General features: G+C 37.4%; 3 protein-coding genes across 3 annotated transcripts; 1 reads left to right on the top strand and 2 right to left on the bottom strand.

Moving 5' to 3' along the window:
• Positions 1 to 831: 831 nt before the first annotated feature.
• On the bottom strand, positions 832 to 4662 carry LOC143364626 (uncharacterized). Its single transcript, XM_076804872.1, has one exon. The coding sequence runs from the start codon at positions 4660 to 4662 to the stop codon at positions 832 to 834; it is 3831 nt and encodes a 1276-aa protein (XP_076660987.1).
• A 10311-nt stretch (positions 4663 to 14973) lies between these two features.
• On the bottom strand, positions 14974 to 18804 carry LOC143364625 (uncharacterized). Its single transcript, XM_076804871.1, has one exon. It carries the CDS (start codon positions 18802 to 18804, stop codon positions 14974 to 14976), a length of 3831 nt encoding a protein of 1276 aa, XP_076660986.1.
• Positions 18805 to 27339: 8535 nt separating this feature from the next.
• On the top strand, positions 27340 to 31143 carry LOC143364624 (uncharacterized). The gene is made up of 3 exons (XM_076804870.1): positions 27340 to 27394; positions 27437 to 27745; positions 27944 to 31143. The coding sequence occupies exons 1-3, from the start codon at positions 27340 to 27342 to the stop codon at positions 31141 to 31143; spliced, it is 3564 nt and encodes a 1187-aa protein (XP_076660985.1).
• Positions 31144 to 57130: the final 25987 nt, after the last annotated feature.

The raw sequence follows: 57130 nt of genomic DNA, 5'->3' as shown, positions 1-57130 counted from the left end.
CAGGTATATTCTCGTATATTCCTGTATATTCTAGTAATATTATGGTATATTCTCGAATATTCTGGTATATTATGCTATATTCTAGTATATTCTGGTATATTCTCGTATATTCTTCCATATTCGAGTAATATTATAGTATATTCTGGTATATTCAAGTATATTCTGGTATATTCTGCTATATTCTAGTATATTCTCGAATATTCTTCTATATTCTAGTAATATTATGGTATATTCTCCTATATTCTATTAATATTATCGTATATTCTCGTATATTCTTCTATATTCGAGTAATATTATGGTATATTCTGGTATATTCAAGAATATTCTGGTATATTCTGCTATATTCTAGTATATTCTGGTATATTCTTCTATATTCTAGTAATATTATGTTATATTCTGGTATATTCTTCTATATTCTAGTAATATTATTGTTCGCGAGAGGAAATGGGTTTTAATAATTGGAATGGTTTCTTTATCACACACTGTTTTATTCTGTACATCCGATCTCTACAAGAACTCACGCAAGACTGACGCAGGAGACTGTGTGCCTCGCGTGGCTGCGCGGCAAACCTCGCGTCGATCGGCAAACCTCGATCGCGACCCTTTTTTGGCCTGATTACCGACTTATTTGTCCCCAGGTCGTAGCGGCTTTTCACGCCGACCGGCAAACCTCGGTCCCGACCATGGGGCACAATGCTTCGGTGTTTTATTTTATAATCCGTCCCCGAGCACAATGGGGGACCCGGAATCCAAGAACCAATGTATAACCATAACAGAATGATAGAACGATAACTAACTATAGAACGATATAATTACATCACTAAAATGAGGCTACGGTCTAGCCGCGGCGGGAACATCCTCCCCCCCGTACAAGGTGGAAACGCCTTGTACTTCGCTTGTACTTGTTAATTTTATTAACCGTATTGCCGGTCTTAGCATACTGCCACCTGCCGTCTGGATCCTGATCACGCGCACTTGGTTATCGGACCCAGGCAGTAATTCTTTTATCACTCCTTTTATCCATTGATTCCTTGAAGATTGATAGTCCGCAATTAAGACGACATCGCCGATTTTCAGGCCGTCCGTTTTCTTAAGCCACTTCTTCTGTGGCAGCAAGGTGGGCAAATATTCCCGTAGCCAACGTTTCCAGAAACAGTCGGCTAAATGTTGGGCAATTTGCCATTGTTTTCTTGGGCAAGTACTTTGCTCATGGAACCTTTCGAAGGCTATGCGACCAGAAGAGCAGCCTATTAAAAAATGGTTTGGGGTTAACGCTTCCTGATCGCGAGGGTCGAGTGACACGTGGGTGAGTGGTCGTGAGTTGATGGTGTGCTCGACCTCTGCAAGAAGCGTCAACAACGTTTCTTCTTTAGGCGCCTGTTTTCTCAAAACTACGTTCAACGCCGTTTTGACAGATCGCACTAAGCGTTCCCAGGCTCCGCCCATATGGGGAGCCGCTGGCGGGTTGAAACGCCACTCGGTTCCATTCTGACGGACGTACTCTTGTTGCGCTTTGACATCCAGCTTTCGTATCGCCTCTCGCATTTCGTTACAAGCTCCTCGAAAATTTGTGCCATTGTCTGAGTATATGACTCGCGGTTGGCCCCTTCGCGCTGCTAGTCGGCGCAACGCCATTATAGCCGAGCTCGTGTCTAAGCTGTGTGCTAGTTCGATGTGGATCCCTCGCGTGGTGAGACACGTAAACAGAGCGCCCCAGCGCTTTTCTCGACGTCGGCCTACGGTGACCAACATAGGCCCGAAATAATCCAATCCGCAATGACTGAACGGACGTTCACGATAAGCCAATCTTGAGTCAGGCAAGCCTGCCATGAGGGGAGGTCTGGGTTGGCTTCGATTCAACCGACAAAGCTGGCATTTCGACACCACTGAGCGAAGAGCGCTTCGTAAATTAGTCACCCAGAATTTTTGCCGGACTTCGTTTAACACAGTGTTTTCACTGCCATGTTTAGCATCGGTGTGATAATTATGTAACAACAGCCTTGTGACCGAGTGTTTACCGTCCAGGATAACGGGTTTACCCTGAAAATCCGTATTTGCCAGCGCTTCAACCCGGCCCTGCACTCGTAATAAGCCGTAGTTGTCCATCATCGGCAATAATTGCACAATACGGCTGTTAACTGTAATGGTGCGACCGCTAGTTAGGGCTGCGATCTCGTCCGGAAAGCTTTGTCGTTGGATCTCTTTAATCCATGCCCTCTCTGCTTTCGCTAGATGTTCCACGGTCAGAGTTATGCCCGACCTGTCAGGCGTTTCTCGTTTTCGTCGCAACCGTTTCCATCTTTCCGCCGCCACAAAAACTCGGGCCGTGCTAGATAATAAGCGCTTCCAAGAGGAAAATCGTGATGAGTCCGGAAGAAACAAGGCCCCTTGCACCAATGCTGCGTAAATGAAAGCTTTCTTTTTCTCCGCACTCGCCATGCCTGACGATTCTTTCGTTGCAAGGGGCACCTGCTCCGGCCATTCGGACTCGTGCAATCGTAGAAAGTCGGGTCCACGAAACCAGCGATGACTTTCGTCGAGGCCTTTTTTTGCTCGCATCGTGGCATCATCCGCTGGGTTAATATCAGAAGGAAGCCATTTCCAGTCCGTCAGATTCGTCATATCGTTGATCTCAGTCACTCTGTGCGCTACAAAGGTTTGAAGCGACCTCGGATTGTCTCGAATCCATAAAAGCGCTGTGCGTGAATCGGACCATAACACGCGTCTTGAGATATCAAAATCGTGTTCTTCACTGATGGTCTTAGCGAGTCTGCTAGCTAGAACTGCCGCTTGAAGCTCCAGCCGAGGGACTGAAAGAGGCTTTAGGGGAGCTACGCGGCTCTTCGCAGCCACTAGGCTTGTCTGAATCGACCCGGAGCTGTACTGGAATCGCCAGTAACCGACCGCTGCGTATGCTTTGACGCTCGCGTCGCAGAACACATGCAACTCAATCCGGGTTACCTTGCTCTGCAAGGCCACATAGTGCCTGGGAATGGAGAGCGTAGCGACCTTTTGCAAATCGTTTACCCATATCTTCCACTCTGCAAATTCATGGTCTCCTAAGGGTTCATCCCAGCCGATGCCACTTATCCACACGCATTGCATGTTAATTTTAGATAACATTGTCAGCGGTGTCAATAGCCCTAATGGATCAAATACCGCCATAATTACACGCAGGAACTCTCGTTTCGTCGGTCTTCTTAGGAACTGAAGAAGCTCGTCGGGAACTCTACTCGAGCCTACATTGAACTTAAGTAAGTCCATGCGAGTATCCCATCGTAGGCCGAGAACTTTTTCCGGTTTGCCTTCGTCTTCGGCTAATTCAAGGTCGACCAAGTCTGAGGCTCGTTCGGATGGTGGCACACCTGCTAAGGCACATTGACTATTACTGGCCCAACCTCGCATTCGAAATCCTCCCTGTCGGTTGATCTTGATAATCTGGGCGATTACGTCAGATGCTTCTTTGTCCGTAGCGGAGCAGTGTATGAGATCGTCCATATAGCAATTTTTCGTTAATGCCGTCACCGCTAGGTGCATATTTTTCTCATACTGTTTCGCGTTCATGCTTTTCACATATATCGCGCTACATGGGGACGACTTTGCCCCAGGTATTAAAGAGGTTACGATATATTCGTCAGGTTCCGTCTCGCGGCTAGCGCCTCTATATAAGAAGCGTTGAGCGTTCTGGTCTTCCCGCCGTATCTTAATTTTGAAGTACATATCCTCAATATCCGCCTTATATGCTACTTTGCGCTGTCTGAAGCGCATCAGCACTCCTAATAGAGGCCGCAGTAGATCTGGCCCCGCCAATAGACAATCATTGAGACTTAGCCCCTTTGTCTTCGCAGCCGCATCAAACACCAGCCTCAGTTTCTTAGGTTTGTTCTTGTTTCGGACACCAAAGTGAGGTAAGTACCAAATCAATTCACCAGCGTCTTGTTTCTTAGTCTTCTTTACATATCCGTTTTTTATGAGCCGCTCCATTTCCTGGTAATAAAGCACCGCATAAGCCGGATCGCGATCTAATCTGGCCTCTAATTGTTTTAATCGGCTCAGAGCAGTAGCCCTGCTATTCGGTAGATGTGTCCTGTCCGTCCGCCAAAGCAAACCAGTTTCCCATGCCGCCCCAACGCAGCGCGTTGTTTTTTCCAGAATCTCGATAGCTCTTTTCTCGTGCAGCGAACTGCCAACACACGCAGTAGTTCCTTGCAGATCTATCTTGAAATAATTTCTCACTAGTTCTTGTAAATCATCATCGACGCGTTCCGATATTTGATCCATGTTCGTTGCGTCAAGCAGTAATGCATGCCGGTTTATAGCCTTAAGACTTGTCTGTAGACCATGGATCACCCAGCCTAATCGCGTGAGAGATGCCACTGGTGCCTGTTTTCTTCCGCTGCGAATCTCACGAGTGACTATCAGCTCCCAATTATCTTGTCCGATAAGTATCTTCGGAACTGCTCGCGAGTAAGACTCTATGCGTAAGTCGCAGAGATGTGGAGTGCTCGTCAAAAGACCTGGTTCGATCGTCTGTGCCGGTAGGGAGAGGTTGCGGACTGTTTGAACATTTTGAACGGAATGGGTCTCGAACTTCCCTTTGACTTTGATCGAGACTTTTTCACTCTCTGTTTCTAACATCCCTGTGTTACCGATACCCTGCATGGCTAATGTTACGCACGGACCTCTCGCGCCAACTTTTCTCGCTAAATCTTGGTCGACCAGGGTGGAAGTCGAACCCTCGTCCAGTAACGCAAACGTTTTTATGTCCGCCGCGGGTCCCTCAATTGTTACGGGCAGTATTATCAGTAAGGCCCGCGGCCATTCCAGTCAAGCTTGAGCGTCGCGATCGCCCCCACTACTTCCAGTACCAACTCGTTCTTGCTCTCCTACGTTAGTGCGACCGACATTTTGAGTCTCCTCTCGCGGTCCATGAAGCAATCGATGGTGATTTTTTCCACAACCACGCCAGGAGCATCCTGCAGCTACACATTGGCCGCATCCATGGTCAGGCGCGAGACATTTAAAGCAAAGCTTTTTCTTCCTGACCCACCTCCATCGTCGAATAAGAGGTTCGCGTGTAAATTCGCGGCACACGGCTATCGAATGCCCACTGCATCTGCAGTAGGCACATTTTCTCCCGCTGCTCGGTCCGGCCACCGGTGAATTGTTATCACGGACCATGTCCGATCGCGATGCTCGCGATACGGTACATATTTTTGGCGATTCGAATGCAAACTTATTTCGTCTATCGTTTTCCTTTTTATAACCACCTCTGATTGAACGTCGTTCTCCTATGGTCTTGGCTAATCCTTCGCCCGAGCGAGATGTCGAAGCTGTCCCAGCGGCGCACGCCATTTCAGCTTCTTTGTAGAGGAAATTAGATAGGGCCACTAAACGAGGTACTTCAGTAGCGTAGGAGGCTAGGTCTCTGTTGTAGCTGTAGACTAACGCCGAGGGCATTTTCGAAATGACGTCTCGAATTAAATCCGGGCTATGTAGATATCCGACATGTTTCAAAGTTTGCATGGCTGCCACACTATTGCGAAGCTTAGTCGCGAAAGTTATCAAATCCATCTTCCCCGTATTTATTTTCGGCAGGTTTTTTACGTCCTGAACGATCCTATTTATAATTTTATAGGGGTTTCCAAACCGCAATTGCAGTGTTTGCATTATAACATTTGCACTACTAGCTGTAACCATTAGGGCATCGACCGCCTCCCTCGCTTCCCCTCTTAGTGCTTCATACAGGCGCGCCACATTTTCTCGTTCGGAATAACCACCTAGCTGAGATGACAGCTCAAAACTTTGCTTGAATCTTAACCATTCCAGACAATCGCCGGCAAATATCGGAAGGCTCTTTACCGACGTAAGCCTATTTACTAACTGACTCGACACTGAGCTTGTCGAATGCGTGTCTCTTACAGCATCCAAAGCTCGCGATAGTAGTTGAAGTACATCCGCACCGGCCGCAGTACGATTAGTGGGATCTGTCTGGTTGCGCGATGAGCGGTTCGTATCTTCAGTTTCAGTGGGGCGTGGGGACGCTCCCTCATGCGCCACGTCGTGACAGTCTACCCCAAGCGGTTCCGAGCTGCCTTGCTCCGTCACTGCTCTCTGTTGCCTAGTGGGGCTCGACGTACGTGGGTTTAATTCGTTCCACTCTTCCGTATCGCTCGTGCATTCAAGATCGGCGGCCAAACGTTCGTTTATTAGCTCCACCTCAACTTGTTCTCTTTCCGCGAGCATGCTTCTTTTGACGCGAGCCCGCTCTTCAGCCGCGGCAAGTAACAATCGACGTTTCCGCGAACCGGATACTAAAGATGAGCAAGAGAACCTCTGTGGTGGACGCGGCGTATGGGGAGAGTCGGAAGGACGCAGCTGTGGCTCCTGGTTGGGCTCCCGTTCCTGGCGAATCACGGGCTCTACGGCCGTATCCTCCTCTATCGCAGATACGACCATGTTGTTTTCGGCCGGATCCGGCGGCAAATTAGCGTCCCTGTTCGTGACATAGGATGAGCGCCGGTTGCCTATCTCCAGACGATCTGATGAAGCTCGTCTTCCTCTCTTCCCTCGTCCTCGCGCCATGTTTGCGTAGCACTCACACTAACACTACACACTACACGCTAGACACTACACACTGTCCGTGAGACGTCATCCACTTCCTCTCGATCCCGAAGAGTCCCGGGTTTCGGCACCAATTTGTTCGCGAGAGGAAATGGGTTTTAATAATTGGAATGGTTTCTTTATCACACACTGTTTTATTCTGTACATCCGATCTCTACAAGAACTCACGCAAGACTGACGCAGGAGACTGTGTGCCTCGCGTGGCTGCGCGGCAAAGCTCGCGTCGATCGGCAAACCTCGATCGCGACCCTTTTTTTGGCCTGATTACCGACTTATTTGTCCCCAGGTCGTAGCGGCTTTTCACGCCGACCGGCAAACCTCGGTCCCGACCATGGGGCACAATGCTTCGGTGTTTTATTTTATAATCCGTCCCCGAGCACAATGGGGGACCCGGAATCCAAGAACCAATGTATAACCATAACAGAATGATAGAACGATAACTAACTATAGAACGATATAATTACATCACTAAAATGAGGCTACGGTCTAGCCGCGGCGGGAACAATTATGGTATATTCTCGTATATTCTTCCATATTCGAGTAATATTATGGTATATTCTGGTATATTCAAGCATATTCTGGTATATTCTAGTATATTCTGGTATATTCTGCTATATTCTAGTATATTCTCGAATATTCTTCTATATTCTAGTAATATTATGGTATATTCTGGTATATTCTCCTATATTCTAGTAATATTATCGTATATTCTCGTATATTCTTCTATATTCGAGTAATATTATGGTATATCCTGGTATATTCAAGTATATTCTGGTATATTCTGCTATATTCTAGTATATTCAGGTATATTCTCGTATATTCTTCTATATTCTAGTAATATTATGGTATATTCTCGAATATTCTGGTATATTATGCTATATTCTAGTATATTCTGGTATATTCTCGTATATTCGTCTATATTCGAGTAATATTATGGTATATTCTGGTATATTCAAGTATATTCTGGTATATTCTGCTATATTCTAGTATATTCAGGTATATTCAGGTATATTCTGGTATATTCTTCTATATTCTAGTAATATTATGGTATATTCTGGTATATTCTGCTATATTCTAGTATATTCTCGAATATTCTTCTATATTCTAGTAATATTATGGTATATTCTGGTATATTCAAGTATATTCTGGTATATTCTGCTATATTCTAGTATATTCAGGTAAATTCTCGTATATTCTTCTATATTGTAGTAATATTATGGTATATTCTTGAATATTCTGGTATATTATGCTAAATTCTAGTATATTCAAGTATATTCTCGTATATTTTTCTATATTCTAGTAATATTATGGTATATTCTGGTATATTCTTCTATATTCTAGTAATATTATGGTATATTCTGGCATATTTCGGTATATTATGCTATAGTCTAGTATATTCTGGTATATTCTCGGATATTCTTCTATATTCTAGTAATACAATGGTATATTCTGGTATATTCTGGTATATTCTGCTATATTCTAGTATATTCTGCTATATTGTAGTATATTCTGGTTTATTCTCGTATATTCTTCTATATTGTAGTAATATTATGGTATATTCTTCTATATTCTAGTAATATTATGGTATATTCTGGTATATTCTGGTATATTCTGCTATATTCTAGTATATTCTGCTATATTCTAATATATTCTGGTATATTCTCGTATATTCTTCTATATTCTAGTAACATTGTGGTATATTCTGGTATATTCTTCTATATTCTAGTAATATTATGGTATATTCTGGTATATTCTCCTATATTCTAGTAATATTATCGTATATTCTCGTATATTCTTCTATATTCGAGTAATATTATGGTATATTCAGGTATATACAAGTATATTCTGGTATATTCTGCTATATTCTAGTATATTCTGCTATATTCTAATGTATTCTGGTATATTCTCGTATAGTCTTCTATATTCTAGTAATATTATGGTATATTCTGGCATATTCTGCTATATTCTATTATATTCAGGTATATTCTCGTATATTCTTGTATATTCTAGAAATATTATGGTATATTCGGGCATATTCTGCTATATTCTCGTATATTCTAGTATATTCTGCTATATTCTAGTATATTCTGGTATATTCTCGTATATTCTTCTATATTTGAGTAATATTATGGTATATTCTGGTATATTCAAGTATATTCTGGTATATTCTGCTATATTCTAGTATATTCAGGTATATTCAGGTATATTCTCGTATATTCTTCTATATTGTAGTAATATTATGGTATATTCTGGAATATTCTGGTATTTTATGCTATATTCTAGTATATTCTGGTATATTCTCGTATATTCTTCTATATTCTAGTAATATTAAGGTATATTCTGGTATATTCTGGTATATTCTGCTATATTCTATTATATTCACGTATATTCTCGTATATTCTTCTATTTTCTAGTAATATTATGGTATATTTTGGCATATTCTGCTATATTCTAGTATATTCAGGTATATTCTCGTATATTCTTCTATATTCTAGTAATATTATGGTATATTCTGGTATATTCTTCTATATTCTAGTAATATTATGGTATATTCACCTATATTCTAGTAATATTATCGTATATTCTCGTATATTCTTCCATATTCTAGTAATATTATGGTATATTCTGGTATATACAAGTATATTCTCGTATATTCTGCTAAATTCTAGTATATTCTCGAATATTCTTCTATATTCTAGTAATATTATGGTATATTCTGGTATATTCTCCTATATTCTAGTAATATTATCGTATATTCTTGTATATTCTTCTATATTCGAGTAATATTATGGTATATTCTGGTATATTCAAGTATGTTCTGTTATATTCTGCTATATTCTAGTATATTCAGGTATATTCAGGTATATTCTGGTATATTCTTGTATGTTCTAGTAATATTATGGTATATTCTGGTATATTCTTCTATCTTCTAGTAATATTATGGTATATTCTCGTATATTCTTCCATATTCGAGTAATATTATAGTATATTCTGGTATATTCAAGTATATTCTGGAATATTCTGCTATATTCTAGTATATTCAGGTATATTCTCGTATATTCTTCTATATTGTAGTAATATTATGGTATATTCTGGAATATTCTGGTATATTATGCTATATTCTAGTATATTCTGGTATATTCTCGTATATTCTTCTATATTCGAGTAATATTATGGTATATTCTGGTATATTCTGCAATATTCTAGTATATTCTCGAATATTCTTCTATATTCTCGTAATATTATGGTATATTCTGGTATATTCTCCTATATTCTAGTAATATTATCGTATATTCTCGTATATTCTTCTATATTCGAGTAATATTATGGTATATCCTGGTATATTCAAGTACATTCTGGTATATTCTGCTATATTCTAGTATATTCTGGTATATTCTCGTATATTCTTCTATATTCTAGTAATATTATGGTATATTCTGGCATATTCTGCTATATTCTCGGATATTCTATTATATTCTGCTATATTCTAGTATATTTTGGTATATTCTCGTATATTCTTCTATATTCGAGTAATATTATGGTATATTCTGGCATATTCTGGTATATTATGATATATTCTAGTATATTCTGGTATATTCTTGTATATTCTTCTATATTCTAGTAATATTCTGGTATATTCTGGTATATTCTGGTATATTCTTCTATATTGTAGTAATATTATGGTATATTCTGGTATATTCTTCTATATTCTAGTAATATTATGGTATATTCTGGTATATTCTGGTATATTCTGCTATATACTAGTATATTCAGGTATATTCTCGTATATTCTTCTATTTTCTAGTAATATTATGGTATATTTTGGCATATTCTGCTATATTCTAGTATATTCAGGTATATTCTCGTATATTCTTCTATATTCTAGTAATATTATGGTATATTCTGGTATGTTCTTCTATATTCTAGTAATATTATGGTATATTCTCCTATATTCTAGTAATATTATCGTATATTCTCGTATATTCTTCTATATTCGAGTAATACTATGGTATATTCTGGTATATTCAAGTATATTCTGGTATATTCTGCTATATTCTAGTATATTCTGGTATATTCTTCTATATTCTAGTAATATTATGTTATATTCTGGTATATTCTTCTATATTCTAGTAATATTATGGTATATTCTCATATATTCTTCCATATTCGAGTAATATTATGGTATATTCTGGTATATTCAAGTATATTCTGGTATATTCTGCTATATTCTAGTATATTCTCGAATATTCTTCTATATTCTAGTAATATTATGTTATATTCTCCTATATTCTAGTAATATTATCGTATATTCTCATATATTCTTCTATCTTCGAGTAATATTATGGTATATTCTGGTATATTCAAGTATATTCTGGTATATTCTGCTATATTCTAGTATATTCAGTTATATTCACGTATATTCTGGTATATTCTTCTATATTCTAGTAATATTATGGTATATTCTGGTATATTCTGCAATATTTTAGTATATTCTCGAATATTCTTCTATATTCTAGTAATATTATGGTATATTCTGGTATATTCAAGTATATTCTGTTATATTCTGCTATATTCTAGTATATTCAGGTATATTCTCGTATATTCTTCTATATTGTAGTAATATTATGGTATATTCTTGAATATTCTGGTATATTATGCTAAATTCTAGTTTATTCAAGTATATTCTCGTATATTCTTCTATATTCTAGTAATATTATGGTATATTCTGGTATATTCTTCTATATTCTAGTAATATTATGGTATATTCTGGTATATTCAAGTATATTCTGGTATATTCTGCTATATTCTAGTATATTCAGGTATATTCAGGTATATTCTCGTATATTCTTCTATATTCTAGTAATATTATGGTATATTCTGGAATATTCAAGTATATTCTGGTATATTCTGCTATATTCTAGTATATTCTAGTATATTCAGGTATATTCTCGTATATTCTCCTATATTCTAGTAATATTATGGTATATTCTGGCATATTCTGCTATATTCTATTATATTCAGGTATATTCTCGTATATTCTTCTATATTCTAGTAATATTATGGTATATTCTGGTATATTCTGGTATATGGTGCTATATTCTAGTATATTCAGGTATATTATCGTATATTCTTCTATTTTCTAGTAATATTATGGTATATTTTGGCAGATTCTGCTATATTCTAGTATATTCAGGTATATTCTCGTATATTCTTCTATATTCGAGTAATATTATGGTGTATTCTGGTATATTCTGCTATATTCTAGTATATTCAGTTATATTCACGTATATTCTGGTATATTCTTCTATATTCTAGTAATATTATGGTATATTCTGGTATATTCTGCTATATTCTAGTATATTCAGTTATATTCACGTATATTCTGGTATATTCTTCTATATTCTAGTAATATTATGGTATATTCTGGTATATTCTGCTATATTCTAGTATATTCTCGAATATTCTTCTATATTCTAGTATATTCTCGAATATTCTTCTATATTCTAGTAATATTATGGTATATTCTGGTATATTCAAGTATATTCTGTTATATTCTGCTATATTCTAGTATATTCAGGTATATTCTCGTATATTCTTCTATATTGTAGTAATATTATGGTATATTCTTGAATATTCTGGTATATTATGCTAAATTCTAGTTTATTCAAGTATATTCTCGTATATTCTTCTATATTCTAGTAATATTATGGTATATTCTGGTATATTCTTCTATATTCTAGTAATATTATGGTATATTCTGGTATATTCAAGTATATTCTGGTATATTCTGCTATATTCTAGTATATTCAGGTATATTCAGGTATATTCTCGTATATTCTTCTATATTCTAGTAATATTATGGTATATTCTGGAATATTCAAGTATATTCTGGTATATTCTGCTATATTCTAGTATATTCTAGTATATTCAGGTATATTCTCGTATATTCTCCTATATTCTAGTAATATTATGGTATATTCTGGCATATTCTGCTATATTCTATTATATTCAGGTATATTCTCGTATATTCTTCTATATTCTAGTAATATTATGGTATATTCTGGTATATTCTGGTATATTCTGCTATATTCTAGTATATTCAGGTATATTATCGTATATTCTTCTATTTTCTAGTAATATTATGGTATATTTTGGCAGATTCTGCTATATTCTAGTATATTCAGGTATATTCTCGTATATTCTTGTATATTCTAGTAATATTATGGTATATTCTGGTATATTCTGGTATATTCTGGTATATTCTGCTTTATTCTAGTATATTCTGCTATATTCTAGTATATTCTGGTATATTCTCGTATATTCTTCTATATTCTAGTAATATTATGGTATATTCTGGTATATTCTTCTATCTTCTAGTAATATTATGGTATATCCTCGTATATTCTTCCATATTCGATTAATATTATAGTATATTCTGGTATATTCAAGTATATTCTGGTATATTCTGCTATATTCTAGTATATTCAGGTATATTCTCGTATATTCTTCTATATTCTAGTACTATTATGGTATATTCTCGAATATTCTGGTATATTATGCTATATTCTAGTATATTCTGGTATATTCTCGTATATTCTTCTATATTCGAGTAATATTATGGTATATCCTGGTATATTCAAGTATATTCTGGTATATTCTGCTATATTCTAGTATATTCAGGTATATTCTCGTATATTCTTCTATATTCTAGTAATATTATGGTATATTCTCGAATATTCTGGTATATTATGCTATATTCTAGTATATTCTGGTATATTCTCGTATATTCTTCTATATTCGAGTAATATTATGGTGTATTCTGGTATATTCAAGTATATTCTGGTATATTCTGCTATATTCTAGTATATTCAGTTATATTCACGTATATTCTGGTATATTCTTCTATATTCTAGTAATATTATGGTATATTCTGGTATATTCTGCTATATTCTAGTATATTCTCGAATATTCTTCTATATTCTAGTAATATTATGGTATATTCTGGTATATTCAAGTATATTCTGTTATATTCTGCTATATTCTAGTATATTCAGGTATATTCTCGTATATTCTTCTATATTGTAGTAATATTATGGTATATTCTTGAATATTCTGGTATATTATGCTAAATTCTAGTTTATTCAAGTATATTCTCGTATATTCTTCTATATTCTAGTAATATTATGGTATATTCTGGTATATTCTTCTATATTCTAGTAATATTATGGTATATTCTGGTATATTCAAGTATATTCTGGTATATTCTGCTATATTCTAGTATATTCTAGTATATTCAGGTATATTCTCGTATATTCTCCTATATTCTAGTAATATTATGGTATATTCTGGCATATTCTGCTATATTCTATTATATTCAGGTATATTCTCGTATATTCTTCTATATTCTAGTAATATTATGGTATATTCTCGTATATTCTTCCATATTCGAGTAATATTATAGTATATTCTGGTATATTCAAGTATATTCTGGTATATTCTGCTATATTCTAGTATATTCAGGTATATTCTCGTATATTCCTGTATATTCTAGTAATATTATGGTATATTCTCGAATATTCTGGTATATTATGCTATATTCTAGTATATTCTGGTATATTCTCGTATATTCTTCCATATTCGAGTAATATTATAGTATATTCTGGTATATTCAAGTATATTCTGGTATATTCTGCTATATTCTAGTATATTCTCGAATATTCTTCTATATTCTAGTAATATTATGGTATATTCTCCTATATTCTATTAATATTATCGTATATTCTCGTATATTCTTCTATATTCGAGTAATATTATGGTATATTCTGGTATATTCAAGTATATTCTGGTATATTCTGCTATATTCTAGTATATTCTGGTATATTCTTCTATATTCTAGTAATATTATGTTATATTCTGGTATATTCTTCTATATTCTAGTAATATTATTGTTCGCGAGAGGAAATGGGTTTTAATAATTGGAATGGTTTCTTTATCACACACTGTTTTATTCTGTACATCCGATCTCTACAAGAACTCACGCAAGACTGACGCAGGAGACTGTGTGCCTCGCGTGGCTGCGCGGCAAACCTCGCGTCGATCGGCAAACCTCGATCGCGACCCTTTTTTGGCCTGATTACCGACTTATTTGTCCCCAGGTCGTAGCGGCTTTTCACGCCGACCGGCAAACCTCGGTCCCGACCATGGGGCACAATGCTTCGGTGTTTTATTTTATAATCCGTCCCCGAGCACAATGGGGGACCCGGAATCCAAGAACCAATGTATAACCATAACAGAATGATAGAACGATAACTAACTATAGAACGATATAATTACATCACTAAAATGAGGCTACGGTCTAGCCGCGGCGGGAACATCCTCCCCCCCGTACAAGGTGGAAACGCCTTGTACTTCGCTTGTACTTGTTAATTTTATTAACCGTATTGCCGGTCTTAGCATACTGCCACCTGCCGTCTGGATCCTGATCACGCGCACTTGGTTATCGGACCCAGGCAGTAATTCTTTTATCACTCCTTTTATCCATTGATTCCTTGGAGATTGATAGTCCGCAATTAAGACGACATCGCCGATTTTCAGGCCGTCCGTTTTCTTAAGCCACTTCTTCTGTGGCAGCAAGGTGGGCAAATATTCCCGTAGCCAACGTTTCCAGAAACAGTCGGCTAAATGTTGGGCAATTTGCCATTGTTTTCTTGGGCAAGTACTTTGCTCATGGAACCTTTCGAAGGCTATGCGACCAGAAGAGCAGCCTATTAAAAAATGGTTTGGGGTTAACGCTTCCTGATCGCGAGGGTCGAGTGACACGTGGGTGAGTGGTCGTGAGTTGATGGTGTGCTCGACCTCTGCAAGAAGCGTCAACAACGTTTCTTCTTTAGGCGCCTGTTTTCTCAAAACTACGTTCAACGCCGTTTTGACAGATCGCACTAAGCGTTCCCAGGCTCCGCCCATATGGGGAGCCGCTGGCGGGTTGAAACGCCACTCGGTTCCATTCTGACGGACGTACTCTTGTTGCGCTTTGACATCCAGCTTTCGTATCGCCTCTCGCATTTCGTTACAAGCTCCTCGAAAATTTGTGCCATTGTCTGAGTATATGACTCGCGGTTGGCCCCTTCGCGCTGCTAGTCGGCGCAACGCCATTATAGCCGAGCTCGTGTCTAAGCTGTGTGCTAGTTCGATGTGGATCCCTCGCGTGGTGAGACACGTAAACAGAGCGCCCCAGCGCTTTTCTCGACGTCGGCCTACGGTGACCAACATAGGCCCGAAATAATCCAATCCGCAATGACTGAACGGACGTTCACGATAAGCCAATCTTGAGTCAGGCAAGCCTGCCATGAGGGGAGGTCTGGGTTGGCTTCGATTCAACCGACAAAGCTGGCATTTCGACACCACTGAGCGAAGAGCGCTTCGTAAATTAGTCACCCAGAATTTTTGCCGGACTTCGTTTAACACAGTGTTTTCACTGCCATGTTTAGCATCGGTGTGATAATTATGTAACAACAGCCTTGTGACCGAGTGTTTACCGTCCAGGATAACGGGTTTACCCTGAAAATCCGTATTTGCCAGCGCTTCAACCCGGCCCTGCACTCGTAATAAGCCGTAGTTGTCCATCATCGGCAATAATTGCACAATACGGCTGTTAACTGTAATGGTGCGACCGCTAGTTAGGGCTGCGATCTCGTCCGGAAAGCTTTGTCGTTGGATCTCTTTAATCCATGCCCTCTCTGCTTTCGCTAGATGTTCCACGGTCAGAGTTATGCCCGACCTGTCAGGCGTTTCTCGTTTTCGTCGCAACCGTTTCCATCTTTCCGCCGCCACAAAAACTCGGGCCGTGCTAGATAATAAGCGCTTCCAAGAGGAAAATCGTGATGAGTCCGGAAGAAACAAGGCCCCTTGCACCAATGCTGCGTAAATGAAAGCTTTCTTTTTCTCCGCACTCGCCATGCCTGACGATTCTTTCGTTGCAAGGGGCACCTGCTCCGGCCATTCGGACTCGTGCAATCGTAGAAAGTCGGGTCCACGAAACCAGCGATGACTTTCGTCGAGGCCTTTTTTTGCTCGCATCGTGGCATCATCCGCTGGGTTAATATCAGAAGGAAGCCATTTCCAGTCCGTCAGATTCGTCATATCGTTGATCTCAGTCACTCTGTGCGCTACAAAGGTTTGAAGCGACCTCGGATTGTCTCGAATCCATAAAAGCGCTGTGCGTGAATCGGACCATAACACGCGTCTTGAGATATCAAAATCGTGTTCTTCACTGATGGTCTTAGCGAGTCTGCTAGCTAGAACTGCCGCTTGAAGCTCCAGCCGAGGGACTGAAAGAGGCTTTAGGGGAGCTACGCGGCTCTTCGCAGCCACTAGGCTTGTCTGAATCGACCCGGAGCTGTACTGGAATCGCCAGTAACCGACCGCTGCGTATGCTTTGACGCTCGCGTCGCAGAACACATGCAACTCAATCCGGGTTACCTTGCTCTGCAAGGCCACATAGTGCCTGGGAATGGAGAGCGTAGCGACCTTTTGCAAATCGTTTACCCATATCTTCCACTCTGCAAATTCATGGTCTCCTAAGGGTTCATCCCAGCCGATGCCACTTATCCACACGCATTGCATGTTAATTTTAGATAACATTGTCAGCGGTGTCAATAGCCCTAATGGATCAAATACCGCCATAATTACACGCAGGAACTCTCGTTTCGTCGGTCTTCTTAGGAACTGAAGAAGCTCGTCGGGAACTCTACTCGAGCCTACATTGAACTTAAGTAAGTCCATGCGAGTATCCCATCGTAGGCCGAGAACTTTTTCCGGTTTGCCTTCGTCTTCGGCTAATTCAAGGTCGACCAAGTCTGAGGCTCGTTCGGATGGTGGCACACCTGCTAAGGCACATTGACTATTACTGGCCCAACCTCGCATTCGAAATCCTCCCTGTCGGTTGATCTTGATAATCTGGGCGATTACGTCAGATGCTTCTTTGTCCGTAGCGGAGCAGTGTATGAGATCGTCCATATAGCAATTTTTCGTTAATGCCGTCACCGCTAGGTGCATATTTTTCTCATACTGTTTCGCGTTCATGCTTTTCACATATATCGCGCTACATGGGGACGACTTTGCCCCAGGTATTAAAGAGGTTACGATATATTCGTCAGGTTCCGTCTCGCGGCTAGCGCCTCTATATAAGAAGCGTTGAGCGTTCTGGTCTTCCCGCCGTATCTTAATTTTGAAGTACATATCCTCAATATCCGCCTTATATGCTACTTTGCGCTGTCTGAAGCGCATCAGCACTCCTAATAGAGGCCGCAGTAGATCTGGCCCCGCCAATAGACAATCATTGAGACTTAGCCCCTTTGTCTTCGCAGCCGCATCAAACACCAGCCTCAGTTTCTTAGGTTTGTTCTTGTTTCGGACACCAAAGTGAGGTAAGTACCAAATCAATTCACCAGCGTCTTGTTTCTTAGTCTTCTTTACATATCCGTTTTTTATGAGCCGCTCCATTTCCTGGTAATAAAGCACCGCATAAGCCGGATCGCGATCTAATCTGGCCTCTAATTGTTTTAATCGGCTCAGAGCAGTAGCCCTGCTATTCGGTAGATGTGTCCTGTCCGTCCGCCAAAGCAAACCAGTTTCCCATGCCGCCCCAACGCAGCGCGTTGTTTTTTCCAGAATCTCGATAGCTCTTTTCTCGTGCAGCGAACTGCCAACACACGCAGTAGTTCCTTGCAGATCTATCTTGAAATAATTTCTCACTAGTTCTTGTAAATCATCATCGACGCGTTCCGATATTTGATCCATGTTCGTTGCGTCAAGCAGTAATGCATGCCGGTTTATAGCCTTAAGACTTGTCTGTAGACCATGGATCACCCAGCCTAATCGCGTGAGAGATGCCACTGGTGCCTGTTTTCTTCCGCTGCGAATCTCACGAGTGACTATCAGCTCCCAATTATCTTGTCCGATAAGTATCTTCGGAACTGCTCGCGAGTAAGACTCTATGCGTAAGTCGCAGAGATGTGGAGTGCTCGTCAAAAGACCTGGTTCGATCGTCTGTGCCGGTAGGGAGAGGTTGCGGACTGTTTGAACATTTTGAACGGAATGGGTCTCGAACTTCCCTTTGACTTTGATCGAGACTTTTTCACTCTCTGTTTCTAACATCCCTGTGTTACCGATACCCTGCATGGCTAATGTTACGCACGGACCTCTCGCGCCAACTTTTCTCGCTAAATCTTGGTCGACCAGGGTGGAAGTCGAACCCTCGTCCAGTAACGCAAACGTTTTTATGTCCGCCGCGGGTCCCTCAATTGTTACGGGCAGTATTATCAGTAAGGCCCGCGGCCATTCCAGTCAAGCTTGAGCGTCGCGATCGCCCCCACTACTTCCAGTACCAACTCGTTCTTGCTCTCCTACGTTAGTGCGACCGACATTTTGAGTCTCCTCTCGCGGTCCATGAAGCAATCGATGGTGATTTTTTCCACAACCACGCCAGGAGCATCCTGCAGCTACACATTGGCCGCATCCATGGTCAGGCGCGAGACATTTAAAGCAAAGCTTTTTCTTCCTGACCCACCTCCATCGTCGAATAAGAGGTTCGCGTGTAAATTCGCGGCACACGGCTATCGAATGGCCCACTGCATCTGCAGTAGGCACATTTTCTCCCGCTGCTCGGTCCGGCCACCGGTGAATTGTTATCACGGACCATGTCCGATCGCGATGCTCGCGATACGGTACATATTTTTGGCGATTCGAATGCAAACTTATTTCGTCTATCGTTTTCCTTTTTATAACCACCTCTGATTGAACGTCGTTCTCCTATGGTCTTGGCTAATCCTTCGCCCGAGCGAGATGTCGAAGCTGTCCCAGCGGGCGCACGCCATTTCAGCTTCTTTGTAGAGGAAATTAGATAGGGCCACTAAACGAGGTACTTCAGTAGCGTAGGAGGCTAGGTCTCTGTTGTAGCTGTAGACTAACGCCGAGGGCATTTTCGAAATGACGTCTCGAATTAAATCCGGGCTATGTAGATATCCGACATGTTTCAAAGTTTGCATGGCTGCCACACTATTGCGAAGCTTAGTCGCGAAAGTTATCAAATCCATCTTCCCCGTATTTATTTTCGGCAGGTTTTTTACGTCCTGAACGATCCTATTTATAATTTTATAGGGGTTTCCAAACCGCAATTGCAGTGTTTGCATTATACATTTGCACTACTAGCTGTAACCATTAGGGCATCGACCGCCTCCCTCGCTTCCCCTCTTAGTGCTTCATACAGGCGCGCCACATTTTTCTCGTTCGGAATAACCACCTAGCTGAGATGACAGCTCAAAACTTTGCTTGAATCTTAACCATTCCAGACAATCGCCGGCCAAATATCGGAAGGCTCTTTACCGACGTAAGCCTATTTACTAACTGACTCGACACTGAGCTTGTCGAATGCGTGTCTCTTACAGCATCCAAAGCTCGCGATAGTAGTTGAAGTACATCCGCACCGGCCGCAGTACGATTAGTGGGATCTGTCTTGCGCGATGAGCGGTTCGTATCTTCAGTTTCAGTGGGGCGTGGGGACGCTCCCTCATGCGCCACGTCGTGACAGTCTACCCCAAGCGGTTCCGAGCTGCCTTGCTCCGTCACTGCTCTCTGTTGCCTAGTGGGGCTCGACGTACGTGGGTTTAATTCGTTCCACTCTTCCGTATCGCTCGTGCATTCAAGATCGGCGGCCAAACGTTCGTTTATTAGCTCCACCTCAACTTGTTCTCTTTCCGCGAGCATGCTTCTTTTGACGCGAGCCCGCTCTTCAGCCGCGGCAAGTAACAATCGACGTTTCCGCGAACCGGATACTAAAGATGAGCAAGAGAACCTCTGTGGTGGACGCGGCGTATGGGGAGAGTCGGAAGGACGCAGCTGTGGCTCCTGGTTGGGCTCCCGTTCCTGGCGAATCACGGGCTCTACGGCCGTATCCTCCTCTATCGCAGATACGACCATGTTGTTTTCGGCCGGATCCGGCGGCAAATTAGCGTCCCTGTTCGTGACATAGGATGAGCGCCGGTTGCCTATCTCCAGACGATCTGATGAAGCTCGTCTTCCTCTCTTCCCTCGTCCTCGCGCCATGTTTGCGTAGCACTCACACTAACACTACACACTACACGCTAGACACTACACACTGTCCGTGAGACGTCATCCACTTCCTCTCGATCCCGAAGAGTCCCGGGTTTCGGCACCAATTTGTTCGCGAGAGGAAATGGGTTTTAATAATTGGAATGGTTTCTTTATCACACACTGTTTTATTCTGTACATCCGATCTCTACAAGAACTCACGCAAGACTGACGCAGGAGACTGTGTGCCTCGCGTGGCTGCGCGGCAAAGCTCGCGTCGATCGGCAAACCTCGATCGCGACCCTTTTTTTGGCCTGATTACCGACTTATTTGTCCCCAGGTCGTAGCGGCTTTTCACGCCGACCGGCAAACCTCGGTCCCGACCATGGGGCACAATGCTTCGGTGTTTTATTTTATAATCCGTCCCCGAGCACAATGGGGGACCCGGAATCCAAGAACCAATGTATAACCATAACAGAATGATAGAACGATAACTAACTATAGAACGATATAATTACATCACTAAAATGAGGCTACGGTCTAGCCGCGGCGGGAACAATTATGGTATATTCTCGTATATTCTTCCATATTCGAGTAATATTATGGTATATTCTGGTATATTCAAGCATATTCTGGTATATTCTAGTATATTCTGGTATATTCTGCTATATTCTAGTATATTCTCGAATATTCTTCTATATTCTAGTAATATTATGGTATATTCTGGTATATTCTCCTATATTCTAGTAATATTATCGTATATTCTCGTATATTCTTCTATATTCGAGTAATATTATGGTATATCCTGGTATATTCAAGTATATTCTGGTATATTCTGCTATATTCTAGTATATTCAGGTATATTCTCGTATATTCTTCTATATTCTAGTAATATTATGGTATATTCTCGAATATTCTGGTATATTATGCTATATTCTAGTATATTCTGGTATATTCTCGTATATTCGTCTATATTCGAGTAATATTATGGTATATTCTGGTATATTCAAGTATATTCTGGTATATTCTGCTATATTCTAGTATATTCAGGTATATTCAGGTATATTCTGGTATATTCTTCTATATTCTAGTAATATTATGGTATATTCTGGTATATTCTGCTATATTCTAGTATATTCTCGAATATTCTTCTATATTCTAGTAATATTATGGTATATTCTGGTATATTCAAGTATATTCTGGTATATTCTGCTATATTCTAGTATATTCAGGTAAATTCTCGTATATTCTTCTATATTGTAGTAATATTATGGTATATTCTTGAATATTCTGGTATATTATGCTAAATTCTAGTATATTCAAGTATATTCTCGTATATTTTTCTATATTCTAGTAATATTATGGTATATTCTGGTATATTCTTCTATATTCTAGTAATATTATGGTATATTCTGGCATATTTCGGTATATTATGCTATAGTCTAGTATATTCTGGTATATTCTCGGATATTCTTCTATATTCTAGTAATACAATGGTATATTCTGGTATATTCTGGTATATTCTGCTATATTCTAGTATATTCTGCTATATTGTAGTATATTCTGGTTTATTCTCGTATATTCTTCTATATTGTAGTAATATTATGGTATATTCTTCTATATTCTAGTAATATTATGGTATATTCTGGTATATTCTGGTATATTCTGCTATATTCTAGTATATTCTGCTATATTCTAATATATTCTGGTATATTCTCGTATATTCTTCTATATTCTAGTAACATTGTGGTATATTCTGGTATATTCTTCTATATTCTAGTAATATTATGGTATATTCTGGTATATTCTCCTATATTCTAGTAATATTATCGTATATTCTCGTATATTCTTCTATATTCGAGTAATATTATGGTATATTCAGGTATATACAAGTATATTCTGGTATATTCTGCTATATTCTAGTATATTCTGCTATATTCTAATATTCTGGTATATTCTCGTATATTCTTCTATATTCTAGTAATATTATGGTATATTCTGGCATATTCTGCTATATTCTATTATATTCAGGTATATTCTCGTATATTCTTGTATATTCTAGTAATATTATGGTATATTCGGGCATATTCTGCTATATTCTCGTATATTCTAGTATATTCTGCTATATTCTAGTATATTCTGGTATATTCTCGTATATTCTTCTATATTTGAGTAATACTATGGTATATTCTGGTATATTCAAGTATATTCTGGTATATTCTGCTATATTCTAGTATATTCAGGTATATTCAGGTATATTCTCGTATATTCTTCTATATTGTAGTAATATTATGGTATATTCTGGAATATTCTGGTATTTTATGCTATATTCTAGTATATTCTGGTATATTCTCGTATATTCTTCTATATTCTAGTAATATTAAGGTATATTCTGGTATATTCTGGTATATTCTGCTATATTCTATTATATTCACGTATATTCTCGTATATTCTTCTATTTTCTAGTAATATTATGGTATATTTTGGCATATTCTGCTATATTCTAGTATATTCAGGTATATTCTCGTATATTCTTCTATATTCTAGTAATATTATGGTATATTCTGGTATATTCTTCTATATTCTAGTAATATTATGGTATATTCACCTATATTCTTGTAATATTATCGTATATTCTCGTATATTCTTCCATATTCTAGTAATATTATGGTATATTCTGGTATATACAAGTATATTCTGGTATATTCTGCTAAATTCTAGTATATTCTCGAATATTCTTCTATATTCTAGTAATATTATGGTATATTCTGGTATATTCTCCTATATTCTAGTAATATTATCGTATATTCTTGTATATTCTTCTATATTCGAGTAATATTATGGTATATTCTGGTATATTCAAGTATATTCTGGTATATTCTGCTATATTCTAGTATATTCAGGTATATTCAGGTATATTCTGGTATATTCTTGTATGTTCTAGTAATATTATGGTATATTCTGGTATATTCTTCTATCTTCTAGTAATATTATGGTATATTCTCGTATATTCTTCCATATTCGAGTAATATTATAGTATATTCTGGTATATTCAAGTATATTCTGGAATATTCTGCTATATTCTAGTATATTCAGGTATATTCTCGTATATTCTTCTATATTGTAGTAATATTATGGTATATTCTGGAATATTCTGGTATATTATGCTATATTCTAGTATATTCTGGTATATTCTCGTATATTCTTCTATATTCGAGTAATATTATGGTATATTCTGGTATATTCTGCAATATTCTAGTATATTCTCGAATATTCTTCTATATTCTCGTAATATTATGGTATATTCTGGTATATTCTCCTATATTCTTGTAATATTATCGTATATTCTCGTATATTCTTCTATATTCGAGTAATATTATGGTATATCCTGGTATATTCAAGTACATTCTGGTATATTCTGCTATATTCTAGTATATTCTGGTATATTCTCGTATATTCTTCTATATTCTAGTAATATTATGGTATATTCTGGCATATTCTGCTATATTCTCGGATATTCTATTATATTCTGCTATATTCTAGTATATTTTGGTATATTCTCGTATATTCTTCTATATTCGAGTAATATTATGGTATATTCTGGCATATTCTGGTATATTATGATATATTCTAGTATATTCTGGTATATTCTTGTATATTCTTCTATATTCTAGTAATATTCTGGTATATTCTGGTATATTCTGGTATATTCTTCTATATTGTAGTAATATTATGGTATATTCTGGTATATTCTTCTATATTCTAGTAATATTATGGTATATTCTGGTATATTCTGGTATATTCTGCTATATACTAGTATATTCAGGTATATTCTCGTATATTCTTCTATTTTCTAGTAATATTATGTGTTCGTTCCCACCGAGTTTTTCAGCATATAGTAAATCGTCGCGAGGCAACAGCTACAAGTAAGAAAGCTGAAAGCCATAAATAAAGCCCTTCTCCGATTTCAAGCCGTCCTTCGAAAATTAGAAGAATGCTAATGCTCGAGTGGCCATGCGCCACTCGAGGGTTTTTTAGCTGATGGCATTGGAAAGTGGCCATAAAGTCAATCCGGGAAACCCTCGCTCCGCGTACCACCAGCAATGTACCGGAGGTCCCGGATTCGGACAAAGCGGGCCTTATAGCCCGCACGAGCGTCGACCAGGCTAAGAGCGCAACCCCTCTTGAGCCACATGTACGCGTGTCCTTAGCCTTCGTCACCGGACCCAAGCTAAGGGGTCATAAATTCGTTCGCGAGCCACTTAGGCTATTTACTCGGGCTGTTCCGGGGTCCTGTTATTCGTTACAGCAATTTTCCTGGTTTGACTTGTGGGTGGAGACTTCCTCCTCCACCGGTGAGGGCTGTCCCGGAAGATTCTTCTCCCTCAAGTCAACCAGCGAATAGGAAAGACTTTACCCCCAAATTAGGAACTTTTCTTGACACCACCGAGGTGACCAGCGAACGGACCCCGGGACAGAAAATCAGAACCATCTCACTACTCGGAGAGAACTGCTAAACACTCTGAGAACAGTCTCAATTCGCGAACAGTCAGAACTGTCTCATCATTCGGAGACAACAATCTCACCATTCGGAGAGAACAATCTCATCATTCGGAGAATTGTCTCGAAACCCATTTAAAAATACTCAAATATTGTACCGCTCCAGATCACTGGCTCTGTAAAATAGTTGCCCAACGTTAATTCAGCAGGCAATATATTGTTAAGTGTTAAGTTTTGAAAATAAAGACATTTTTTATACACGAAAAAACATTTTGGTCCTTCGAGCCGGATTCAGTGACTATTTCGGAGTGCGGTACTAGTGAAGAACTTAAAAGACATTAAGTCACGTGCTTCATACTGTGACAAGTGCAAAAAAATCGGTTCTACGGGAAGCTGCAAACACACCTTGGGACCAGACGTCTTTGGCAGCATACGGACCAGAGACGAATACATCAACCAAAGGTTTGGTGTTGGCTACTACACCCGAAAACCACATCCAGGAAAAACAACCAGGAAGCGGAACCTCCAGTATACTGCGGATCCAGACGTCTCCTGCACCTATTCGGCCGTTGACGACTACGAAGACTAGTTCAGCCAAAGGTAGACTCGTTTGTTGAATTACCAATTTCCTTCCTTCTATTTACTCGATTTTCCTGATCCCGAATTCGGTTTTGAACAATGGCATCTGCAAATTCGGAAAAGGAGCAGACCGAAAGGCAATTAATACGCGCGATTTCCCAAAAAAGTTGTTACTTCAAGGCTCAGATGACATCACTGAGCAACTATGTAAAGAAATTTCAAAATACCACACGAGAGCAACTAAAGCTCAATGAAAAAATCATTCGCCTACGTACATTATTTGATAAATTTAACCAGAACCAGGATGAATTAGCTCTCCTGACAAATGACTACGATAAAATAGAAACACAGCGCGAGGAAATAATCGACCAATATGACGACGTTCTTTCGGCCGCGTTAGAAGTTCAAGCTTTATTCAAAGTCATTCCGGACAAACAATCGAATAATGAAAATACAAACGAAAGTCAAACATATCCGAAGGCCGCACAGATGAATGTAAAATTACCAAAAATAGATTTACCAAAATTCAATGGCCGAATGGAGAAATGGATCACCTTCAAGGATGCTTTCTTGACGATGATCCATTCTCAGTCCGGACTGAGTAACATTCAAAAATTAAATTACTTAAAACTCTCATTAACAGACAAGGCTGAAACCGCGATCAGCGCTTTCACTATTTGCGACGAGAATTACGAAATCGCGTGGAATCATTTAGTGGAGATTTATGATAACAAACGCGCATTAGTTTTGCGACACGCGGCTTTATTGAGGGATACCCCAAGCATGTCAAACGATTCGTCGGAAGCAATCCGAGATTTGGTAAACTATATGCAACTGCACATCAGATCCCTTCAAGCGTTAGGACGGACTTGGGAGGATATCGCGAATGACCTCCTCATCAGTATTTTAGTAACCCGTATGGGAAGGGACACGCGCAAAAACTGGGAACATACTCTTTCAGACACAGAAATGCCAAAATTACTAGACGTTTTTAAATATCTACATATCGCATCGCATCAATCGAGAGAGGACGAACCGGTGCCTCAGTCTCCGAAAGGAAATGTTCCCAGCAGACCCGTAACAAGGCTTCAGACAGCTAATCGGGTACATCAAAATCAGGGAACTCGAACCCGATATTCTCCGCCATCGTCCCCTAAATTTAATCGACGACAGACCTTCGCGACAATCACAACACGGCTATCGACTTGTGCAATCTGTGAAAAGGGAAATCATAAGACATTTCAGTGTAAACACTTCGATAAAATGAATGTCGACAAACGGATAGAAGCAGTAAAAAACGCGAAGCATTGCCTCAATTGTTTAGCTCCAGGACACACGGCTGAACAGTGCAATGCTAGTAAATGTAGAGTTTGCAATTTACCACACAACACCAGATTGCACAAAGATTCGAGACCACAGTTTCAAAAAAGAGAAGAACGTGCCGACAGCCCGAAACCCGGGTGCAGTTCTTGACTTTCTCAGCATCTCGATGTTTCACACAAGCTCCCATACACTTCCTTATTGACAGACGGTTCTACGCATGATCTCATGACCACCGCAATTGTACACGCTTTCGACTGTAACAATCGGCCTCTCGAGTGTCGTACGTTACTCGACACGTGTTCAAATGCGAATTTCATTACAGAGGCTTTTGCCAAAAAATTAAATATAATCAGTCAGGAACGAAGTGTGAACATCGAGGTGTTGAATGAGCTAAAAACGGTAACGAACAAAACGCTACGAATAAAGGTCAAATCGCGCATTAACGGATTCAATCGCACTCTCAATTTTTTCATTATTCCACATATTTCCAGTCAGTTACCCGATCGTCAAATTAACAAATCGCAATTGCACATCCCATCAAATATACAACTTGCTGATCCTCATTTTCATCGGCCGTCACATGTAGACATGTTAATCGGTACCGGAACAACTTTGGCGTGTCTTAGCATAGGTCAGATCGAGATTGGTTCTAAACAACAGTCCGATCTGATACTGCAAAAGACACAATTCGGATGGATCATCGGGGGGAATGCACCGGTTTCATCAATTCGCGAAACACACAAAACCTTATTAACAAATGTGGAATTTGATATGAAAAAATTTTGGGAGGTTGAAGAGGGACCGCATAACTCGTATTTTTCACCTTCAGAAAATGAATGCGAGTCCCATTTCAAACGGACAGTCAGACGATTGAAATCTGGACGATATATAGTAGCGCTTCCGTTCAATGAGAAGAAGCAGCTAATCGGCGAATCCCGTACGCACGCTCTAAATCGCTTTTTGTCTTTGGAACGTAAACTTACTCGCGACTCGCAACTCAGGACCGAGTATAATCGAATCATGGACGAATATATTGATTTAGGTCACATGACACAGGTAAAAAATGACCAAGACACACACGGGTATTATTTGCCTCATCACGCCGTCATCAAACTCACCAGCTCGACCACAAGATGTCGAGTTGTATTCGATGGTTCGGCTAAATCCACAACCGGGATTTCTTTAAATGACTCGCTACATACAGGACCGACCATACAGGACGACATTTTTACTTTATTGAATCGCTTTCGGATGCACACCTATGTTATATCAGGTGACATAGAAAAAATGTATCGCCAATTTCTCGTACGTCCTGAAGATCGTCAATTTCAAAGGATTATCTGGAGAAATAACAAAAACGAAATTACTACATTCGAACTCAACACAATAACATTCGGTTTAACCTCTGCACCATATTTAGCCATCAGATGTTTACAACAATTGGCATCTGAGGAATTCATACATTTCCCAAGGGCTTGCGAGGTTATTTCCAAGGACATATACGTAGACGATTTTTTAACCGGCACAGATAACTATGACGAGACGCTACGACTACGTAACGACATTATTCTAGTATTAAAACGAGGAGGTTTAAACATTCGGCAGTGGGTATCAAACGACCCAAACCTCTTATCCGGACTTTCCGAAGAAGACATTCATCCAAAATTCTTCGGCGACACCACAGTAAAAACGTTAGGTATTGCATGGGATCCGAAGGACGATTCAATAAATTATCAAGTTCACGTTACGCCACGACATACATATACGAAACGGACGATTCTTTCAACGATCGCGAAGATTTTTGACCCGTTAGGTTTACTCGGTCCAGTCACAGTCGTTGCAAAGATATTAATGCAACGGTTATGGCAATTGAAGGTCGATTGGGACGAATCGTTGCCCATGAGCCTCCAGACTGAATGGTCAAATTATCAAGAAGAGCTCAGCCTCTTGGAAGGTTTAAAGTTTGAGCGACATGTCTCTCAACCCTCAGTCAAACGATTAGAGCTGCATGGCTTCTGCGATGCAAGCGAGCGGGCGTACGGGGCTTGCATATATATTCGGTCCCTTGACGTATCGGGGAATATAAGGGTACGACTTCTTTGTGCAAAATCACGCGTTGCACCCTTAAAAACCATCAGTTTAGCTCGTCTGGAGCTTTGCGGGGCTGTCCTCCTTTCGTCACTATACGATTCAATCACGAGGTGTCTGAACCACAAAATTCACGAGACGATTTTGTGGACAGACTCTACCATAGTTCTACATTGGTTGCATAAACCGCCTAACATATTAAAAACCTTTGTGGCCAACCGGGTTGTGGAAATTCAGACTAAAACAAACATACTCGCATGGCGACATATTCGGTCTTCAGACAATCCTGCGGATTTGTTATCACGCGGCACAACTCCCAGGATTTTGATAAACAGCAAAATCTGGTGCAACGGACCAGATTGGCTCGCTACTGACGAATCGCTATGGCCAGCATCTTGCTTTGAGCCTCCTCCAGAAACGCCTGAAATGCGTAATATACAATGCTTTACAGTCACCAGTGCGCAACCATTCGATTTGTTATTACGGTATTCATGCATAGACCGTCTACGCCGAATTATTTCATATTGTTTACGATTTCGTCCGACAAATCGCAAAACTGGATCCATTTCCATTCAAGAATTAGAACGCGCCAACGAAATCATAATTAAGTCAACTCAGACAAACGCGTTTTCCGAGGAGATCGCAGCTCTTAAATCAAAGGCCGGTTTGAATCCTAAGAGCAAACTATTATCTCTAAACCCGTTCATCGATGAACAAGGGATACTTCGCGTAGGTGGTCGACTGCAATATTCTGATCTAGAATACAACACAAAACATCCAATACTTTTGCCAAAGAGCCATCACATAACCGATTTGATAATCCGCGATATTCACATTCGAAATTGTCATTCTGGATTGACTTCTACCCTATACAACGTTCGACAAAAATACTGGCCAATCGATGGTAAGAACACTACCCGAAAAATCATCCGGAATTGTATCAAATGCTTTCGATTCAGCCCACCAACGACAAATTACCTAATGGGTAATTTACCCACCACGCGCATTACCGAATCCAGACCATTTTCAAACGTTGGAACAGACTTTTGCGGACCGTTTTATATCAAAGAACGTCGTCATCGAAATCGGACGCGCGTTAAGGTTTACGTTGCCGTATTTATCTGTTTTTCCACCAAGGCAGTCCATTTAGAAGTGGTGGGCGATCTAACTACGGACGCCTTTTTAGCAGCCTTGAAAAGATTCATCGCGAGGAGGGGCATTTGTAGTAACATTTATTCGGACAATGGCACTAATTTCGTAGGTGCCAACAACGAATTGAACGAACTTCACAGAGTTCTACGAGAGGATGAGAGGGTCAATCGATTTGTCTCTGACAAAAAGATTTCATGGCATTTTATGCCTGCCTTGTCTCCTCATTTCGGCGGACTCTGGGAAGCAGCTGTAAAGTCGTTCAAACATCATTTAAGGCGTGTTGTCGGTGATCAGCTTTTCACGTATGAGCAATTTGCCACGTTCGTAACCGAAATCGAGGGAATCCTAAATTCCCGACCATTGACTCCTCTTTCTTCCGATCCAAACGACCCCGCAGCATTGACTCCTGCCCATTTCCTTATTGGTACTGCGATAACGAGTGTGCCTGAAGCTGACTTCACCGCAAGTCCGAGCAATCGGCTGTCAAATTGGCAGCACATACAAAAGGTTAAGCAGGACTTCTGGGCCAGGTGGTCCAAGGAATACATCCACCAACTACAAACCCGGACCAAGTGGATGAAGGGATCCCACGACATCCAGGAAGGCACGGTTGTCATCCTGAAGGACAATCACCTGCCTCCACTCCAGTGGAATCTTGGAAGAATCTTGGAGATCCATCCCGGCGCCGACAACATCATACGTGCTGTCACAGTTAAAACCAGTAATGGTGTATATAAACGAAATGTGAAGCAGCTTGCCCCCCTTCCGATTGCTTCCGATACCAATTGAATAATTTCATGAACAATTGCGTTAATTTTACTCGTTTCTTCCTTTATTCTTTGCGTTATCATTCGTTCGTATATAATTACGTAAATCTTCATTTTATGTAGTTATATTAGCGGTAGGATTTTATGCGTTTTATCATTTATTTTTCTTTTGCATTTACTCGTATTATATTAATCGTTTACTCATTTAGCGCTTAATCCTATAATTACGTTCGATTGCGTTTTTTCATATTTTATTCGTCTTATTTAATATATTATTTATATTCTTATCTCATTCGCGCTGCCATCATAGGGCATTAGATAATCCGATTCGTTTCATTGAACTATGCGTACAGTTCAACGGGGGGAGCATGTTCGTTCCCACCGAGTTTTTCAGCATATAGTAAATCGTCGCGAGGCAACAGCTACAAGTAAGAAAGCTGAAAGCCATAAATAAAGCCCTTCTCCGATTTCAAGCCGTCCTTCGAAAATTAGAAGAATGCTAATGCTCGAGTGGCCATGCGCCACTCGAGGGTTTTTTAGCTGATGGCATTGGAAAGTGGCCATAAAGTCAATCCGGGAAACCCTCGCTCCGCGTACCACCAGCAATGTACCGGAGGTCCCGGATTCGGACAAAGCGGGCCTTATAGCCCGCACGAGCGTCGACCAGGCTAAGAGCGCAACCCCTCTTGAGCCACATGTACGCGTGTCCTTAGCCTTCGTCACCGGACCCAAGCTAAGGGGTCATAAATTCGTTCGCGAGCCACTTAGGCTATTTACTCGGGCTGTTCCGGGGTCCTGTTATTCGTTACAGCAATTTTCCTGGTTTGACTTGTGGGTGGAGACTTCCTCCTCCACCGGTGAGGGCTGTCCCGGAAGATTCTTCTCCCTCAAGTCAACCAGCGAATAGGAAAGACTTTACCCCCAAATTAGGAACTTTTCTTGACACCACCGAGGTGACCAGCGAACGGACCCCGGGACAGAAAATCAGAACCATCTCACTACTCGGAGAGAACTGCTAAACACTCTGAGAACAGTCTCAATTCGCGAACAGTCAGAACTGTCTCATCATTCGGAGACAACAATCTCACCATTCGGAGAGAACAATCTCATCATTCGGAGAATTGTCTCGAAACCCATTTAAAAATACTCAAATATTGTACCGCTCCAGATCACTGGCTCTGTAAAATAGTTGCCCAACGTTAATTCAGCAGGCAATATATTGTTAAGTGTTAAGTTTTGAAAATAAAGACATTTTTTATACACGAAAAAACATTATGGTATATTTTGGCATATTCTGCTATATTCTAGTATATTCAGGTATATTCTCGTATATTCTTCTATATTCTAGTAATATTATGGTATATTCTGGTATATTCTCCTATATTCTTGTAATATTATCGTATATTCTCGTATATTCTTCTATATTCGAGTAATATTATGGTATATCCTGGTATATTCAAGTACATTCTGGTATATTCTGCTATATTCTAGTATATTCTGGTATATTCTCGTATATTCTTCTATATTCTAGTAATATTATGGTATATTCTGGCATATTCTGCTATATTCTCGGATATTCTATTATATTCTGCTATATTCTAGTATATTTTGGAATATTCTCGTATATTCTTCTATATTCGAGTAATATTATGGTATATTCTGGCATATTCTGGTATATTATGATATATTCTAGTATATTCTGGTATATTCTTGTATATTCTTCTATATTCTAGTAATATTCTGGTATATTCTGGTATATTCTGGTATATTCTTCTATATTGTAGTAATATTATGGTATATTCTGGTATATTCTTCTATATTCTAGTAATATTATGGTATATTCTGGTATATTCTGGTATATTCTGCTATATACTAGTATATTCAGGTATATTCTCGTATATTCTTCTATTTTCTAGTAATATTTTGGTATATTTTGGCATATTCTGCTATATTCTAGTATATTCAGGTATATTCTCGTATATTCTTCTATATTCTAGTAATATTATGGTATATTCTGGTATGTTCTTCTATATTCTAGTAATATTATGGTATATTCTCCTATATTCTAGTGATATTATCGTATATTCTCGTATATTCTTCTATATTCGAGTAATATTATGGTATATTCTGGTATATTCTCCTATATTCTAGTAATATTATCGTATATTCTCGTATATTCTTCTATATTCGAGTAATATTATGGTATATCCTGGTATATTCAAGTATATTCTGGTATATTCTGCTATATTCTAGTATATTCTCGAATATTCTTCTATATTCTAGTAATATTATGGTACATTCTGGTATATTCTCCTATATTCTAGTAATATTATCGTATATTCTCGTATATTCTTCTATATTCGAGTAATATTATGGTATATTCTGGTATATACAAGTATATTATGGTATATTCTGCTATATTCTAGTATATTCTCGAATATTCTTCTATATTCTAGTAATATTATGGTATATTCTGGTATATTCTCCTATATTCTAGTAATATTATCGTATATTCTCGTATATTCTTCTATATTCGAGTAATATTATGGTATATTCTGGTATATTCAAGTATATTCTGGTATATTCTGCTATATTCTAGTATATTCAGGTATATTCAGGTATATTCTCGTATATTCTTCTACATTCTAGTAATATTATGGTATATTCTGTAATATTCAAGTATATTCTGGTATATTCTAGTATATTCTGGTATATTCTCGTATATTCTTCTATATTCTAGTAATATTATGGTATATTCTGGCATATTCTGCTATATTCTCGTATATTCTATTATATTCTGCTGTATTCTAGTATATTTTGGTATATTCTCGTATATTCTTCTATATTCTAGTAATATTATGGTATATTCTGGTATATTCTGGTATATTCTGGTATATTCTGGTATATTCTGGTATATTCTGCTATATTCTAGTATATTCTGCTATATTCTAGTATATTCTGGTATATTCTCGTATATTCTTCTATATTGTAGTAATATTATGGTATATTCTGGTATATTCTTCTATATTCTAGTAATATTATGGTATATTCTGGTATATTCTGCTATATACTAGTATATTCAGGTATATTCTCGTATATTCTTCTATATTCTAGTAATATTATGGTATATACTGGTATATTCTTCTATATTCTTGTAATATTATGGTATATTCTGGTATATTCTTCTATATTCTAGTAATATTATGGAATATTCTCGTATATTCTTCCATATTCGAGTAATATTATGGTATATTCTGGTATATTCAAATATGTTCTGGTATATTCTGCTATATTGTAGTATATTCTCGAATATTCTTCTATATTCTCGTAATATTATGGTATATTCTGGTATATTCTCCTATATTCTAGTAATATTATCGTATATTCTCGTATATTCTTCTATATTCGAGTAATATTATGGTATATCCTGGTATATTCAAGTACATTCTGGTATATTCTGCTATATTCTAGTATATTCTGGTATATTCTCGTATATTCTTCTATATTCTAGTAATATTATGGTATATTCTGGCATATTCTGCTATATTCTCGGATATTCTATTATATTCTGCTATATTCTAGTATATTTTGGTATATTCTCGTATATTCTTCTATATTCGAGTAATATTATGGTATATTCTGGCATATTCTGGTATATTATGATATATTCTAGTATATTCTGGTATATTCTTGTATATTCTTCTATATTCTAGTAATATTCTGGTATATTCTGGTATATTCTGGTATATTCTTCTATATTGTAGTAATATTATGGTATATTCTGGTATATTCTTCTATATTCTAGTAATATTATGGTATATTCTGGTATATTCTTCTATATTCTAGTAATATTATGGTATATTCTGGTATATTCTGGTATTTTCTGCTATATACTAATATATTCAGGTATATTCTCGTATATTCTTCTATTTTCTAGTAATATTATGGTATATTTTGGCATATTCTGCTATATTCTAGTATATTCAGGTATATTCTCGTATATTCTTCTATATTCTAGTAATATTATGGTATATTCTGGTATGTTCTTCTATATTCTAGTAATATTATGGTATATTCTCCTATATTCTAGTAATATTATCGTATATTCTCGTATATTCTTCTATATTCGATTAATATTATGGTATATTCTGGTATATTCAAGTATATTCTGGTATATTCTGCTATATTCTAGTATATTCAGGTATATTCAGGTATATTCTCGTATATTCTTCTACATTCTAGTAATATTATGGTATATTCTGTAATATTCAAGTATATTCTGGTATATTCTAGTATATTCTGGTATATTCTCGTATATTCTTCTATATTCTAGTAATATTATGGTATATTCTGGCATATTCTGCTATATTCTCGTATATTCTATTATATTCTGCTGTATTCTAGTATATTTTGGTATATTCTCGTATATTCTTCTATATTCTAGTAATATTATGGTATATTTCTGGTATATTCTGGTATATTCTGGTATATTCTGGTATATTCTGGTATATTCTGCTATATTCTAGTATATTCTGCTATATTCTAGTATATTCTGGTATATTCTCGTATATTCTTCTATATTGTAGTAATATTATGGTATATTCTGGTATATTCTTCTATATTCTAGTAATATTATGGTATATTCTGGTATATTCTGCTATATACTAGTATATTCAGGTATATTCTCGTATATTCTTCTATATTCTAGTAATATTATGGTATATACTGGTATATTCTTCTATATTCTTGTAATATTATGGTATATTCTGGTATATTCTTCTATATTCTAAAATATATTATGGAATATTCTCGTATATTCTTCCATATTCGAGTAATATTATGGTATATTCTGGTATATTCAAATATATTCTGGTATATTCTGCTATATTGTAGTATATTCTCGAATATTCTTCTATATTCTAGTAATATTATGGTATATTCTGGTATATTCTCCTATATTCTAGTAATATTCTGGTATATACTCGTATATTCTTCTATATTCGAGTAATATTATGGTATATTCTGGTATATTCAAGTATATTCTGGTATATTCTGCTATATTCTAGTATATTCTCGAATATTCTTCTATATTCTAGTAATATTATGGTATATTCTGGTATATTCTCCTATATTCTAGTAATATTATCGTATATTCTCGTATATTCTTCTATATTCGAGTAAATTTATGGTATATCCTGGTATATTCAAGTATATTCTGGTATATTCCTGCTATATTCTAGTATATTCAGGTATATTCTAGTATATTCGGGTATATTCTCGTATATTCGTCTATATTCGAGTAATATTATGGTATATTCTGGTATATTCAAGTATATTCTGGTATATTCTGCTATATTCTAGTATATTCAGGTATATTCAGGTATATTCTGGTATATTCTTCTATATTCTAGTAATATTATGGTATATTCTGGTATATTCTGCTATATTCTAGTATATTCTCGAATATTCTTCTATATTCTAGTAATATTATGGTATATTCTGGTATATTCAAGTATATTCTGGTATATTCTGCTATATTCTAGTATATTCAGGTAAATTCTCGTATATTCTTCTATATTGTAGTAATATTATGGTATATTCTTGAATATTCTGGTATATTATGCTAAATTCTAGTATATTCAAGTATATTCTCGTATATTTTTTCTATATTCTAGTAATATTATGGTATATTCTGGTATATTCTTCTATATTCTAGTAATATTATGGTATTTTCTGGCATATTTCGGTATATTATGCTATAGTCTAGTATATTCTGGTATATTCTCGGATATTCTTCTATATTCTAGTAATAGAATGGTATATTCTGGTATATTCTGGTATATTCTGCTATATTCTAGTATATTCTGCTATATTGTAGTATATTCTGGTTTATTCTCGTATATTCTTCTATATTGTAGTAATATTATGGTATATTCTTCTATATTCTAGTAATATTATGGTATATTCTGGTATATTCTGGTATATTCTGCTATATTCTAGTATATTCTGCTATATTCTAATATATTCTGGTATATTCTCGTATATTCTTCTATATTCTAGTAACATTGTGGTATATTCTGGTATATTCTTCTATATTCTAGTAACATTATGGTATATTCTGGTATATTCTCCTATATTCTAGTAATATTATCGTATATTCTCGTATATTCTTCTATATTCGAGTAATATTATGGTATATTCAGGTATATACAAGTATATTCTGATATATTCTGCTATATTCTAGTATATTCTGCTATATTCTAATATTCTGGTATATTCTCGTATATTCTTCTATATTCTAGTAATATTATGGTATATTCTGGCATATTCTGCTATATTCTATTATATTCAGGTATATTCTCGTATATTCTTGTATATTCTAGTAATATTATGGTATATTCGGGCATATTCTGCTATATTCTCGTATATTCTAGTATATTCTGCTATATTCTAGTATATTCTGGTATATTCTCGTATATTCTTCTATATTTGAGTAATATTATGGTATATTCTGGTATATTCAAGTATATTCTGGTATATTCTGCTATATTCTAGTATATTCAGGTATATTCAGGTATATTCTCGTATATTCTTCTATATTGTAGTAATATTATGGTATATTCTGGAATATTCTGGTATTTTATGCTATATTCTAGTATATTCTGGTATATTCTCGTATATTCTTCTATATTCTAGTAATATTAAGGTATATTCTGGTATATTCTGGTATATTCTGCTATATTCTATTATATTCACGTATATTCTCGTATATTCTTCTATTTTCTAGTAATATTATGGTATATTTTGGCATATTCTGCTATATTCTAGTATATTCAGGTATATTCTCGTATATTCTTCTATATTCTAGTAATATTATGGTATATTCTGGTATATTCTTCTATATTCTAGTAATATTATGGTATATTCACCTATATTCTAGTAATATTATCGTATATTCTCGTATATTCTTCCATATTCTAGTAATATTATGGTATATTCTGGTATATACAAGTATATTCTGGTATATTCTGCTAAATTCTAGTATATTCTGGAATATTCTTCTATATTCTAGTAATATTATGGTATATTCTGGTATATTCTCCTATATTCTAGTAATATTATCGTATATTCTTGTATATTCTTCTATATTCGAGTAATATTATGGTATATTCTGGTATATTCAAGTATATTCTGGTATATTCTGCTATATTCTAGTATATTCAGGTATATTCAGGTATATTCTGGTATATTCTTGTATGTTCTAGTAATATTATGGTATATTCTGGTATATTCTTCTATCTTCTAGTATATTCTGGTATATTCTCGTATACTCTTCTATATTCGAGTAATATTATGGTATATTCTGGTATATTCTGCAATATTCTGGTATATTCTCGAATATTCTTCTATATTCTCGTAATATTATGGTATATTCTGGTATATTCTCCTATATTCTAGTAATATTATCGTATATTCTCGTATATTCTTCTATATTCGAGTAATATTATGGTATATCCTGGTATATTCAAGTACATTCTGGTATATTCTGCTATATTCTAGTATATTCTGGTATATTCTCGTATATTCTTCTATATTCTAGTAATATTATGGTATATTCTGGCATATTCTGCTATATTCTCGGATATTCTATTATATTCTGCTATATTCTAGTATATTTTGGTATATTCTCGTATATTCTTCTATATTCGAGTAATATTATGGTATATTCTGGCATATTCTGGTATATTATGATATATTCTAGTATATTCTGGTATATTCTTGTATATTCTTCTATATTCTAGTAATATTCTGGTATATTCTGGTATATTCTGGTATATTCTTCTATATTGTAGTAATATTATGGTATATTCTGGTATATTCTTCTATATTCTAGTAATATTATGGTATATTCTGGTATATTCTTCTATATTCTAGTAATATTATGGTATATTCTGGTATATTCTGGTATATTCTGCTATATACTAGTATATTCAGGTATATTCTCGTATATTCTTCTATTTTCTAGTAATATTATGGTATATTTTGGCATATTCTGCTATATTCTAGTATATTCAGGTATATTCTCGTATATTCTTCTATATTCTAGTAATATTATGGTATATTCTGGTATGTTCTTCTATATTCTAGTAATATTATGGTATATTCTCCTATATTCTAGTAATATTATCGTATATTCTCGTATATTCTTCTATATTCGAGTAATATTATGGTATATTCTGGTATATTCTCCTACATTCTAGTAATATTATCGTATATTCTCGTATAATCTTCTATATTCGAGTAATATTATGGTATATCCTGGTATATTCAAGTATATTCTGGTATATTCTGCTATATTCTAGTATATTCTCGAATATTCTTCTATATTCTAGTAATATTATGGTACATTCTGGTATATTCTCCTATATTCTAGTAGTATTATCGTATATTCTCGTATATTCTTCTATATTCGAGTAATATTATGGTATATTCTGGTATATACAAGTATATTATGGTATATTCTGCTATATTCTAGTATATTCTCGAATATTCTTCTATATTCTAGTAATATTATGGTATATTCTGGTATATTCTCCTATATTCTAGTAATATTATGGTATATTCTGGTATATTCTGCTATATACTAGTATATTCAGGTATATTCTCGTATATTCTTCTATATTCTAGTAATATTATGGTATATACTGGTATATTCTTCTATATTCGAGTAATATTATGGTATATTCTGGTATATACAAGTATATTATGGTATATTCTGCTATATTCTAGTATATTCTCGAATATTCTTCTATATTCTAGTAATATTATCGTATATTCTCGTATATTCTTCTATATTCGAGTAATATTATGGTATATTCTGGTATATACAAGTATATTATGGTATATTCTGCTATATTCTAGTATATTCTCGAATATTCTTCTATATTCTAGTAATATTATGGTATATTCTGGTATATTCTCCTATATTCTAGTAATATTATGGTATATTCTGGTATATTCTTCTATATTCTAGTAATATTATGGAATATTCTCGTATATTCTTCCATATTCGAGTAATATTATGGTATATTCTGGTATATTCAAATATATTCTGGTATATTCTGCTATATTGTAGTATATTCTCGAATATTCTTCTATATTCTAGTAATATTATGGTATATTCTGGTATATTCTCCTATATTCTAGTAATATTCTGGTATATACTCGTATATTCTTCTATATTCGAGTAATATTATGGTATATTCTGGTATATTCAAGTATATTCTGGTATATTCTGCTATATTCTAGTATATTCTCGAATATTCTTCTATATTCTAGTAATATTATGGTATATTCTGGTATATTCTCCTATATTCTAGTAATATTATCGTATATTCTCGTATATTCTTCTATATTCGAGTAATATTATGGTATATCCTGGTATATTCAAGTATATTCTGGTATATTCTGCTATATTCTAGTATATTCAGGTATATTCTCGTATATTCTTCTATATTCTAGTAATATTATGGTATATTCTCGAATATTCTGGTATATTATGCTATATTCTAGTATATTCTGGTATATTCTCGTATATTGGTCTATATTCGAGTAATATTATGGTATATTCTGGTATATTCAAGTATATTCTGGTATATTCTGCTATATTCTAGTATATTCAGGTAAATTCTCGTATATTCTTCTATATTGTAGTAATATTATGGTATATTCTTGAATATTCTGGTATATTATGCTAAATTCTAGTATATTCAAGTATATTCTCGTATATTTTTCTATATTCTAGTAATATTATGGTATATTCTGGTATATTCTTCTATATTCTAGTAATATTATGGTATATTCTGGCATATTTCGGTATATTATGTTATAGTCTAGTATATTCTGGTATATTCTCGGATATTCTTCTATATTCTAGTAATACAATGGTATATTCTGGTATATTCTGGTATATTCTGCTATATTCTAGTATATTCTGCTATATTGTAGTATATTCTGGTTTATTCTCGTATATTCTTCTATATTGTAGTAATATTATGGTATATTCTTCTATATTCTAGTAATATTATGGTATATTCTGGTATATTCTGGTATATTCTGGTATATTCTGCTATATTCTAGTATATTCTGCTATATTCTAATATATTCTGGTATATTCTCGTATATTCTTCTATATTCTAGTAACATTGTGGTATATTCTGGTATATTCTTCTATATTCTAGTAATATTATGGTATATTCAGGTATATACAAGTATATTCTGGTATATTCTGCTATATTCTAGTATATTCTGCTATATTCTAATATTCTGGTATATTCTCGTATATTCTTCTATATTCTAGTAATATTATGGTATATTCTGGCATATTCTGCTATATTCTATTATATTCAGGTATATTCTCGTATATTCTTGTATATTCTAGTAATATTATGGTATATTCGGGCATATTCTGCTATATTCTCGTATATTCTAGTATATTCTGCTATATTCTAGTATATTCTGGTATATTCTCGTATATTCTTCTATATTCTAGTAATATTATGGTATATTCTGGTATATTCTGCTATATACTAGTATATTCAGGTATATTCTCGTATATTCTTCTATATTCTAGTAATATTATGGTATATACTGGTATATTCTTCTATATTCTTGTAATATTATGGTATATTCTGGTATATTCTTCTATATTCTAGTAATATTATGGAATATTCTGGTATATTCTGGTATATTCTGGTATATTCTGGTATATTCTGGTATATTCTGCTATATTATAGTATATTCTGCTATATTCTAGTATATTCTGGTATATTCTCGTATATTATTCTATATTGTAGTAATATTATGGTATATTCTGGTATATTCTTCTATATTCTAGTAATATTATGGTATATTCTGGTATATTCTGCTATATACTAGTATATTCAGGTATATTCTCGTATATTCTTCTATATTCTAGTAATATTATGGTATATACTGGTATATTCTTCTATATTCTTGTAATATTATGGTATATTCTGGTATATTCTTCTATATTCTAGTAATATTATGGAATATTCTCGTATATTCTTCCATATTCGAGTAATATTATGGTATATTCTGGTATATTCAAATATATTCTGGTATATTCTGCTATATTGTAGTATATTCTCGAATATTCTTCTATATTCTAGTAATATTATGGTATATTCTGGTATATTCTCCTATATTCTAGTAATATTCTGGTATATACTCGTATATTCTTCTATATTCGAGTAATATTATGGTATATTCTGGTATATTCAAGTATATTCTGGTATATTCTGCTATATTCTAGTATATTCTCGAATATTCTTCTATATTCTAGTAATATTATGGTATATTCTGGTATATTCTCCTATATTCTAGTAATATTATCGTATATTCTCGTATATTCTTCTATATTCGAGTAATATTATGGTATATCCTGGTATATTTAAGTATATTCTGGTATATTCTGCTATATTCTAGTATATTCAGGTATATTCTAGTATATTCTGGTATATTCTCGTATATTCGTCTATATTCGAGTAATATTATGGTATATTCTGGTATATTCAAGTATATTCTGGTATATTCTGCTATATTCTAGTATATTCAGGTATATTCAGGTATATTCTGGTATATTCTTCTATATTCTAGTAATATTATGGTATATTCTGGTATATTCTGCTATATTCTAGTATATTCTCGAATATTCTTCTATATTCTAGTAATATTATGGTATATTCTGGTATATTCAAGTATATTCTGGTATATTCTGCTATATTCTAGTATATTCAGGTAAATTCTCGTATATTCTTCTATATTGTAGTAATATTATGGTATATTCTTGAATATTCTGGTATATTATGCTAAATTCTAGTATATTCAAGTATATTCTCGTATATTTTTCTATATTCTAGTAATATTATGGTATATTCTGGTATATTCTTCTATATTCTAGTAATATTATGGTATATTCTGGCATATTTCGGTATATTATGCTATAGTCTAGTATATTCTGGTATATTCTCGGATATTCTTCTATATTCTAGTAATACAATGGTATATTCTGGTATATTCTGGTATATTCTGCTATATTCTAGTATATTCTGCTATATTGTAGTATATTCAGGTATATTCTCGTATATTCTCCTATATTCTAGTAATATTATGGTATATTCTGGTATGTTCTTCTATATTCTAGTAATATTATGGTATATTCTCCTATATTCTAGTAATATTATCGTATATTCTCGTATATTCTTCTATATTCGAGTAATATGTGACGGGTATCCGTCGGGGTGGAGGGAGTGCCGACTCAGCCGGCTGCCAGGGGTCGGTAGCGCCTCGAGGAGGAATAACGGGTAGAGTTGTTTTCTGGTAAAAATACTCGTTTATTGTCCGTAGTCTCTCTATTTACACAGGTGGCGCGATAGCGGCGGTATCGCGGTGTTATCGCGGCGGTTCGGTAGCGCGGCGGATCGGTAGCGCGGCGGATCGGTCGCGCGGCGGCGCGGTATCGCGGCGGCGCGGTATCGCCTCGGCGTCGGGGAATCGGTCAGGGGTTTGTAGGACGGTCCCGCGGGCTTGCGCCCCTCGGGGGAGGGATTCCGGCCCGTTTGCACGGTGCCGGCTCGGACGAGTTTCCCGTAGGCTTGCGCCCCTCGGGGGAGGGATTCCGGCCCGTTTGCACGGTGCCGGCTCGGATGAAGTTCCCGCAGGCTTGCGCCCCTCGGGGGAGGGATTCCGGCCCGTTTGCACGGTGCCGGCTCGGATGAATTTCCCGCAGGCTTGCGCCCCTCGGGGGAGGGATTCCTGCCCGTTTGCACGGTGCAGGCTCGGATACGGGAGCGAGGGTGTTCGGCGGAAACGGTGGTTACGGTCGGAACGGGGTACGGTCGGGTTGGAGGTACAGTGGAGGGCTTACTCGGCGGTCGCTTTCGGTCTCGCATGCCTGGCCTCAACTGCCCCGATTGCTGCTTCTCGCGGCCTATTTATCCTTCCCACCGCCCACTTCCACTCGCGAGCAGCCGGCTCGTCGCGGCGGCCACCTCGCGGCCGCGACGAGAGGCTGTGCTCGGCCGCGGTCTCGGCGCGCTCGCTGGGAGTGGGGCGGTGGGAGGCGCGGTGTTAGGCGGGGAAGTCGCGGGCCTTCTATATACCCGTTACATCCCCCTCCTACTTCGGGGCGCGAGACTTCCTCGCCGGTACTATTTACATTTTTTTTTTTTTTCTGTTTCCAAGGTAACGGTTATCGGCTTATCTACTAACGGCTTACTCGCTAACGGTTATCGGCTTATCTACTAACGGCTTACTCGCTAACGGTTATCGGCTTATGTACTACTTAATCCTACGCGCTATTTACAACTTACTATCTACGGACTTATAACTATACCTTAAGCCTACGGTTATGAACTACGGTTATTTACACCTTACGAACTACGGTTATTTACACCTTATGAACTACGGTTACTTATAACTACACCTTATACCTACGGTTATTTATAACTTACGAACTACGGTTACTTATAACTAACGCTATTTACAACTTACTCTCTACGGTTCCCGTGCGACCTATGGGGTGGGTCCGGGAGGCTGGTTGGACGGCCATTTAAAGGTCATGTTTAATATCCCTCCGCGGGATAGTCGGAGGTAGACCCACCCTCCTGGGATCGGCAGGCGGTGGCGTTCCCCCGGCGGTAGCTGGTCCAGGCGGAGGTTGAAGCTGTGCGGTCGGCCCGCGTCCTCCATGACCGAGGCTGGCAGTCGTCGGCCCTCTGGTTGGTCGCCTTCGGTTGGCCGCACCCCTGGTATTGGCGGCTGGGCTGTCGTCCTTGGCCGCTGTCCGGCCGGTGGCCTGGCTGTTTGTGTGCCTGGCCCGGTTGGCGGCGCTGGTGTTCCGGTCGGTGGAGCTGGCCCGGTTGGTGGTGCGGGTACGGCTGGTGGTGTCGGTACCGTTACCGTGTATTGGGCTAGAAGTTCTTCCAGCTCCCGGAGGGTGTCGTCCGTGTCGGTGACAGCCAGTGTTGCCCCCACGTGGTGACTGGTGGGGCCTACTGCCTGCCCCACCGCTGGTGGTGGCCCTCCGGACGTTGTGGCCTCCGTCCCGCTTTTTTCCCGGGTGGCCGCTGCTATGTTGGTGGGCTGTTGCCCCGGGCCCGGTGGTCTTTCCGTGACCGCTGATAATTCGCCTGCTGTCCTCCGCGGCGGTCTCATCCGCGGTGGCGGTCCTCGCCTGGTCGGTGGCCCTGCTGGTGTTGGCCGGTGTGCGGGGTTCGGCCATTGCACCGTCCCGTCCCTTAACCTCTGGCGTATTCGGGCCTCCGTTGGCCGGCTGTTCGGGTCTCTTCTCATCTGGATCGCCGCTGCTCGGCATGCTGCCGGTGGTACGTCTTTCTGCTTTGGCATCTTGTTGCAGACTGACTGCTCCGCTCGCTTCTCCGCGACTTAATATTTCCTCCCGGAAATCCCCCTCCAGGTCGCACGGTTTAAGATCCTGGATGTGGGCTCGGTGGCGTGTCCCTCTACCGGCTTGGACTACGACTACCGTTGGGCCGAGGATTGCGCGGACGCGATACGGGCCGGAGAATTTTGGCGCGAGTTTCGCGCAGAAGCCGTCTGCTGCTGCCGACAGAGGGTGCTCTCGTCGCATTACTGCGTCGCCGATTTGTGGCGCCCATTTCCGTCGGTGCCGGTTGTAGTTTTTACGTTGTGTTTCGGTCGCCTGTGCCTGCGCAGTTCGTGCCATTTTTCGACCTTCGTGTAATCGTTCTATGGTGTCGACTCGTGTTTGAAGGTCTGTGTTGGTGGTGTTTTCCCGGTACGTTTCGGTGGGAGGGCGGTCTGTTCCCTCGATCGGTAATTCCCGGCCGTACGTTAGGTACGCTGGTGTTAATCCGGTTGCTTCGTGTCGGGCCGTGTTGTATGCGAACACTGCGCTTGCTAGGCTACGATCCCAGGCTCGGTGATTGCCGTCTGTGGTTTGGGCTATTATTGTTTTTACTACCCGGTTTGTCCGTTCTACTGGGTTACACTGTGGTGTATACGGCGGCGTTTTCTTATGTTCCACTCCGTATTGTTGGAGGAGTTTACGGAACTCATGGCTTTCGAATTGCCGTCCGTTGTCCGTTATGACTACCCGGGGGCATCCATGTCTGAGGAATATGAGTTCCTCGAGTGCTCTGGTGACTGCTGGGGCGGTTGCCTGTCGGAGTGGTCTTGCTTCGGTCCACTTCGAGAATTTATCCTGCAGTATGATGATCGTGCTGTATCCTTGGCTGGTTCGGGGGAGCGGGCCTACCAGGTCGGCTGTTATAACATCCCCCGGGGCTATTGCCGGGGTGGAGAACATTTCCCCGGCTGGTGCCTGTTGCAGTGCCTTGTATTTTAGGCAGCTGAGGCAGCGACGGACGTATGCTGCTGCGTCGCGTCTCATCCCCGGCCAGAAGTATCGCTGGCCGAGTCTGGCCAGTGTTTTTGCCCTTCCGAGGTGTCCTGCCTTGGGGTCGTCATGCATTTTCTTTAGTATTCCGTTCCTTTCGGCTGCCGGGATGCAGCGCTTCCACTCCCATTCGGTGCTTAGTCCCGCATTGTCCGGTATGTGGCGGTACAGGTTTTCCTGGTGTATCCTATATTCTGGGAGTTTCTTGGGATTTTCCTTTACGGTGGTTTTTACCCTTTCATACCACGGTAGTTTGGGTGGTTCGAGTGTGCTCGCCACTTCTGGTTGGCGGGAGAGGGCATCGGCCACCAAGTTTTGTTCCCCCTTGCGGTAACGGATGTCGAAGTCGTATTGCTGCAGTTCAAGGCCCCAGCGGGCTAGTCTTCCTGATGGGTTATCCATCTGCTGCAGCCATTTGAGTGCCTGGTGATCGGTGATGACCGTGAATTTGTACCCCTCCAGGTATGGTCTCATTTTTCGTATGCCCCATACTACGGCAAGACACTCCTGTTCGGTGACCGAGTAGTTTCGTTCGGCCTTATTTAGTGTCCTGCTTGCATACGCGATCACCCGTTCCTCTTTGTTGATCTCTTGGGTGAGGACTACTCCTAGGCCGTTCTGGCTTGCGTCGGTTTGTAGGCAGAACGGTTGATTGAAGTCCGGACAGGCTAGGACCGGTGCGGTGGCCAGTTGCGTTCTCAAGGTCTCGAACGCCTGATTTTCGGTTTCTCCCCAGTGCCATTTCTGACGCTTCTGTAGTAAACGGTGTAGCGGTTCGGCCGTGTCTGCGAAGCGTGGCACGAATCGTCGGTACCAGGAGACCATCCCCAGGAATCTCCGTAGTCCCTTGATGTTTGTCGGGGCTGGTACGCTTCGGATAGCTTCCACCTTGTCCGGATCGGTTCTGACCCCTTCTCGTGTGACCAGGTGTCCGAGGTAGCGGAGCTCGGTGCGGCAAAACCGGCATTTCTCTGCGTTTACTCGCAGGTTTGCTTGCTGTAGGCGTTGCAGTACCTCTCGTAGGTTTTCCAGGTGTTCCTCGAATGTAGCCCCGAGTACTATTATGTCATCGAGGTATGCGAACGCTCGAGGCTCGAGTTGCGGGCCGATTATTGTGTCCAGTAGCCGTTGAAATGTTGCTGGCGCTGAGTGTAGCCCGAATGGCATTACTTTAAATTGGAACAGCCCGCGCCCGGGAACGGTGAATGCGGTGACCGGTCTGCTCTTTTTTGTCAGCGGTACCTGCCAGTATCCGTTTGCTAAATCGATAGTTGACAGGTATTTTGCCCCCCTGAGTTTTTCCAGTGTCGCCTGGACTTGCGGTAGAGGGTATGCATCTTTCTCTGTTATGTTGTTTACCCGTCGGAAGTCGATGCAGAAGCGGGGTTTTCCGTTAGCTTTACGGACGATGACGATGGGTGAGCTCCAGGGGCTGGCCGATGGCTCGATAATCCCCTCTTGGAGCATCCGGTCTACTTCCTCGTTAATGATTGCTTGGGTCGCTGGATTTCGTGGTGTGTACCGTTGTTTCACCGGTTCGGCGTTACCTGTGCGTATGTGGTGTTCGATGAGGTGTGTCGTGCCCGTTATTTTCTCGAACCGTGGTAGCTCCTCGTCTAGGAGTTCTAGGAGTCGGTCCTCCTCCTCCTCTGTGCATTCTGTGAGGCCCTGCTTGTCCTCCAGCGTATCATTTTCCTCCCACGGTTCGAAGGTCCAGCGGTGTGGTCCGAGGGTGATTGTAACTCCTAGCGTGTGGAGTGCATCTACCCCCAGAATGACTGCCTGTGAGAGTGTCGGCAGGATCGCGCAGGCTAGTTGGATTTTTCTCTCGCAGATTATTGCCGGTATCTCCATTTCTCCTTGTAGCCTCGCGGATGTACCGTCGGCGACCCGGACTGACGGGTTCCCTCGTTTGACGTGGGCTCCTTTTTTTTGGCACCAGTCGGCTACATCCTGCCGAATGTAGGTGCGTGTGGCTCCTGTGTCTACTAGCGCCGGGAACCGCCGTCCGTAGGTTTCCAGCCTGATGAAGAGCCGGTTATCGGGGTGTGTCCCCTCGGAGGCGTTGGCCGGTTGCTCGATCGGTCGGTGCCTCTTCCGCCGATCCAGTTGGCGTTTCCCGCCACGGGATTGCATGTGCATTGGGCGGTGGTTCGTCCTTCGGTTCCGCAATATGAGCAGAAGAGCCGGGGCGCACGTTGGCATTCTTGCCGGTGGTGGCCTCGTTGCCCGCATCGCCAACAGCAGGTTTCCCTGTTGTAGGCGGTTAGGCTATTTATGCGTGGGCCCTGGTATATCTGGTTTTGGTTTTCTACCGGTGCCTTTCGGCGTTTCTCTCGTTCCAGGAGTTCTTCGTACTCGTCCGTATGGCTTAGGAGTTCTGCCATGTCCCGGACCTCGGTTTGTCTGAAGTACCGTTGGTACTCTACCCGGAGATTGACGTAGAGTCTCTCTAGTTTCTCTTCCGTCGAGAAGCCTCCATGGCGTCTCATCATCGTTTGCATTTCCGTTATGTAGTCTCTCGCCCGTTCTCCTGGTTTCTGTAGGCGATCGCGTATAGCCTCTTCGAGGTCTCTTCGACGGTTTCGCGGGAGGTATTGTGCCTCGAAGGCTTTCTGGAAGTCGTTCCATGTGCTCCAATTTTCCTGTTCGTTGTGGAGCCATTGTAGAGCAGGTCCCCGGAATATTTCCGAGAGGCACCCCAGGATTTGTTCCGGTGCGACCTTGTAGCTCCTTTCTAGGTCTCTCAGTCGGTCCAGGAAATCTTCTGCGTTTTTCCCGTCGAAGTGAGTGCCCCACCGGCGGATCTGCTCCATCGCGCTCGGTAGTTCCTCTTTGCTCGGTGGATCCTCCTTCATTTTTATTTTTCCGGCTATACGTTTTCTTAATTCATCCAACGTGCCTGTTGTTGCTAATCCTCGTTGGCTGGCTTCGTAAATCGCTTCGTTTTTTCTCAGCGCATATATCCACCCGGTCGGTTGGCTCATCTGCCTTTTCCTCTACTCGGTCCTTCCTCGAGGTTCCTCCTTATCTCGACTGTTCGGGCGCCATTTGTGACGGGTATCCGTCGGGGTGGAGGGAGTGCCGACTCAGCCGGCTGCCAGGGGTCGGTAGCGCCTCGAGGAGGAATAACGGGTAGAGTTGTTTTCTGGTAAAAATACTCGTTTATTGTCCGTAGTCTCTCTATTTACACAGGTGGCGCGATAGCGGCGGTATCGCGGTGTTATCGCGGCGGTTCGGTAGCGCGGCGGATCGGTAGCGCGGCGGATCGGTCGCGCGGCGGCGCGGTATCGCGGCGGCGCGGTATCGCCTCGGCGTCGGGGAATCGGTCAGGGGTTTGTAGGACGGTCCCGCGGGCTTGCGCCCCTCGGGGGAGGGATTCCGGCCCGTTTGCACGGTGCCGGCTCGGACGAGTTTCCCGTAGGCTTGCGCCCCTCGGGGGAGGGATTCCGGCCCGTTTGCACGGTGCCGGCTCGGATGAAGTTCCCGCAGGCTTGCGCCCCTCGGGGGAGGGATTCCGGCCCGTTTGCACGGTGCCGGCTCGGATGAATTTCCCGCAGGCTTGCGCCCCTCGGGGGAGGGATTCCTGCCCGTTTGCACGGTGCAGGCTCGGATACGGGAGCGAGGGTGTTCGGCGGAAACGGTGGTTACGGTCGGAACGGGGTACGGTCGGGTTGGAGGTACAGTGGAGGGCTTACTCGGCGGTCGCTTTCGGTCTCGCATGCCTGGCCTCAACTGCCCCGATTGCTGCTTCTCGCGGCCTATTTATCCTTCCCACCGCCCACTTCCACTCGCGAGCAGCCGGCTCGTCGCGGCGGCCACCTCGCGGCCGCGACGAGAGGCTGTGCTCGGCCGCGGTCTCGGCGCGCTCGCTGGGAGTGGGGCGGTGGGAGGCGCGGTGTTAGGCGGGGAAGTCGCGGGCCTTCTATATACCCGTTACAAATATTATGGTATATCCTGGTATATTCAAGTATATTCTGGTATATTCTGCTATATTCTAGTATATTCTCGAATATTCTTCTATATTCTAGTAATATTATGGTACATTCTGGTATATTCTCCTATATTCTAGTAGTATTATCGTATATTCTCGTATATTCTTCTATATTCGAGTAATATTATGGTATATTCTGGTATATACAAGTATATTATGGTATATTCTGCTATATTCTAGTATATTCTCGAATATTCTTCTATATTCTAGTAATATTATGGTATATTCTGGTATATTCTCCTATATTCTAGTAATATTATGGTATATTCTGGTATATTCTGCTATATACTAGTATATTCAGGTATATTCTCGTATATTCTTCTATATTCTAGTAATATTATGGTATATACTGGTATATTCTTCTATATTCGAGTAATATTATGGTATATTCTGGTATATACAAGTATATTATGGTATATTCTGCTATATTCTAGTATATTCTCGAATATTCTTCTATATTCTAGTAATATTATGGTATATTCTGGTATATTCAAGTATATTCTGGTATATTCTGCTATATTCTAGTATATTCAGGTAAATTCTCGTATATTCTTCTATATTGTAGTAATATTATGGTATATTCTTGAATATTCTGGTATATTATGCTAAATTCTAGTATATTCAAGTATATTCTCGTATATTTTTCTATATTCTAGTAATATTATGGTATATTCTGGTATATTCTTCTATATTCTAGTAATATTATGGTATATACTGGTATATTCTTCTATATTCGAGTAATATTATGGTATATTCTGGTATATACAAGTATATTATGGTATATTCTGCTATATTCTAGTATATTCTCGAATATTCTTCTATATTCTAGTAATATTATCGTATATTCTCGTATATTCTTCTATATTCGAGTAATATTATGGTATATTCTGGTATATACAAGTATATTATGGTATATTCTGCTATATTCTAGTATATTCTCGAATATTCTTCTATATTCTAGTAATATTATGGTATATTCTGGTATATTCTCCTATATTCTAGTAATATTATGGTATATTCTGGTATATTCTTCTATATTCTAGTAATATTATGGAATATTCTCGTATATTCTTCCATATTCGAGTAATATTATGGTATATTCTGGTATATTCAAATATATTCTGGTATATTCTGCTATATTGTAGTATATTCTCGAATATTCTTCTATATTCTAGTAATATTATGGTATATTCTGGTATATTCTCCTATATTCTAGTAATATTCTGGTATATACTCGTATATTCTTCTATATTCGAGTAATATTATGGTATATTCTGGTATATTCAAGTATATTCTGGTATATTCTGCTATATTCTAGTATATTCTCGAATATTCTTCTATATTCTAGTAATATTATGGTATATTCTGGTATATTCTCCTATATTCTAGTAATATTATCGTATATTCTCGTATATTCTTCTATATTCGAGTAATATTATGGTATATCCTGGTATATTCAAGTATATTCTGGTATATTCTGCTATATTCTAGTATATTCAGGTATATTCTCGTATATTCTTCTATATTCTAGTAATATTATGGTATATTCTCGAATATTCTGGTATATTATGCTATATTCTAGTATATTCTGGTATATTCTCGTATATTGGTCTATATTCGAGTAATATTATGGTATATTCTGGTATATTCAAGTATATTCTGGTATATTCTGCTATATTCTAGTATATTCAGGTATATTCAGGTATATTCTGGTATATTCTTCTATATTCTAGTAATATTATGGTATATTCTGGTATATTCTGCTATATTCTAGTATATTCTCGAATATTCTTCTATATTCTAGTAATATTATGGTATATTCTGGTATATTCAAGTATATTCTGGTATATTCTGCTATATTCTAGTATATTCAGGTAAATTCTCGTATATTCTTCTATATTGTAGTAATATTATGGTATATTCTTGAATATTCTGGTATATTATGCTAAATTCTAGTATATTCAAGTATATTCTCGTATATTTTTCTATATTCTAGTAATATTATGGTATATTCTGGTATATTCTTCTATATTCTAGTAATATTATGGTATATTCTGGCATATTTCGGTATATTATGTTATAGTCTAGTATATTCTGGTATATTCTCGGATATTCTTCTATATTCTAGTAATACAATGGTATATTCTGGTATATTCTGGTATATTCTGCTATATTCTAGTATATTCTGCTATATTGTAGTATATTCTGGTTTATTCTCGTATATTCTTCTATATTGTAGTAATATTATGGTATATTCTTCTATATTCTAGTAATATTATGGTATATTCTGGTATATTCTGGTATATTCTGCTATATTCTAGTATATTCTGCTATATTCTAATATATTCTGGTATATTCTCGTATATTCTTCTATATTCTAGTAACATTGTGGTATATTCTGGTATATTCTTCTATATTCTAGTAATATTATGGTATATTCAGGTATATACAAGTATATTCTGGTATATTCTGCTATATTCTAGTATATTCTGCTATATTCTAATATTCTGGTATATTCTCGTATATTCTTCTATATTCTAGTAATATTATGGTATATTCTGGCATATTCTGCTATATTCTATTATATTCAGGTATATTCTCGTATATTCTTGTATATTCTAGTAATATTATGGTATATTCGGGCATATTCTGCTATATTCTCGTATATTCTAGTATATTCTGCTATATTCTAGTATATTCTGGTATATTCTCGTATATTCTTCTATATTCTAGTAATATTATGGTATATTCTGGCATATTCTGCTATATTCTCGTATATTCTATTATATTCTGCTGTATTCTAGTATATTTTGGTATATTCTCGTATATTCTTCTATATTCTAGTAATATTATGGTATATTCTGGTATATTCTGGTATATTCTGGTATATTCTGGTATATTCTGGTATATTCTGCTATATTATAGTATATTCTGCTATATTCTAGTATATTCTGGTATATTCTCGTATATTCTTCTATATTGTAGTAATATTATGGTATATTCTGGTATATTCTTCTATATTCTAGTAATATTATGGTATATTCTGGTATATTCTGCTATATACTAGTATATTCAGGTATATTCTCGTATATTCTTCTATATTCTAGTAATATTATGGTATATACTGGTATATTCTTCTATATTCTTGTAATATTATGGTATATTCTGGTATATTCTTCTATATTCTAGTAATATTATGGAATATTCTCGTATATTCTTCCATATTCGAGTAATATTATGGTATATTCTGGTATATTCAAATATATTCTGGTATATTCTGCTATATTGTAGTATATTCTCGAATATTCTTCTATATTCTAGTAATATTATGGTATATTCTGGTATATTCTCCTATATTCTAGTAATATTCTGGTATATACTCGTATATTCTTCTATATTCGAGTAATATTATGGTATATTCTGGTATATTCAAGTATATTCTGGTATATTCTGCTATATTCTAGTATATTCTCGAATATTCTTCTATATTCTAGTAATATTATGGTATATTCTGGTATATTCTCCTATATTCTAGTAATATTATCGTATATTCTCGTATATTCTTCTATATTCGAGTAATATTATGGTATATCCTGGTATATTCAAGTATATTCTGGTATATTCTGCTATATTCTAGTATATTCAGGTATATTCTAGTATATTCTGGTATATTCTCGTATATTCGTCTATATTCGAGTAATATTATGGTATATTCTGGTATATTCAAGTATATTCTGGTATATTCTGCTATATTCTAGTATATTCAGGTATATTCAGGTATATTCTGGTATATTCTTCTATATTCTAGTAATATTATGGTATATTCTGGTATATTCTGCTATATTCTAGTATATTCTCGAATATTCTTCTATATTCTAGTAATATTATGGTATATTCTGGTATATTCAAGTATATTCTGGTATATTCTGCTATATTCTAGTATATTCAGGTAAATTCTCGTATATTCTTCTATATTGTAGTAATATTATGGTATATTCTTGAATATTCTGGAATATTATGCTAAATTCTAGTATATTCAAGTATATTCTCGTATATTTTTCTATATTCTAGTAATATTATGGTATATTCTGGTATATTCTTCTATATTCTAGTAATATTATGGTATATTCTGGCATATTTCGGTATATTATGCTATAGTCTAGTATATTCTGGTATATTCTCGGATATTCTTCTATATTCTAGTAATACAATGGTATATTCTGGTATATTCTGGTATATTCTGCTATATTCTAGTATATTCTGCTATATTGTAGTATATTCTGGTTTATTCTCGTATATTCTTCTATATTGTAGTAATATTATGGTATATTCTTCTATATTCTAGTAATATTATGGTATATTCTGGTATATTCTGGTATATTCTGCTATATTCTAGTATATTCTGCTATATTCTAATATATTCTGGTATATTCTCGTATATTCTTCTATATTCTAGTAACATTGTGGTATATTCTGGTATATTCTTCTATATTCTAGTAATATTATGGTATATTCAGGTATATACAAGTATATTCTGGTATATTCTGCTATATTCTAGTATATTCTGCTATATTCTAATATTCTGGTATATTCTCGTATATTCTTCTATATTCTAGTAATATTATGGTATATTCTGGCATATTCTGCTATATTCTATTATATTCAGGTATATTCTCGTATATTCTTGTATATTCTAGTAATATTATGGTATATTCGGGCATATTCTGCTATATTCTCGTATATTCTAGTATATTCTGCTATATTCTAGTATATTCTGGTATATTCTCGTATATTCTTCTATATTCTAGTAATATTATGGTATATTCTGGCATATTCTGCTATATTCTCGTATATTCTATTATATTCTGCTGTATTCTAGTATATTTTGGTATATTCTCGTATATTCTTCTATATTCTAGTAATATTATGGTATATTCTGGTATATTCTGGTATATTCTGGTATATTCTGGTATATTCTGGTATATTCTGCTATATTATAGTATATTCTGCTATATTCTAGTATATTCTGGTATATTCTCGTATATTCTTCTATATTGTAGTAATATTATGGTATATTCTGGTATATTCTTCTATATTCTAGTAATATTATGGTATATTCTGGTATATTCTGCTATATACTAGTATATTCAGGTATATTCTCGTATATTCTTCTATATTCTAGTAATATTATGGTATATACTGGTATATTCTTCTATATTCTTGTAATATTATGGTATATTCTGGTATATTCTTCTATATTCTAGTAATATTATGGAATATTCTCGTATATTCTTCCATATTCGAGTAATATTATGGTATATTCTGGTATATTCAAATATATTCTGGTATATTCTGCTATATTGTAGTATATTCTCGAATATTCTTCTATATTCTAGTAATATTATGGTATATTCTGGTATATTCTCCTATATTCTAGTAATATTCTGGTATATACTCGTATATTCTTCTATATTCGAGTAATATTATGGTATATTCTGGTATATTCAAGTATATTCTGGTATATTCTGCTATATTCTAGTATATTCTCGAATATTCTTCTATATTCTAGTAATATTATGGTATATTCTGGTATATTCTCCTATATTCTAGTAATATTATCGTATATTCTCGTATATTCTTCTATATTCGAGTAATATTATGGTATATCCTGGTATATTCAAGTATATTCTGGTATATTCTGCTATATTCTAGTATATTCAGGTATATTCTAGTATATTCTGGTATATTCTCGTATATTCGTCTATATTCGAGTAATATTATGGTATATTCTGGTATATTCAAGTATATTCTGGTATATTCTGCTATATTCTAGTATATTCAGGTATATTCAGGTATATTCTGGTATATTCTTCTATATTCTAGTAATATTATGGTATATTCTGGTATATTCTGCTATATTCTAGTATATTCTCGAATATTCTTCTATATTCTAGTAATATTATGGTATATTCTGGTATATTCAAGTATATTCTGGTATATTCTGCTATATTCTAGTATATTCAGGTAAATTCTCGTATATTCTTCTATATTGTAGTAATATTATGGTATATTCTTGAATATTCTGGAATATTATGCTAAATTCTAGTATATTCAAGTATATTCTCGTATATTTTTCTATATTCTAGTAATATTATGGTATATTCTGGTATATTCTTCTATATTCTAGTAATATTATGGTATATTCTGGCATATTTCGGTATATTATGCTATAGTCTAGTATATTCTGGTATATTCTCGGATATTCTTCTATATTCTAGTAATACAATGGTATATTCTGGTATATTCTGGTATATTCTGCTATATTCTAGTATATTCTGCTATATTGTAGTATATTCTGGTTTATTCTCGTATATTCTTCTATATTGTAGTAATATTATGGTATATTCTTCTATATTCTAGTAATATTATGGTATATTCTGGTATATTCTGGTATATTCTGCTATATTCTAGTATATTCTGCTATATTCTAATATATTCTGGTATATTCTCGTATATTCTTCTATATTCTAGTAACATTGTGGTATATTCTGG

The sequence above is a fragment of the Halictus rubicundus genome, unplaced genomic scaffold (genome assembly GCF_050948215.1).
Source record: "Halictus rubicundus isolate RS-2024b unplaced genomic scaffold, iyHalRubi1_principal scaffold0758, whole genome shotgun sequence".
In the NCBI taxonomy this organism is placed as follows: Eukaryota; Metazoa; Arthropoda; class Insecta; order Hymenoptera; family Halictidae; genus Halictus; species Halictus rubicundus.
Note: the sequence above shows the minus strand (reverse complement) of the source record. Positions and strands in the feature narration are given on the sequence as shown.

Excerpts from the sequence above, each read along its gene's own strand:
- LOC143364625 (XM_076804871.1), bottom strand. The coding sequence starts at position 18,804 with ATGCAGGGTATCGGTAACACAGGGATGTTAGAAACAGAGAGTGAAAAA.
- LOC143364624 (XM_076804870.1), top strand. The coding sequence starts at position 27,340 with ATGACCACCGCAATTGTACACGCTTTCGACTGTAACAATCGGCCTCTC. Across the intron at positions 27,395-27,436 it reads CAATCGGCCTCTCGAGTGTC|AGGCTTTTGCCAAAAAATTA; the intron begins GTACGTTACTCG and ends ATTTCATTACAG. Across the intron at positions 27,746-27,943 it reads TTTGGCGTGTCTTAGCATAG|AAAATGAATGCGAGTCCCAT; the intron begins GTCAGATCGAGA and ends TTTCACCTTCAG.
- LOC143364626 (XM_076804872.1), bottom strand. The coding sequence starts at position 4,662 with ATGCAGGGTATCGGTAACACAGGGATGTTAGAAACAGAGAGTGAAAAA.